Here is a 72089-nt window from a genome sequence, read left to right as displayed (position 1 = left end):
CGCACTATGCGACCGGAGAACAGTTCTGCGGTGCATTATGCGACGGCACAGGTCTGCAAGGCCGCATAGTGACCGCAGACCCGGTCAGTTCCTTTCCAGTTTTGGCACTCGAATTATGCGGCCGATATGTGGATCGCATAACTATTCTGCGGTCGCATATGCGATCGCATATCCTGTTCCGGAGTTTCATTTTTGGGTTTTATAACCCGCACTTAATTCGTTAAATACACGCAAAGGACCAATTTTGAGCCAAAAATCTGATGTTTTAGAGAGAAGTGAGAGTGTTTTAGAGAGAGAGGAAACCCTAGGCTAATTATTCATCAAGTCTTGCTCAAATCTTGGAAGATTAACAAGGAAAACCCCCAAGGTCTTCATCCTAAAGGTAAGATTCTACACCCCTAACCCTCAATTTTGAATTTTGTCTAGAATTGGGTAATTAGTAAGATAACTTTTGAGCATGGGAGTTGTACATCTTGCATACATGTGCTATCAAAGGGTGTAAGAAGATTGTTAATCTAAGAATGGTAGATAATGGGTTTGGGATGATGGAACCCCCCATAAAAGAACCTTGAAACTTTAATGCACACCTAATGTTTGATAAAATGCTCAAATGAGGTAGAACCATGATCATCCTCCTAATTTTGATTTAATTTGTTACATTTTAAAAATAGATTGAAGTTGCTAAGATTTCTGAAATATTTTAGAGTGTAAGGAAGCTCAATTGAGGTATGTTGGCTAAACTTTCTCTCTTAGAATCGAATTCTATAATGTCCCCGTGAGTTTCAAAGTATGGGCTGCGTATTAAAATATTATGGCTTTGAATCGTATTTCAAATGAAAGATAGTATACCAAATTATGTGAGAAAATCTCAATAGTCTTAAGACTCTTAATTGCTCATATGTGTACCTAAAGTCTTGATTGGAAATGTCTTATTGTTGATAATCTATGAAGATGGTTGGAAATAAAATAATTGAATTGGGGGTATAGTGTGTGGCCAATGTGGCAAGAATTTAAGCTATAATTGTGGCTAATAGTAAAAATAATTTGAGAGGATGCGATAAAGAATATGAAATGAGCCTCGACTCAATTGTTTTAAAAATAACTTCGAAAATAGAAATGCCTAAAAGCTTTTGTACTCAATTCATGCCCATAAGTGGCTGCTTTAACTAATGCTTTGCTTTATAAATATATCCACTGTGATTCGAGTTCTTACATACTCAGGTGTTGAAATTGTATATTGTCATTTCTGGGAAGGAGTATTGCAAGAATAAATGGTGTATTGATTGCTTATGATTTGATGTGTGCTTGTATTGGTGGTCGGTATGCCCCATTATTTGGGAAGAAACCTTTTGTGTTTAAAGTTCCCATTACTAATAAATTTGAGTTATATGATTGCTGAAATATTCTATATGTTGATATTTGATGGTGATCTTTGAAATTGAAAGAGGTGAAAGTGTGGAATATGAAATACGGCCACCGTGCCAAGAATAAAGAATCTTGTGAATGGCCAAATGAGCCTGGAGTCCCAAAGACACTAGACATACTTGCTGAAAATTTCTTCTGGCCTGGAATGAGAAAAGATGTTGAAAGAATGTGTGAACAGTATTTGGAATGTAAACAAGCTAAATGTAAAGTATTACCACATGGTCTTTACACGCCATTACCTGTTCCTACTTCACCTTGGATTGATATTTCTATGGATTTTGTGTTAGGTTTGCCTAGAACAAGGTATGGTAAGGATAGTATATTTGTTATGGTCGATAGGTTCTCCAAATGGCTCGTTTTATTCCTTATTTAAAGACTAATGATGATTCACATGATGCTGATCTTTTTGTAAAAGAAGTTGTCAAATTGCATGGTATACCTAGAACTATTGTTAGTGATAGGGATGCTAAGTTTTTGAGCCACTTTTGGCGTGTATTTTGGGGGAATTTAGGCATTAAATTGTTGTTTTCTACTTCTTGTCACCCACAAACTGATGGACAAACTGAAGTAGTTAATAGAACCTTAGGAAACATGTTGAGGGCTGTTTTGAAAGGTAAATTAACTTCTTAGGAGGCTGACTTACCTATGATTGAATTTGCTTACAAAGAACAATCTATTCTTCTACAGGTATGTCTCCTTTTGAGGTTATTTATGGTTTTAGTCCCTTCACTCCCCTTGATTTATTACCATTACCTACTAATGATATTGTTAATCTTGATGGGCAAAGACTGAGATGATGAAAAACATTCATGAACAAACAAGGCTTGCAATTGAGAAGAAAAATGAGCAAATTGCCTTGAGAAAGAATAAGGGTCGAAAACAAGTTATTTTTAAACCTGGAGATTTAGTTTGGGTTTGCTTTAGAAAGGAGAAATTTCCTTCTAGAAGGAAGTCAAAGTTGCACCCTAGAAGAGATGGCCCATTTCAAGTCCTTGAAAGGATTGGAGACAATGCTTACAAGCTAGACCTACCTGGTGAGTTCCAAGTAAGTGCTACATTCCATGTTGCTGACTTGTCTTTGTTTGATATAGGATCAAATTCGGGGACGAATTCTTTTCAAGAGGAGGGGAATGATAGCATCAAGGACAAGGATAGAGTTTTGGAAGCTCCAAGGCCATTTATAAGATCTCAAGCTAAAGAGTTGCACTCTAAGGTTGCTGGACTTCCATGGCAAATAAAGAAGCTTTTAATTGTAGAGGAAGAGCTCAAGCCCAAAGTAGATGAATTATTCAAGTTTTATAATTATTTGGTGATCCAAATTGAAGTCCAAGGGGAGGAAGATTGGGCCACCAAATCAGCCTTTGAAGTCCACCAAAGGGGCTCAAAATGAGCTTAAAAGAGGTCCAAAAGGGGGTGTTTCAAAAGAAGCCCAATTGGAGTCCAAATTAATGGCCCAAACTAGTAGTTTTAAGGCCCAAATTTGCCCCAAAGGGATTTGGCCGCCCCTGCCTAATTTTGTGATAACTTTTCTTACTCCTTAGTAACCACCCTACCTAATTGTCATAACATTTTATGCCTTAGCAACCACCCTACCTAATTATAAGGACTTTTTGTGCCTTAGTACTCCTATAAATAAGGAGTTCTTCTCATTCATTGAGAGGCTTCATCTTTCAATCTTTACTAGTTCATAGTTCAAGAGAGTAAGATTACTTCTCTATTGTGATATCTTTGATTCCTTTGTGGTATTCTTAGAAGGCGATTAATCCTAGTTATTAATTGTTGTCTCAAGTTACTCGTAAAGCGGTCAAGATCCGAATCTCTTATTTTGATTTGCTTTTAAGTAAAGACATTTGATTTCTTCAATAAATCAAGACGGTGTTGCTTTGATCTTGTCAAGGCTATAGAACTTGCGTTCTTTGAAGTTCTTGGAATTCTTTCCTTGAATTTTTCCATATCCTTTATTTTCTGCCCTTTAGTTCTTATTGTTCAATTCCTTATTGTTATTGCTTTCGCATTTACTTTTCAAATTCTTACTCTAGTTTGGATTCCCGACCTATTCATTATCAGACACCGTGGCCGATCTTATTGAATTGAGAATGGTCGATTTTGATGTGATAATGGGGATGGATTGGCTTTATTCTTATTTTGCCAAGCTTGATTGCCGAACTAGGACTGTTAGGTTCAAAGTTCCAAACGAACCAGCTATTGAGTGGAAGGGTGATGATGTAGTTCCGAAGGGTAGGTTTATTTCCTACCTTAAGGCCACAAAGATGATCAACAAGGGATGTATTTACCATTTGGTCCGGGTTACGGACACCGATGCTGAGGCACCTACACTTGAGTCTGTGCCTATTGTGAATGACTTTCCGGGAGTCTTTCCGGATGAACTCCCTGGGATCCCACCAGATAGGGAGATTGATTTTGGGATTGATGTAATGCCAGACACGCATCCCATATCTATTCAAGCATACAGAATGGCACCGGCAGAATTGAAGGAGCTAAAGGAAAAATTGAGAGATTTGTTAGAAAAGGGTTTTATCCAGCCGAGTGTGTCGCCTTAGGGTGCACCGGTCCTTTTTGTAAGAAAGAAAAATGGGTCACTGAGAATGTGTATATCGACAGCTTAATAAGGTCACAATCAAGAATAAGTACCCACTGCCAAGGATAGATGACTTGTTTGATCAATTGCAAGGTGCCAGGTACTTCTCCTAGATTGATTTAAGATCCGGGTATCACCAATTGAAGATCAGGGAGCGAGATATTCCGAAAATAACTTTTAGGACCCAGTGATAATGACTAGGTCAGGAATCCAAACTTTGTCAAGTTCTATATATGTTCCCAAAGTGAGGCTTAGAGATTGGCTAAAAGCTAAAGAGAATAGTCGCATAGGCGCACATGCAAGGAAAAAGTCATACATGCTGCATGACAGAAGGTAGTAACAGTTACGAGATTGGAAGGATTCCGACCACAAGTCGTGGCGTGAGAAAGAGGCCTAAAGGGGAGAATGCCCTGGCCTTTGGAATTATTCACAGAACAGTTGCCTAGATGGCAAGGATAATACTAAAGTATTCGGAAGACATAAGTTATGAAAATGATAAGTACATCAGTCAACATTCGAGGACGAATGCTCCAAAGGGGGGAATGATGTTACACCCCATATTTTCGTACGTGAAAGTATGCCATAAATAAATTGATGAAAGCTCGAAAATGAGATGTTACATCCCGCATTTTTGTACGTTAAAGTTTCATCGTAAGTTAATCGACGTAAGTTCGGGAATGAGATTCTTTTTGGGATTATAAGCATTATGCTATTTAAAACAAGTGATGAGTAAATTCATGAAGGTGAGAGGGTAAGCAATTTGAAGAAAATAAATTTTGTCACAATTTGACATTTTGGGATAAAATACGGCCCGAGCTAAAATACCCTGTATTTATGGACTAGTACCATACAAGGTACCACATGACCATGATAGTAAGGTGTATAAGGTGTGTTAAAAGTGAGTAGTATTTTAAGTAATTTGAGATAATTCTTAATTATGTGGGTAATTGATTGATTATTGGTTAATGGGAGATTAATTAGTTAAATAATGAATTAGGGAATAATTAAGATTTTGGATAAGGCTTAATAAACCCTCCCAAATGTGGCAGCCCAAGAATATTGATTTAAGTGACTCTTTAGTCACATTGCTAGATGGTACACTTTGGGAAACATGTGGGGCCCACATAAAGACCAACCATTTATAGAAATTTCATCACCTCACGGTTGGAAAAAAAGCTAACCATTTCTAAGAAAAATCTCATCAACATTATGAATGAAGTCCATGCTACGGATGGAGCTCCATAGATCACTGGAAATTTCATAACACAATATAGTGTGAGATTTTGCAATTTTAAGGAATACGGTGCAATCTTTCTCAAGAATATCATACGAATATTTTTCTACTTCGATCCGCCGTTACGTGTTGTTGCAGTTGACGTGTGTTAGGGGGATTGTCAAGAAAATCGGCTCAGGTATGTTAAGGCTATCCCTTCTTTCTTTTTGGCATGATTCATAGGATACAAACGAAATGAACAAAAGCACAACTTTCATAAATGACTCTATTCATAGAAGTACTAGGGGTGCCTATGTTCTTTATTCCCCATGTGAATTATTATTATATCTTCTGTTCATGGGTCTCAAAAAATACGTAAGTTGATAAAGTTTATTTCATGATATTAATCAAAGGTATAATGGTCTTATGACACTCTGAAAGATTTTATTGACGTACTTCTCATGCATTGCATTCATTTACATTGACCCATGAACAGATAGCGTTATATACGTGTATATATGTATATTATATGTATATGGGATAAGGAAAAAGGTTACGGTGTTATATACGCACCACCACCTGATCAGCTGGTATACATTGATGATTTACCTACAGTGGCCGAAATGATATGATGGGATGCCCTCAGAGGCTTGATGATGTTATGAACGCATATACCCATGCATGTATGACATTTATATGCATATGCATGATATTATAATATTAAATGATTCATAGAGCTATTCAGATATACATGTTGAGTCTTCCATGTTTCTCTCATGTCTATTGTTTACTGATTTTCATTCCTTACATACTCGGTATATTATTTGTACTGAAGTCCCTTTTTCCCCGGGACGCTGCGTTTCATGCCCGCAGGTCCCGATAGACAGATCGAGAGTCCTCCAAGTAGGCTATCAGCTCAGCGGAAGGTGTTGGTGCGCTCCATTTGCTCCAGAGTTGCTTGTTTGGTTAGTATGATTTAGACGTGTATTGTTTGGTATGGCGGGGCTCTGTCCCGACCTTTATGACAATTATGTATTCTTAGAGGCTTGTAGATAGACGTCATGTACGTAAAAGATTGTATGGCCTTGTCGGTCTATGTTCAGTGTACGAGTGGGTATTTTGTTCTTACAGGCCGGATGTCTTATGTATAAGTTGGTATTTCATGTTGCATTCTACTTATCTCATGCCTGCCTCTCCGGCTCAGTTATCTATGATAGTATGATACGAAAAGATATGTTATATTGGTACTCGGTTGAGTAAGGTACTGGGTGCCCGTCACGGCCCATCGGTTTGGGTCGTGATGGGCCGTGACACTCGTACCCTTTTTCACCTTGCTTCTTTTACTTGTTGAAACTTATATCTACCTCCTGAATCTCTCATTCCTTTTACCGTAAAAGTTAATAGACATTCTTGCCTTAGGGATTCTTATCAAGAAGCTTACACATCTTAGTACACACACGATCTATTGAATACCTCATATTTATCCATCATAAGCATGATGCAAAAATTGAGTTCCTCTGACTCAACTCTTCCACAGCTATATCTCTTACCAACCATCTTTCTGGATGTAGGCATCATCGTATTATGAATAAGATAGAGTTTAGGAAATTGAGTTCTAACAACTGAGCTCTACCACATGATCTAGAGTAAGAAGAAAGAGTGGCAGCCCTAAATTCCCTGTAGCCTCCTGCTTATAAGTGTGTTGCACAACACACCCATAAACAAGACTCTACTAGACACGACTTGAAGACTCCCTAGGACAGAACAGTCACGACCCAAACCTATGGGCCGCGATGGGCACCCGGTACCTTACTCAACCGAGTACCAAAATAACGTAACTTCGTGCCATACTATCATCGGTAAATGAACCGGAGTAAAGCATGAGGGAATACAAACTTATACTTATGACATACTAACCTATAAGACCAAAATTACATTGAACATAGGCTGACAAGGCCGTACAATCTTTCACGTACACGGCATATGTCTACAAGCCTCTAAGAGTACATAAATGTCATAAAGGTCGGGAAAGGGCCCCGCCATACTAATCAATACATGTCATAATCATACTGATCACATAAGCAACTTCGGAGCAAATGGAGCGCACCAACAGCTTCCGCTGAGCTGATAGCCTACTTGGAGGACTCTCAACCTGTCTATCGGGACCTGCGGGCATGAAACGCAGCGTCCCCTGGCAAAGGGACGTCAGTACAAATAATGTACCTAGTATGTAAGGAATGAAAATCAGTAAACAATAGACATGAGAGAAACATGGAGTAAAAGACTCGACATGTATGTCTGAATAACTTTGTGAATCATTAATATTTACAATGTCATGCATATGCGTATAAATGTCATACCATGCTTAGGTATATGCATTCATAACATCATCAAGCCTCTGAGGGCATCCCATCATATCATCTCGGCCACTGTGGGCAAAATCATCAACGTATACCAGCTGATCTGGTGGTGGAGCGTATATAACGCCGTAACCTTTTCCCATATCCCATATACATATTGTCAAGACCCAAACCGATGGGCCACGACGGGCACCCGGTACCTTACTCAACCGAGTACCAACATAACGTATCTTTTCGTGTCATACTATCATAGATAATTGAGCCGGAGAGGCAGACATGAGATAAGTAGAATACAACATGAAATACCAACTTATACATAAGACATACGGCTTGTAAGACCAAAATAACCACTCGTACACTGAACATAGGCCGACAAGGCTATACAATCTTTTACGTACATGACATCTATCTACAAGCCTCTAAGAATACATAATTGTCATAAAGGTCAGGATAGAGCCCCTCCATACCAAACAATACACATCTAAATCATACTGACCAAACAAGCAACTCCGGAGCAAATGGAGTGCACCAACATCTTTCACTGAGCTGATCGCCTACTTGGAGGACTCTCGACCTGTCTATCGAGACCTGTGGGCATGAAACGCAGCGTCCCTAGGCAAAAAGGATGTCAGTACAAATAATGTACCGAGTATGTAAGGAATGAAAATCAGTAAATAGACATAAGAGAAACATGGAGAAAAGACTCGACATGTACGTCTGCATAACTTTGTGAATCATTTCATTTTTATAATGTCATGCATATGCGTATAAATGTCATACCATGCATAGGTATATGTGTTCATAACATCATCAAGCCTCTGAGGGCATCCCATCATATCATTTCGGCTACTGTGGGCAAATCATCAACGTATACCAGCTGATCAGGTGGTGGTGCGTATATAATGCCATAACCTTTTCCCATATCCCCTATACATATAATATACATATATACACGTATATAACGCCATCTGGTCATGGATCAATGTGCATGTATAAATGCATGAAATGCATAAGAATTGCATTAATAAGATTTCTCGGAATATCATAAAATCAACATGCCTTTCGGATAAACTTTATCAAATACGTATTTTTCTAGGACCCATGAACAGATGATAGAATAATAAGACACATGGGGAATCAAGAATATAGACACCCTTAATATTTCTATGAATAGAGTCATTTATGAAAGTTGCATAATTTGCTCATTTCATTTGTATCATTTGGACCACGCCAAAAGGAAAGAAGGAATAGCCTTAACATACCTGAGTCGATTCTCTTGACAGTCCCTCTAACACACGTCAATTGCGACAACACGTAATGGCTGATCGAAGTAGGAGAAAATCCATATGATATTCTTGAGAAAGATTGCACCGTACTTCCTTAGAATTCGTAAAAATCTCGTTGCTATAACATTACGTAGTCTCGTATGATTTTTGTAGTAAAATTACATTTCTAATATCTAGTCTTTCATGAATGAGTTTGCTGAAGCTTCATCTCTTAAATTAGTAGAGATGAGCAAATCATTTTGGTAAATTTAGAGAAGCCTCACGTTACCATTCAAATCATATGATATCTGTCTTTGAATTTGAGAAGCCTTGTACGATACTTGCTGATTTTTCTCCATTACCTTGTAGAGATGCAAAGTGAATTTAGAGAGGTCTTTATGTCTTTGGATGTGGGCCCCACTTATGTGGTGACTTGGCCAAAGAATGCCTAAATTATGCCACCTAATCTCAAGACTTACTTAGTCACAATAGGCTTGATTAAGCCTTCATGCTTGCTGCCACGTTGAGGGGGGTGTCCCCCTTAAGCTTTATCCAAAAATTCCATTTACAAATTAATCTCCCACTTAAAAATCCATAATTAACCAATTATCCCCACAAATAAGAATTATCTCAAATTACTTAAAATACTACTTACTTTTAACACACTTTATACACCTTACTATCATGGTCATGTAGTATCTTGTATGGTACTAGTTAATAAATACCGGGTATTATAGCTCGGACCATATTTTATCCCAAATTGTCAAATTTTGATGAAACTCATTTTCTTTGATTCGCTTACCCTTTCACCTTCACGAATTTACTCATCACTTTTTGAAGTAGCACAATACTTATAATCCCAAAATAATCTCATTCCCGAACTTACGTCGATTAACTTACGACGAAATTTTAACGTACAAAAATGCGGGATGTAGCATCGTCGTAATATAATACTACGGGGCGTAACACATATAATGTACATATATACGCGTATATAATGCCATCTGGTCATGGGTCAATGTACATATATAAATGAATGCAATGCATGAGAAGTACGTCAATAAAATCTCTTTGAACGTCATAAGACCATTATGCCTCTGATTAATATCATGAAATAAACTTTATCAACTTACGTATTTTCTGAGATCCATGAACATATGATAGAATAATAAGACACATGGGAAATCAAGAACATAAGTATCTCTAGCATTTCTATGAATAGAGTCATTTATGGAAGTTGCGTATTTTGCTCGTTTCGTTTGTATCATTTGGATCATGCCAAAAAGAAAGAAGGGATAGCCTTAACATACCTGAGCCGATTCTCTTGACAATCCCTCTAACACATGTCTTTTGCGAAAACATGTAACGGCGGATTGAAGTAGGGAAAAATCCGTGTGATATTCTTGAGAAAGATTGCACCGTGCTCCCTTAGAATTGCAAATCCCGTTGCTATTACGCAGTATAACTTCATATGAAATTCTTGAAGCAAATCACGTTGCTACTAAAAATATGATCTTTTACTGAAGCATTTTCATCTTCATTTTTAGTAAGTATGACCATCTTCATGACTTTGTATTAGCGGGTGTGGGCCCCACTTGTGATGACTAAGCTATAAAAATTCCTCCAAATGTGCTACATTACCATATAACTTTATGAGTCACTAATTTGGCCAAATCTTGCTGCCACGTTGGGGGCTTTGTCCCCACCTACTAATTACCCACAATTCTCTAATTACATGGTTTATCTCCCATTAAACCAATAATTAACCAATTACCCACATAATTAAGAATTATCTCAAATTACTCAAAATATTACTCAATTTTAATACATTTTATACACCTTATAATCATGGTCATGTGGTACCTTGTATGGCACTAGTCCATAAATACGGGGTATTATAGCTTGGACCGTATTTTATCCCCAAATTGCCAAACTTCGACGAAACTCATTTTCTTCGATTTGCTTACCCTCTTACCTTAACGAATTTACTTATCACTTGTTTGAAATAGCATAATACATTATAATCCCAAAGTAATCTCATTCCCGAACTTACGCCGATTAACTTACGACGGAATTTTAACGTACGAAAATGCGGGATGTAACATTTCATTTTCGAGCTTTCGTCAATCTACTTATGGCGTACTTTCACGTACGAAAATATGGGGTGTAACAGAAAGGCAGTGCTTAGCCTTATGCAATTTCAGAGGCAATGCTTAGCCTCGTGCAAGAAAAGGAGACAATGCTTAGTCTCATGCAGAGAAAGGCAGTGCTTAGCCTTATGCAATTTCGGAGGCAATGCTTAGCCTCATGCAAGGAAAGGAGACAATGCTTAGTATCATGCAGAGAAAGGCAATGCTTAGCCGTATGCAATTCTTGAGGCAATGCTTAGCCTCATGCAAGGAAAGGAGACAATGCTTAGTCTCATGCAGGCAGTGCTTAGCCTTATGCAATTAAGGAGGCAATGCTTAGCCTCATTCAAGGAAAGGAGACAATGCTTAGTCTCATGCAGGCAGTGCTTAGCCTTATGCAATTATGGAGGCGATACTTAGCCTCATGCAAGGAAAGGCGATGCTTAGCCTTATGCGAGAAAAGCAAAGGATAGCTGTGAGAGGGTGAAGTATTTCTTAGCTTGATGTGTTGCGTTTGGCAACCTTGTCTTTATGAAGATAGTGATTTTACTGTGTGTATATATTTGCGAATAGTCCTGTTGTGTTCATTGTGCCTGCATTCAAAGAAAAATTATGAGTTTTGCGGGGGAAAGGTTGGTTCGTGATCTTGACTCCTTGCGTTGCCTTCACTCTTGTCTTGCAGTCCTGTTTGAGTTACCTTGGGTAGCATCCGGTTGTTATAGAAACAAAGTTTTCGAAAAATATGTATGCATTGGACAAATTATTTGCAAAAATATAATTGCTTGAAATGTATTATAGTATGTAAGATCAATACTCTTTGGTTATTCCATACACGACGAAGTCGACTGAACTTGCGATCTTGCCCCTAGTTTCTGACCATGGGAAAATGAAGATTTTATTAAGATGTGACCGAACCCACATGGTTGCCTACGTATCCCCTCTTAAATGGGAATTAGGTCAAGCGTAGTTCAGTTACATCAAGTGAAGAAGTGCGAACAATCCTAAACATAGTATCTTTTGACTGCGTCTGAGTTGATAGGTTTTGGCCAAATCTCTCCGTCTATTTGTGCAAGTATAAGTGCTCCTCTTGTCAGTACCTGATGAACCATATAGAGACCCTGCCAATTGGGTGAAAACTTCCCCTTGGCTTCACCTTGATGTAGGAAGATTCGTTTTAGCACCAATTACCTCGGTGTAAATTGCCTCGGTCTGACCCTTTTGTTGAAGGCTCTTGCCATCCTGTTATGATAGAGTTGACCGTGACACACCGCATTCATTCTTTTACCATCAATGAGATCTAGTTGTTCGTAGCGGCTTTGTACCCATTCTTCATCGCTGAACTCAGTCTCTTGTATAATTCTTAAAGAAGGGACTTCTACCTCGGCAGGAATAACCGATTTAGTACCGTAAACCAATAGGTAGGGAGTTTCCCCAGTTGATGTGCGAATTGCGGTACGATACCCGAGTAGAGCAAATAGCAACTTCTTGTGCCATTGTTTGTAGTTATCTACCATTTTCCTTAGTATCTTCTTGATGTTTTTGTTGGCGGCTTCTACAGCTCCGTTCATTTGCAGCCTGTATGCTGTGGAATTCTTATGCTTGATCTTGAAATTTTCACACATGGCCTTCATTAGATCACTGTTGAGATTGGCGGCATTGTCGATGATGATTGACTCTGGACTCCGAACCGACAAACAATGCGATCCCGAACAAAATATGCGACGACCTTCTTAGTTACAGCTTTGTAAGATGCGGCTTCGACCCATTTTGTGAAATAGTCTATGGCCACTGGAATGAACCTATGCCCATTTGAAGCAGCGGGTTCGATTGGACCGTTGACATCCATGGCCCAAGCGGAGAAAGGCCAAGGTGCACTTGTTGCATTGAGTTCATTGGGTGGCACTCGTATCATATCAGCATGTATCTGGCATTGGTGACATTTCTGAACATACTTGATGTAGTCTGTTTCCATAGTCATCCAGAAATACCCCGCTCTTAGTATTTTCTGGGCTAAGACGAAGCCATTCATGTGCGGTCCGCAAGTTCCGGCATGTATTTCCTCGAGCAATCTGGATGCTTCCTTGGCATCGACACACCGTAGTAACCCCAAGTCAGGAGTTCTTCTATATAGAATTCCTCCGCTTTGAAAGAACTGGTTGGCTAATCTTCGAAGCGTGCGCTTCTAAGTATGGGTAGAGTGCTCTGGATATTCTCCTTTTGCCAAATATTCCTTGATGTCGTGGAACCACGGATTTCCATCGCTCTCTTCTTCAACATGAGCACAATAAGCTGGCTGTTTATGAATTCCTATTGGGACAGGATCGATGAAGTTCTTTTCTGGGTGTTGTATCATGGAAGATAGAGTGGCTAATGCATCTGCGAACTCATTTTGAATTCTTGGAACATGTATGAATTCTATCTTTTTGAACCTTTTGATCAGCTCTTGTACACAGTACAAATATGGCAATATTTTGGTGTTCTTTGTAGCCCATTCTCCTAAAACCTGATGCACCAACAGATCAGAATCTCCAATTACCAATAGCTCCTGAACATTCATGTCAATGGCCAACCTGAGTCCCAAGATGCAAGCCTCATATTCTGCCATATTGTTGGTGCATGGAAACCTGAGTTTTGTAGATACCGGATAGTGGTGGTCGGTTTCTGATACCAAAACAGCTCTGATACCTACTCCTTTGAAGTTTGCTGCTCCGTCGAAGAATATTATCCAACCATCATATGCTTCAGTGATATCTTCTCCCACGAACGATACCTCCTCATCGGGAAAATACGTTTTCAATGGTTCGTATTCTCCGTCTACGGGATTTTCTGCCAGATGATCTACCAATGCTTGTCCTTTGACCGCCTTCTGAGTTACATAGACTATGTCAAACTTACTCAGCAATATTTTCCACATTGCTAACTTACCCGTAGGCATGGGCTTCTGAAAGATATATTTCAGTGGATCCATCCTCGATATGAGATATGTAGTGTATGCACAGAAGTAATGCAAACTTCTGAGCTATCCATGTTAAAGCACAGCATGTGCATTCCAGCAAAGAGTACCAGGCTTCGTAGGGTGTGAATTTCTTGCTCAGATAGTATATTGTCTGCTCCTTTCTTCCAGTTTCATCATGTTTTCCCAAAACGCAACCGAAAGCTCCATCCAGTATAGACAAATAAAGCAGCAGTGGTCTTCCTGGTTCAGGTGGGTCCAGAATGGGCGGTTTGGATAAATATTCCTTGATTTTGTCGAAGGCCTTTTGGCATTCTTCAGTCCAACTTGTTGCAGCATCTTTCCTCAGCATTTTGAAGATCAGCTCACATATTACTGTTGATTGTTCTATGGAGCGACTGATGTAATTAAGACGCCCTAAAAAGCTCGTCACATCTTTCTTATTCTTTGGAGGTGGCAAGTCTTGGATTGCTTTGACTTTTGATAGGTCTAACTCAATTCCTCTGCGACAGATGATGAATCCTAACAATTTTCCGGCAGGGACTCCGAAAGCACACTTTGTAGGATTCAGTTTCAGATTATACCTTCGAAGCCGATTGAAGAATTTCCTCAGATCCGCTATGTGATCCGTACTCCTTTTGGATTTGATGATAACGTCATCCACGTACACTTCTATCTCTTTGTGTATCATGTCATGGAAAATAGTTGTCATGGCTCTCATCTAGGTGGCTCCGGCGTTCTTCAGACCAAATGGCATCATTTTATAACAATATATTCCCCATGGCGTGATGAAGGCTATCTTTTCAGCATCCTTCTCATCCATCCAAATCTGATGGTACCCCGCGAAGCAATCAAAAAAGGATTGGATTTCATGTTTGGCACAGTTGTTGATCAATATGTGTATATTAGGCAACGGGAAATCATCTTTGGGATTTGCTCTATTTAGATCTCGGTAGTCAATACATACTCTGACTTTTCCATCTTTCTTCGGAAACGGCACAATGCTGGCCAACCAATTCGGGTACTCGACCACTCTAAGAACCTTGGCTTTGATCTGCTTGGTGACCTCCTCTTTTATCTTCAAATTCATATCCAGCTTGAATTTTCTGAGCTTCTGCTTTACCCGTGGACATGTATGATTTGTGGGTAACTTGTGAGCTACTATGGATGTGCTCAAACCTGTCATATCGTCGTAAGACCATGCAAAGATATCTTCATATTCTTTTAGGAATATAATGTACTCTTCTTTCTCTGACGGTGATAGATGAATGCTTATGCGTGTTTCCTTGACCAGTTCGGAATCCCCTAAGTTAACTGCTTCAGTTTCGTCCAAATTGGACTTTGGCTTGTTTTCAAAATTTTTCACTTCCCTGACGATTTCCTCAAGTATCGTATCATCTTCCAGGTCTTCTGAATCACTATCCTTATGTTGCGTTGTCTCATTACATGTCACAGTCACAGGTTCATCGGGATAGGTAATAATAATGCTGTAAAAAGAGAAAATGTAGAGAATAATAGTAAATACGAAAAGTAGCAATGCATTAATTGAAATCTTTAAAACGTTAACAAATGCGGCTCGATGACTCGAGCAATTATTTCAAAGCAAAATACTGAAAATGTCTCAAATGCTTAAAAATAGTTGATGCTAATCTGCCTAGCTACCCAGGAACTCGACGGGCCCGGGATGGTGCAGCAGTCCAATTTTTGAGAACAGCTCCTTTTCCCACGGTCTGAATGGTAAGGTCTTCCTCCTCCTCAACTATCGCATTGCAATCCATATCTTCTTCATCCAGAAACAGTTTCCTCATGCCAGCTAAGACTTCATCTTCCTCAGATCCCCACATTATGTCAGCTTGATGAAATGTCTGGTGCAGAGGTGGTACTGGTTATTCCAGCGGATAATAAGGACCACGCCATGGCGACGACCAATCCTGGTACTCTTGCCAAGTATATTCATATCCGAGCCCAAAAGTTGTGCCATGACGCTTCGGTTGTACGGGTTTGGTGATCCCTTGGAGGTTTTTGCCGAGACCCTTGCCAGGTTCATATCCTGTCCATATTAATATGCTTTCTATCTTGTTACTCCACCATTGATCCTTTTCAATTGCATTGACTCGCTCAATGCGATGGTACGTTTCTCCACCCAGCTTCTTCCTATTCTCGATGATTGGAACGGTCTGATTGGTGTAGATGGGGTTGCTTCCATCCCCATGGATAATCACTTCTTGATGATTCCATTCAAACTTTATAGCCATCGCAGAGTAGAAGCCATTGCCCTAGCGGTGTGTATCCAGGGTCGTCCCAACAATAGATTATAGGTAGCAGATATATCCAGCACTTGGAACTCAACATCAAACCAGCTCAGGCTCATTTGTAGGTTGAGGTTGATTTCTCCGATTGTGCCTCTTTGGGATCCATCAAATGCCTTTACATTCATACTTCCCATCCGTATCTCGTACAGGCCTTTACCCAACCTCTTTAGAGTAGTTAGTGGGCATATATTGAGACTTGAACCCCCATCTATCAGGACCCTGGCGATGAACTTATCCTCAAATTGCACTGTGATGTGTATTGCCCTGTTATGACTTTGTCACGCCCCAAAACCGAGGAGCGCGACCGGCGCTCAACCGAGTGAACATGACCGAGCAAGCCTGTTAGATTTCCTTCTACCCAAACTCATCCAGGAGTGAAGATAATATATTTTTTCATTAATTAGACAAAAACGTGATCATGTCTACAATACCAATTCATTACCAATAGTTTCTTCATTTAAAGTCGCAATTTCACACCTTTTTTTTCATAATCTGAAGTGGAAATAGTAATTCAAACAAAACATAACGAGTTTGACTTCCCCAGCACCAATATACAACCCACTCTATGTCTACGGAGCCTCTAACAGATACAAAAGAGTACTATGATAATGCCGGCAATAAGGCCCCGGCTATACCTCAAACAGAATACACAAAGTACAAAAGATTCATGACCCCGGGATGAAGTGGGGCTCACCAAGTCAGCTGGAAAGAAGGTGTACTGCTATCACTGATCAATATCTCCTGCTGTGGAACCACCTGCATCCTTTTAAGGATGCAGCTCCCCCGGCAAAAGGGACGTTAGTACCATCGAATAGCACTAGTATGTATAACTAAACACCCTCTCAATAGAATGACAAATAATACAAACAAGATTATCATAATATCAATGAAAGCCTTAATCAACATCAAACCTCAATTTAGAATCAAGACAGTGTTCAAATTAATTTCCATATCTCACATTGAGATATTTTTAGTATCGATATACCATTATTCACAATACCAATACCACTGTACTCTTAGCACGGAGTCCGATCATGACCCGATTGGCTAGGCTATCTCATTAGAGACATCAACCACAATTACTCTCAATATCAATACTACCGTTTTTAGCATGGAGTCCGATTACGACCCGATTGGCTAGGCTATCCATTAGGGACATCGACCACAATCACCATTTCAATTACAATTTCCAGCACAATCACCACCATGTGTGCGGCATGGTGTCCGATCACGACCCGATCGGCTAGGCTGTCTTATTCGAGACATCAACCTTTTTATATCAATCATCGCATTTCATACTTCTTTTACATCTTTTCATCTCATTGGCACTAGTGGCCAAAATTATAAAATCATTCTTGGCACGTTGGCCGTATTTAGTATTTCATGCTCACCTTTTCAATTAAATATCATCATCATCATCAACAACAAATACAATTCAAATCAAGGTGTGTAGTACACATGTGAGCAATTTAGAGTCTAAGGCACATAGAGATATTTCACAAAATTTGGCATAATAGCCTTCGTTTGAACTTGACTTGAAGTCGAAACAATATTAATGCACAACCTATATTTTAACACATCCTTAATTGATAACATAACATAAATAAAGCATTTGGGATACTTGTTTAACATATATCTTTCAACCCAATCTTACTCGGAATAGCCAATTTTATAATGAACCACTCGGGACTTACATGATTTACATGAATATCGTGGGATTCAATTCTAAGAGAAGAGTTTAGCCAACATACCTCAATCGAGCTTCCTTAAACTCTAAAATGTTTCAAAATTCTTAGCAACTTCAATCTATTGTAGAAATATAACAAATTGAACCAAAATTAGGAAGATGCTCATGGTTCTAGCTCATTTGAGCATTTTATCAAACACTAGGTGTGCATTAAGGTTTCAAGGTCCTTTCATGGAGGATTCCATCATCCCATAACCCAATCTTTACCATTTTTAGCAAAACAATCTTCCCACACCCTATGATAACACATGCATGTAAAATAAATAACTCTCATGCCCAAATATTATCTTGCTAATTACCCACTTCTAGACAAAATTCAAAATTGAGGGTTAGGGTGTAGAATCTTACCTCTAGAATGAAGACCTAGTGAGTTTCCCTTCTTAATCTTCCAAAATTTGAGCAAGAATTGAAGAACAATTATTGAGGAACACCTTCTCACTATAGGGTACTCTCTCTCACTCTAAAATGTCAGATGTTAGCTCAAAAATGGCCCAAAGCATGTATTTAATGAAGTGGGGTCGGGTTTTAAAAACCCAAAAATGGAGCTCCGGAACAAGGTCTGCGATCGCATAATCGATATGCAGACCGCATATCGGTCGCATAATTGGAGTCCAAAACTGGCAAAATCTGTCTGTGTCTGCGGTCACTATGCGGCCCGCAAACCTGTTCTGCGGTTGCATAATGAACCGCTGAACAGTTCTGCGGTCGCATAGTCGACCGCAGAATGGCATCCAAACTGACCCTCTCCTGCCTGACTTATGCGACCATTATGCGGCCCGCAGAGTGATTCTGCCGTCGCATAATGGACCGCAGAAATGCATTTCGCTGCCAAAATTTTTCCTTTACTTTTCAGTGCATTTTTCAACCCAAAAAGTCTGAGCCTAGTCCGGCACCATGAAACATTATTTTTTTCCTTTGCAAAAATTTTACGAGGCCTTACAGACTTAGTCCTTATGGTGGTAATTCATCCTCGTAAAAGGTGATTTTGTGGCTTTCCAGTACATGCCCGACCATGTTGTCCATATCCCCACTAGTGATGTTGGTGGGTACAGAAGCTTCACTCAGCACTTTCATCAAGGCATTCCTGTGTGTCTCGCAGTTTTGCAGTAGTGATAAGATGGATATCTGAGCGGGAGTTTTGTTCAGATGATCGACAACAGAGTATTCCCTTGCTTGTACCTTTCTCCAAAGGTCATCAGGGCCAGTCTCAACAACATGTGGCTTAGATGCAGCTTCTTTGTTTGTACCTCCCAGGTGCTCAGGTGTATAGACTCTGCCAGTTCTGGTCATGCCTTGCACCTATTTCTTCCATTTTTGCTTTTCCTTTTCTCCTTGCTTCTGCAACATAATCCCATGAGATAGCATCAGACTTATAAGATGGCGTGGGGGCTACCATCACAGTGAAGGGTGTAGTTACCTCGATTTCAAACGGTTCTTGGGTTTGTACCACAACGGGTGTGAGGGTGACCAGAGGCGTTTTAGGATCGTCCCCCTCCTGAATGAGTCTGATTGACCCCTCCAGATCTCATTTCTCGTCGGTCTCTATCATATTCACTCCCTCACCTCTGTGATCCGGGAGAGGATTGTTACGAACATTTGGTGCAACTTCCTTTCCCTGTATGACCTTGTTGTCGATCAATGTCTGAATCTTATCTTTCAGTATGTGGCACTCATCAATTGTATGACCCTTCATGCCTGAATGATAAATACATGTCTTGTTCGGGTTAATCCACTTAAAGGAATTCTCCATAGCAATGGCAGGGATGGGAGTGACATAACTGGCAGCCTTCAATCTGTCATATAATTGGTCTATGGGCTCAACGATTGGGGTGTATTGTCTAGGTGGTCTGCGATCGAAGTTTGGTCGTGGTTTTTGGTAGTTTTGGCGGGTGGGTGGTGGCGAGTGGTAATATGCGAGTTGAGTGTTATAGGCGTGCTAGGTGGTAGCAGGTTGTTGGTATCTGGGGGGTGATGGCTGGTATGTGGGTGGAGGCGTTTGGTATGTAGGTGGAGGTGTTTGGTATGTGAGAGGAGACTTAGGACCCTGGGCCACCATTACAGCTCCCACTTCTTTCTTCTTCGAAAAACATCCCGATTGTAATGCTTTATTCGTGGCCTGCAGTGCCTCGAAATTTGTCACCATCCCACTCTTAATCCCTTATTCTATTCTTTCTCCCAGCTTGATGATGTCAGAGAATTTATGATTTTCAATAACCATAAGCCTTTCATAGTACTACGGGTCTTGAGCTCTGACGAAGAACTTATTCATTTGTTCTTCTTCAAGTTTTGGTCTTACTTTCACGGCTTCAGATCTCCACCGAGTAGCATATTCACGAAAGGTTTCTGTTGGTTTCTTCTTGAGGTTTTGAATGTAGAAAATGCCTAGTGCATTTTCTGTGTTGAACCTGAATCTGTCCATGAAATCTGACGCCATGCTTACCCAATTAACCCACTTCTTCGGGTTCTGACTTATACCAAGACAACGCATCTCCGGTGAGGCTTCGCATGAACAGTTTCATACGGATTCTTTCATTTTTGCCCACTCCTACAAGTTTATCACAATACGTCCTCAGATGCACTTTAGGATCAGCAGTTCCATCGAACATTTCGAACTTAGGAGGTTTGTAACCCTACGGCAGTTCCACATCTGGCTGAATGCACAATTCCTCATAGTTTAAACCTTCAATGCCTTTACCACCTTCGACATTTTGAACTCTGCCAGTGAGCTTCTTGAGTTCTTCCGCCATGTTCTTAATGAGCATGTCTTTCTCGGTTGATTCAGGTATATATAGGGTTTGTTGCGGGGTGTGGGGTAAGGTTTCCATGTATGTGGGATTACTTTGATGAACTCCGGGAATCTGGGCATAAGGGTGGTCATTGGTTGAGTTTTGGGAATCAAGAGTGGGTTGCGGTGCATTCTGGGGAGTGTGATAAGTGGTAGTTTTTGGGTATGGAGTTGGATGATGGTGGTGTTGTTGAGGAGTAAGTGCTGGTGGAGGGTTAAGGTTTTGAGGAGGTGTAGGGTACTGGTGTGGTGCAGGAGGATTTGGAGGTGGATTTTGGTTTTGTGTGTTTTGTGGTGGTGCTTGTTTTTGGGTAGTTGGATTTTGCTGGTTAATATCAGGGACATTGAGGATGAGCGAAAGGTTTGCCAAGTTTCGGACCTGCTCAAGTTCTCCTTGTAGCTCCAGGATTTTCTGTTCCAAACGTAAGACTAGTTCATTCTGTGCCGGAGTACTTCGGTCATCCGAAGCCGCCAGAGTGGCGTTGTCCTTCCTGATATCAATCAAATCATCCATTTTCCCTTTCCCTTTACTTTTGCCTTTAGGATCACTCGGTGGATCCAGAGGTGGAGGACCTCTGGATCTAGTGCTGATGATGCCGGTATGCCTGAACCAACCTTGGGGAGTGGGAATAATCAAAAAGAAAGAAAAAGCAAAAGGTACCCAAGTGATTAAGGGGTATTAAAAGAATGCTTGAAATATTAAACATGTTTTGCAAAATCATGTAGTAATTCGCGTCCTAATTTGGGGACCTCGTTGTGCCCGAGGTAGGCCTAAGCGATACATAGACTTTGAGAAAATTGATGCCAATAATTGCGTCATTTTATTAATGTGAAAATGAGTCAAACCTTCACTAAATCGACAATAATAATAAAGCTACTAATGGCATTTAGCCTTATTACAATTGAAATCTAAAACTAAGCTAGAAAACAATAAAGGACATTATTTGCTAGTCTACTTAGTCCCTGAAGGACCTTCTCCGTGCTTGGCTCTTTTGACTCCATCAATCAAGTTCCCCAATTCGCGCATATCAAATAGTAAATAAGCCTTTGCTAGATGCCCTCCTTCACCGCCATCCGTGTTTTGACAATCCGCAAGCCTCTTTCTCATCTTTCCCTTAAGCTCCATCAATCCTTGTTCTAGATATTCCAATCTCTCGGTGGACTTAGTGGAAATTTCCTTCCATTCATTAATTTCCTCCATGTCCACTTTATGTTATTCCAGATGTCTAGCTTCAGACTCAAAAACCCTTTTGCGAAGCTTTCTATACTTGACCCGTGCCTCAGCAACATCATCAATGATCCTATTTTCCAAATTGACCCCTGGCTTGACGTCTCCCGCTATATCATCTACCAACCATGATGGATAGAAATACACATGACCGGCATGGTACCTGTCTGGCTCGATAGTCTCTCTTTCCACAATGACCTTCTGGTTCCACATATGTTGCGCCTCGAACTTGAAAGGAATGATGTCCCCTTTGAAATCTGCCTTGTACTGGATGTTGGAAACCCGAGGTATGACATGTTTTCTTCTTGCTTGTCTCATTACCCTTATAAGAGCATAAGGATAAATGCCTCGCAACCCGATCGATATCAAATGAGTAGTATCCCTCGACCTGATGATGAACTCACTGCTAGGAAACCACTCAAACATCCAATGTACCTTCTCGTTTGTCAAATTGCTGAAGAAACATACCCAACTTACAGCACTTTCGGGCTGTGTGAACTTATCTGGGATGAATGTCATTTTCTTTGGATGGTGATAAGCTATGTAGTCATTCAATGGCAGTCGCAGAAGCTCTTGACGATATTTTCCCCTCTGAAAGTGCTCCAATAGCCAGACTTGCAGTAATAGATTACAACCTTCAAAATGTCTGAACCCCTGCTTGCACCGGTCTAGAGCGCGGTACAGTTTAGCTAGGACTATAGGGATGATGGTGTAGGTTTGCCCCTTGATGCCTTCCATTAAAGTTCTTGCAACCATAGCTAAACGAGTGTGAATCCTTCCCCCTTTCATTGAAAATATCAACAAACCCAAGAAGCAAATGATGAATACATAAACTCGGTGGTGCGTCCAACCTAAGGAGGTAATGGCAAGTTCCTCATGATGAAGACGGTATGACTAGTATGCCCATAACGCTCATAAAGAAACCCAAAAGGGATGTAGGATTTCTTTAAGCAAAGCAATTCTTCATTTTTCTTAAAGCCCAACATCTTTATAAAACCGCGAGGGGTGCGATTCTCTGGTACTAATAACCCCAGACTATTCCATGGAAGCTTAGCAAAACCTCTTATTTCTTCTAAGAGAGGAGTCATTTCTATGTCACCAAATCGGAAGACCGCTCTTTTCTCCTCCCAGAACGTAGTAGCAGCCTCAATCAAAGCTCTATTTGATTGGATATTAAGCAAAGACGACAAGTCACCCAAGTACTCTTCTCACATGATTCATGTCGCAAGGCGCAAGGTCTTTCCACCAGTCAAGTAGCAGAGGTGGGATGTTTTGGACCATGCCGAACCTGGGGACTTCGTGCTTCATTTTCTGCAAATAAATAAAGTTAGCCCTTTCCCCCTCTAGATACGACCACTTACACAATAATGATCAACATATTGGCACATTTTCTCCAAGTAATGCACATAACATGGTAGTGTCCATTGGGATTGTAGAAATCCCGTCGGACTTTGGACAAGGCTTATCTTAGCGGGCTATTACGTTAACAATGTTCTAACCCGTACTAGGTTTAACATGATGCATGTACATTTGATATTGGATTAAGGTTTCTATAATGGCCTAGACTGGTACTCCCAAGTGGACAACTTGAGAGAGAAAGGCACGGGACCGTTGATTGCATCGCTAATCGACTAGTCTACTGCAAATAAGCCTTTCCGATTTAAAAAAGGTAATTTTGGAAGAGCGCGGACACTCATTAAGCGCCGCTATGTTGATAATTGGCACCAGTGGAGTATGATGTGGAGCATGCTTTATGCAGAAATAACACGTTGTCAAATATTTGCATGATAAATATGTAAAAGCAGTAAATACAATAGTAAGGTAAACATAGGAAATATAGAAAGGAAAGACAAAAGGAAAGAGTCAATTTAGTTCGTGAAATATATGCAAGAATGTAATAAAGCAGATATGGGAATAGGGATGTCGGAGGCATGATATGGCAGTCTTAGACAAGATAAAATGAAAAGTGGTCATAGCAAATAAAGGTGAACGAGAAAGGGATGTGCATGCCATAACAAATTTAAACAAATAAAGGTGAAGAAGGGAAGTGCATGTAATAAAGAAAGTAATCCACAGAAGTCAAGTTCAATATGGTAAGAGCTTAAGTGCATCCCCAGCAAAGTTGCCATGCTGTCGTGCCCCCTTTTTCTTCCTTGCGAAAGTGGGGTTTTGACGTGTGACAACTCTTTTAAAGGAGGAGATTAAAAGAGAAGAGTCGCCACCTAATGATTTTTAAGGTGCGTTAGGGCACCTATTGTGCAGATAACTCTATTTGACTAGTCAACGTTACCAAAGATTGGGTAAGGGCTCAAATTACCTCAAAGATAAGGTGTTAGGCACTCTTTGAGGTCCACAATTGTGGGTCCCGACTAAACTTAAGACTATGTGGATTATAATTTGGCGAGATGATCAAATAAACAAAAAGGTCAGAGAGTTTTATTATAACACAACGAGAGTGGGTACACATCTTGATAACTACAAGGATATAACTATAACGATTTATATTAGATGACTAAGTGTATGAAGGAAAGGGGGGTCCTAAGTTTTTTAGCCTAAAGGATCATCCGTGCAATATAAATAATACTTCACAACTCCTTTTAGATAGGAGTTGCTCGTATTATTCAGCGGGCACAGACTATCATCTCCTGCTACCCAATTACTATGTTAAAGTTGTTTACCTAATGATGCTCTAATTCAATACTAAGTCGTACCCTATGCGTGCACTACCCTTCCCATGCCTATGATCTAGGAGGCATTGTACCTCTATTTGGGTGGTTCTAGACTTTACTTAGGCTGCTCAAAATGATAAAAACTAAGCGACATTCAAAACAAGTAGGACTTCACGTAAGGGCAGTTAAAGGCCCAAGTTAGCCTCCATAAGTAAAACTAATGCACGCAGGCAGATTTTACTTTAGGCAGTAGATAATCCCAGAATTGAGGCAAATTAGAATCATTAAGCTCTATAGACATAGTTTCTATGTGACTTTGATTTTAAGCGCACAGGCAGTGTTGATTATGTTGGAACAATGAATTTACAGATTATAGGTGTTACAAATCCTATAGGCATAATCTCTAAATGAGGCAATAAAGCTGTTTGAAAGCTTGAAATAATTACCCGCGTTTGATTTTATTAGCATACTTTCTAGGCGAATAACAACATCCTATAGGCAGGATTTCTAAGAGTTGGTAATTGAAACTGATTCTATAATACTTTGTCCCTATAGGCATGTTTTCTAGGCGATCAATATGATAGAAATAGCAATAACAATAGCTAATTAATTAATTAAGATCCTATAGACATGATATCTAGATGAGGATCAGTAGGACATAAGTTAATAATAATCATATAGGCATGGTATCTAATGAATATGTTGCAGTTATGCAAATTTAGCGAACAGTTGTTGACACGGATTTCCTATAGACATGCTGTCTAATAATGCAAAGTAGTAGGTGTAGTAAAACAGGTTGAGTGTGTGATTCCCTATAGGCATGGTTTCTACTAGTGTACATAGAAACTAAATAACATATATGGCCGGTTGAATAAAATAACAAGTCATGTAAATCCTATAGGCATGTTTTTCTACCCTTTTATGCAAATATTAGAATATACCTGTTTCCCCAATTTCAATAACAGCCCAATTGTTTGTTATTACAAATTATTACAGGCCCAAAGAATATAAATATAAATATTACACGTGAATAAGGCTACATGCCTAAGAGCATGCCTAAAAATAAAGATAACCCAGCGTTGCCTGGGCCTTCAATAAGCTCAATTTCCACAAATAGCATGCCCAGGTCCAAACATCTCAAACAGGAGACTATGTCCATCGGCATAGCCCAAAGTCACAAAGGAACTCATGCTAGGCCAAACAGTCACAAACTGACCACATGATCCAAATAAATTATCGAATCACACAAAAATCAATTAAGCAACTCCGTTTATAGATTCAACATACAAAATAAGAGAGGCAAGCTAAGTGTCAGAGACAGCTTAAGTCCCACCAGCAAAGAGGGTGGCCAAAGGACCCCAAATCCTAGTATGTCAGAGTTCACAAGAGTCTCAAATGGACCATGAGCAGTGCTTACACTAGGGAGGTCAATAGAGAGAGTTTCGGTAACCTTGGCTTTCAGCCGGCCAAGAGCGATAGATTCAGAATAATATAGATAATAGATGAGAGTGAAAGAACAGTGATTAAGTAATAGAAATCGAAGAGGTGCACTTGTACTTTAGAAGCAAACATAGCAGAGTTGATTAAACACGGAACATGCCAATTAAGAGAATCAACAAGACTTAGAGGACAGGTTGGTATTACAGGTTCAAACACTTCACAAGAGATAGCACATTGGTAGGAAAACATATTGAGAGTTAGGGGAATCACGTTTTCTGAGATTATAAGATCAACATATAAGGGTGCACAATGCCACACAAATTCAGAATAGAGCATTAACCTAAAGGATTTCAAATGTTAGTACAATGAAAGTTCTAGCATGACAGTTCTAATAAAGTCCCAGATAGCATATCAACATACTCATGGTACAGCTTGGCCAATATCATGAAAAACTTAACATGATGGGGAATAGATCATAGTACAGAAACTTATGGCATAAAAAGGGGTAGATTAGCTACTCATTAACATACATAAGAGGGAAAATGGGATGTTTATCTAAAATCTTAGGTGGTGCTGAAGATCAGTATTACAAATAGCAAGGAAGTAGTGTTACAACATAAAACCCATATAGTTGTGGCTAGTATACAAAGAACAATCGATTAAATACAAGACTCAGCACTAAATGATTCATTCAAAGTAGAGGAAGGTTTTCATAGAGTTTTAGTAGTATCAAAAGCAAGGCATGAAGGAGATTCTATAACTAATAACAGATAGTCATGACAGTCAGATTTAAAAGAACACATAAGATAGGCATGCATTGAAACTCAAAATTAAAACATGTTCAGATGCTAGAAAAAATACAAAGGTACAGAACTGATTCCAGAAGAGAACAAAGAAAACCAACATAGAAGTGCATGCCATAGTGAAGAACACATATTAGCCTAACACAAACTAAAAACCAACAGGAAACTATTATAGGTACTAAAATGCATTCAACTATCCAAATATAGAATAATAGGGGAGTATTGAACGATATCATAGCAATGCAATATTAGGGATTCACAACTAAATCATGCTCACAGGATTCAAACACATATAGGTATGCAGAAGAAAAATATTTAACATTGCAAAGGTTAAAAGCACTAACCAGTAGCAAAATTAGACAGGCAACAAAATAATAAGGAGCATAGAATACTGGTAGCAAGAATCCCAGGTCTCCGATGCTTCAGAGTTCACAAGAGCCTCGTAAGGGCCCCGAGCAGTGCTTGCACCGGAGGACGTAGATAATATTATGGCCTTGGCTTTCAGCCGGCCAAAGAGCCAAGTATTTCAGAGAAGATGAACGGGTGAGAGAGGTATTGAGTGTAATAGCAGTGATAACTTCGGTCCCTAGAGGGGAATTGGGGAGGGATTTATATAGTGATAGGAATCAAACAAATAAACAAGGAAAATAATCAATCAAACATAAATATAGAAAGAAAATACCACATGCAATCAGAAATCAGTAAGGACAAAAGGAAAATTTCAAACCCTAGTTGGGTCCAACGGTCTTGAATCGAACTAATAATGCAAGAACTGTCCATTATAGAGTGTATATAGACAAAATAACGTCTAAATTTCAAAGGTAGAAGGCGGTGGCACCCGATTTGGGGATTAGTACTTGCCAAAATTGAGGCAAGTACTATGTAATGCCATAGTCTTGTAAGAAATGATGAGATGATCCATAAAAGGTAAGAGAATCATAGAAAGAATCCATGATTGATCGGATTTGGGAGAGATTTGAGGGAGGCGGCTAGGGTTTGAGAGGAAGAAGAGAGGAACAGAGAGAATAGAGGCGGCTGTCTCAGGAGAATGAGGATTAGGGTTTGGGGTTGGGTATTTAAAAGTGAGGGGTTAATCGTGGGTCGTTGATCTCTTAAGATCAACGATCAGGATTTTAAAGAAGGCAGGGCGGGTTGTTTCAAACCGGTCATGCCCGGATTTTAAAGGGGTTATTTGGTTTGGGCTGGAAGGTTGGGCTAAAGATTTGGGCCAAAAGTAACTCAAAATTGGGCTATAAATTAAAATACACGAAAATTTTTAATAAATAATTTATAAAACTATTTAATGTATAATTTAATATTGCTTGTGCAATAAATTGATTGGAAATAATAACTTAACATTATAAAAATATAAAAATGCTATTTTAACACAAATAATATAATAAAATGCAATTATGCATGAATATAGGCCATTATTTACAAAATTATGTAAATAGCTTAAGAAAACACAAATATGCTTACATTAAATAAAGTAAAATATTTTAAAACATATATGTTGATGCAAATAATAACTTTAGATAATTAAACCATTACAGAATAATTTAAGGGATAATTAATAAATAATCAAGTAATTTAAATGCGAAAAAATCACTTTTGAAGCTCTAAAGATGTGAAAAATTATAGAAAATACTTGTATAGTTCTTATAAATTAGGTAATGATGTAAGAATGACATTTTGAAAGTATATATACTATTTTAAAAATACGAGGGCAAAATTGGGTATCAACAACATCACCAAGAACTCATAATGACCATAGTTGTTTAAAGGACCATCTCATGCCCCAATATTCACCTGATGGTAACCGGATCTCAAATCAATCTTGGAAACCACCTTGGCACCCTGAAGTTGGTCAAACAAATCATCAATCTTGGGCAATGGATACTTTTTCTTGATAGTGACCTTGTTTAACTGTCGATAATGAATGCACATCCTTATCGATCCGTCCTTCTTCTTAACAAACAACACCGGCGCACCCCTAGGCAAAACACTAGGTCTAACGAATCCGTTGTCGAGCAAATCCTACAACTAATCCTTCAATTATTTCAACTCAACTGGAGCCATACGGTACGGTGAATAGAAATAGGCTGAGTGTCCGTAACCAAATCAATTCAAAAGTCAATATCCCTGTCGGGTGGCATACCCAACAAGTCTGTAGGAAACAACTCTAGAAACTCACTCAGCACTGGTACCAAATACATAGAAGGAACCTGTCACGACCCAAACCGATGGGCCGCGATGGGCACCCGGTACCTTACTCAACCGAGTACCAACGTAACGTATCTTTCTTATTACGTCATCATAGGGAAGTGGGCCAGAAAGGGCATCATGAGATAACTAAAGTAAACATGAGGGAATACCCGACATAGAGCGACCCAACCTGATATAGAAACTTATACCTGTGACATAAGGGCCTATAAGGCCAATGTGATCCATTATATACTTAAAACATAGGCCGACAAGGCCATACCAGTATCCGTATACATGACATGTGTTTACAAGTCTAAAAAGAGTACATACTTACTATAAAGGTCGGGACAGGGCCCTGCCATACCAAACAATACACGTCTAAATCATACTGACCAAACAAGCAACTCCTAAATAAATGGAGCGCACAACATCTTTAGTTGAGCTGATAGCCTACTTGGCGGACTCTCGACCTGTCTATCGGGACCTGCGGGCATGAAACGCAGCATCCCCAGGCAAAAGGGACGTCAGTACAAATAATGTACCGAGTATGTAAGGAATGAAAATCAGTAAATCATAGACATGAGAGAAACATGGAGTAAAAGACTCGACATGTAAGTTTGAATAGCTCTGTGAATCCTTTAATATTTAAAATGTCATGCATATGCGTATAAATGTCATACCATGTGATAGCATCAAGGACAAAGATAGAGTTTTGGAAGCTCCAAGGCCATTTACAAGATCTCAATCTAAAGAGTTGCCCTCTAAGGTTGCTGGACTTCAATGGCAAATAAAGAAGCTTTTAATTGTAGAGGAAGAGCTCAAGCCCAAGTAGATGAATTATCCAAGTTTTATAATTATTTGGTGATCCAAATTGAAGTCCAAGAGGAGGAAGATTGGGCCACCAAATCAGCCCTTGAAGTTCACCAAAGGGGGTCAAAATGAGCTTAAAAGATGTCCAAAAAGGGGTGTTTCAAAAGGAGCCCAATTGGAGTCCAAATTAATGGCCCAAACTAGTAGTTTTAAGGTCCAAATCTGCCCCAAAGGGATTTGACCGCCCCCACCTAATTGTAATAACATTTCTTACTCCTTAGCAACCACCCTACCTAATTGTAATGACTTTTTATGCCTTAGCAATCACCCTACTTAATTATAAGGACTTTTTGTGCCTTAGTACTCCTATAAATAATGAGTTCTTCTCATTCATTAATAGACTTCATTATTGATTAAGTATATCATACTTTGAGAGTTCTTTTGAACCTTTGTTACTTGTACTTTGAGATTTATCTTTCAACCTTTACGAGTTCATAGTTCAAGGTAGTAAGATTACTTCTCTATTGTGATATCTGTGATTCCTTTGTGGTATTCTTAGAAGGCGATTAATACTAGTTATTAATTGTTGCCTCAAGTTACTCGTAAAGCGGTCAAGATCCGAATCTATTGTTTTGATTTGCTTTTAAGTAAAGGCGTTTGATTTCTTCAATAAATCAAGACGTTGTTGCTTTGATCTTACCAAGGCTATAGAACTTGCGTTCTTGGAAGTTCTTGGAATTCTTTCCTTGAATTTTCCCATATCCTTTATTTTCTAACCTTTAGTTCTAGTTGTTCAATTCCTTATTGTTATTATTTCCGCATTTACTTTTCAAATTCTTACTTTAGTTTGGATTCCCGACCTTGTCGTTATCAAGTGGTATTAGAGCGGTTCTATCAAGGTTTCTTTCTTGATAATTCTGGGGATTTCTTGAATACTAAGAGTAAAAAAAAATAAGTTAAAAAAAACCAAAAAAAAAAGGAAATTAATTTTAATTTTTTTTCTTGCTCTCCAGGAACTTTCTTTTGTATCTAATTTGTTTCCAAAAACTATCAAAGGAAACAAGAAGAGGGGATCCCAGATTTTAAAGATAAGACAAAAATTCAATTTTTATTACTCTTTCTAATCTAAAATATATAATCATTTCCTTTTTGTTCGTGTCTTGTTTCAACCGAGCCTAATAGTTCTAGGATTTGGTTCTTCTTTCATTTGTTCCCCATAAATCTATATTTTACTACTAAGAACTTTATACGAGTTGGGTTTAACTATAAATCTACAAAGTATTTTGTTCAAAGGTTATTTCGAGAGAGAAAAAAAGGCAAAGTGTGTGTGAGAACAATTGAGAAAAAATTCAATTTGTCTGATACAGTTTAATTATTTAAGATGTCACATATAGGTAGTGATGATGAACGAAGGGTTCTTCAAGAAGCCGAAATCAAAGCAAGAAATAATTTTACCTTGCAAGCTATGCATCAACAATTCGAAAGGTGGAATTTGCAGAGATGAGGGACACCATTGCTGAGCAAAATGATACAATAGCTGAACTTAGAAGGGAAAATAATGTTAGGCCCCAAGCTAGGAGAAATGTACCCCTTGCTCCCATTGTAAATCAAGAAAACCCTATAGATGAGTTTAATGATTGATTTTGATAGGGTGGGAAGAGATAGGAGGGGACACAGAGGTAGAGTAGAAGATGATAATATAAGCAGTATAAAGAAAAAGATGCCATCTTTCAAGGGAACAAGGGATCTAGACTTGTACCTTGATTGGGAGAGAAAGGTTAAAGCCATCTTTGACTGTCACAACTACTCTGAGGGTAAGAAGGTTAAACTTGCTATTGTTGAGTTTTCTGACTATGCTGCTATTTGGTGGAAAAAGCTTACTAGGGACAGATTGCAAGAAGGACAAGCACCAATTGCTACTTGGGCTGAGATGAAGAGGGTGATGAGAAAGAGATTCATGCCATCACACTTTCAAAGAGAGCTACAACAATGCCTTCAAACATTGAAGCAAGGGTCCATGTCTGTGGATGAGTACTTTAAGGCTATGGATATTGCTATGATCCAAGCTAATTGTATGGAGGAAGAAGAGGATACAATGGCTAGGTTTTTAAATGGTTTAAATAAGGAAATAGCTGATGTAGTAGAATTACAACAATATGTAACAATAGATGAGTTAGTTGATTTGTCTGTAAAGGTAGAAAATCAAAATAAAAGAAAGCAAACTAGCTCATGGAAAGGTCGGTCAAACACCATCTCCAAGAAGCCATGGTCGAATCAAGAGATGAAGAGTTCTTCTAGACCTTAAGAAGACAAGGATAAAGGTAAATTTGAGAACAAAGAGAGAGGTAAAACCTTTAAAGCTAAACCTTTTACACCTTCTAGTTTTATTCAGTGTCATAAATGTAAAGGAAGGGGACATATGATACATGAATGTCCAAGTAGAAGAAACATCATTCTCAGAGAAGATGGAGGATATGAGAGTGAAAAAAGTGAGGGAGAAGAAGAGGGAGATGTGAGTAATGATGATGATATAGAACTACCTAATAATGGCATGATTGTGGTAGTTAGGAGGATTATGACTATCAATTTCGGAAGCAATAGTGAAGAACAAAGGGAGAATATATTCCATACTAGGTGTGGGATAAAGGGGAAAACTTGTTCTATGATCATTGATAGTGGTAGTTGTGCTAATATGGTGAGTTCATACTTTGTGGAAAAATTGGGACTTGCATGCATGAAACACCCTACTCCCTATAGACTCCAATGGTTAAATGATAGTGGTGAACTAAAGGTAAACAAACAATGCATGATTTCATTCAATGTTAGTAGATATGAGGATGATATTCTTTGTGACATAGTCCCTATGTAAGCTTGTCATATCTTACTGGGTCGTCCTTGGCAGTATGATAGGAATGTTTTTCATGATGGAAGGAAGAATAGATATTCTCTTGAGCTAAATGGAAGGAAATTTACTCTTGCGCCTTTATCTCCTTCTTAAGTGTTTGAAGGTCAAAAGAGATTAAGGGAAACAATGGGAAAACGAAGGGGAGGGATAAAAAGTGAGCTTGAGGAAAAAGAAAAGAAAGGAGACCAAGAGTTAGAAAAAAAAAGAGATGGCCGAGAGAAAGAGAGAGAGGGCAACAATTTGAGAGAAGAGATAAAAAGGGGCTTGAATGAAAAAATAGAAAGTCTTGGTGAGAAGAAAGAGGCTAAGGAAATAAAAAAAGAGAGTTTTTATATAAAAGCCAAGGAGTATTTAAATGCAAGAAAAGAGGGGTTGCCCATAATACTACTTACATACAAAGAAACTTTGATTAATTCTGAGTTACTAACTTCTTCTTTGCCAAGTAGTATTTCTTCTCTTTTGCAGAATTTTGAAGATGTCTTTCCTGAAGATATTCCTAATGGATTGCCACCTTTACGTGGCATTGAGCATCAAATTGATTTTGTGCCTGGATCACAAATCCCAAATAGGTCTGCTTATAGGAGTAATCTAGAAGAGACAAAAGAGCTTCAAAGGCAAGTTGAGGAGCTGCTTGAGAAAGGCTTTGTGAGAGAGAGCATGAGCCCTTGCTCTGTTCCCGTCCTATTGGTATCCAAAAAGGATGGAACTTGGAGGATGTGCATGGATTGTAGAGCAATCCCAAGATAACGGTAAAGTATCGCCATCCTATTTCTCGTCTTGATGACATATTGGATCAATTACATGGATCCAAAATCTTTTCTAAAATTGATCTAAAAAGTGGTTACCATCAGATTCGAATGAATCCTGGATATGAATGGAAAACTGCTTTTAAGACCAAATATGGGCTTTATGAGTGGTTAGTTATGCCTTTTGGCTTGACTAATGCACCTAGTACTTTCATGAGATTAATGAATCATATCTTTAAGGATTTTCATGAAAAATTTATTGTGGTGTACTTCGATGATTATCTTGATCTTTTCTAACACTTTAGAAGAGCATATAGAACACCTAAAACAAGTTTTTGTAGTTCTTAGAAAGCAACTCTTATTTGCAAATCTTAAAAAGTGTACTTTTTGTGTGGATCGTGTGATTTTCTTGTTTTGTGGTTAGTTCTAAAGTAGTTGAGGTTGATGAAGAGAAAATTAAAGCAATAAAAGAATGTCTAAAACCTAAGAGTGTAACTGAAGTTAGGAGTTTTCATGGACTTACTAGTTTTTATAGGAGGTTTGTGAGAGACTTTAGCACCATTGCTTCTCCTTTAATTGAAGTTATTAAAAAGGATAAGATTTTTACATGCGGAAAAGAGCAAGATGCTGCTTTTAGCTTGTTGAAAGAAAAGTTATGTACTGCTCCATTGTTACAATTGCCTGATTTTTCTAAATCTTTTGAAATTGAATATGATGCTTCTGGCAAAGGAATATGTGCTGTTTTTGATGCAAGATTCTAAACCTATTGCCTACTTTTAGTGAGAAGTTGAGTGGAGCCACATTGAACTATTCCACTTACGACAAAGAGCTATATGCTTTGGTAAGGGCTTTAGTCACATGGCAACATTACTTGTGGCCAAGAGAGTTTGTCATTAAAACTGACCATGAATCCTTGAAATACTTGAAGAGTCAAGGTAAGCTTAGTAGAAGACATGCTAAGTGGGTTGAATTCATTGAAACTTTTCCTTATGCAATTTCTTAGAAACAAGGGAAAGAGAATGTTGTTCTGGATGCACTTTCAAGAAGGTATGTCTTAGTTTCTACCCTGACTTCTAAATTGATGGGTTTTGATCAAATCAAGGGACTTTATGCTAATGATGTTGATTTTGGCAAGCTTTTTGCAGATTGTAAGTTGGGTCCTTTTGAGAGGTTTAACCTCCAAGACGGGTTTCTCTTTAAGGAAAATAAGTTGTGTATCCCTAATTGCTCTTTACGTGAAGTATTTGTAAGGGAAGCACATTGTGGAGGGCTTATGGGTCACTTTGGAGTCCCAAAGACGCTAGACATACTTGCTGAAAATTTCTTTTGGCCTGAAATGAGAAAAGATATTGAAAGAATGTGTGCACAGTGTTTGGAATGTAAACAAGCTAAATCTAAAGTGTTACCACATGGTCTTTACACGCCATTACCTGTTCCTACTTCACCTTGGATTGATATTTCTATGGATTTTGTGTTAGGTTTGCCTAGAACAAGGTATGGTAAGGATAGTATATATGTTGTGGTAGATAGGTTCTCCAAAATGGCTCGTTTTATTCCTTGTTTAAAGACTAATGATGCTTCACATGTTGCTGATCTTTTTGTAAAAGAAGTTGTCAAATTGCATGGTATACCTAGAACTATTGTTAGTGATAGGGATGCTAAGTTTTTGAGCCACTTTTGGCGTGTATTTTGGGGGAAGTTAGGCACTAAATTGTTGTTTTCTACTTCTTGTCACCCACAAACTGATGGACAAACTGAAGTAGTTAATAGAACCTTAGGAAACATGTTGAGGGCTGTTTTGAAAGGTAAATTAAATTCTTGGGAAGCTCACTTACCTATGATTGAATTTGCTTACAATAGAACAATCCATTCTTCTACAGGTATGTCTCCTTTTGAGGTTGTTTATGGTTTTAATCCCTTCACTTCCCTTGATTTATTACCATTAGATACTAATGATATTATTAATATTGATGGTAGGACAAAGGCTGAGATGATGAAAGAAAGTCATGAACAAATAAGGCTTGCAATTGAGAAGAAAAATGAGCAAATTGCCTTGAGAAAGAATAAGGGTCGAAAACAAGTTATTTTTAAACCTGGAGATTTAGTTTGGATCCACTTTAGGAAGAAGAGATTTCCCTCCAAAAGGAAGTCAAAGTTGTATTCAAGAGGAGATGGCCCATTTCAACTCCTTGAAAGGATTGGAGACAATGCTTACAAGCTGGACCTACCTGGTGAGTTCCAAGTAAGTGCTACATTCAATGTTGCTGACTTGTCTTTGTTTGATGTAGGATCGAATTCGGGGACGAATTATTTTCAAGAAGAGGGGAATGATAGCATCAAGGACAAGGATAGAGTTTTGGAAGCTCCAAGGCCATTTACAAGATCTCAAGCTAAAGAGTTGCACTCTAAGTTTGCTGGACTTCAATGGAAAATAAAGAAGCTTTTAATTGTAGAGGAAGAGCTCAAACCCAAAGTAGATGAATTATTCAAGTTTTACAATTATTTGGTGATCCAAATTGAAGTCTAAAGGGAGGAAGATTGGGCCACCAAATCAGCCCTTGAAGTCCGCCAAAGGGGCTCAAAATGAGCTTAAAAGAGGTCCAAAAGGGGGTATTTCAAAAGGAGCCCAATTGGAGTCCAAATTAATGGCCCAAACTAGTAGTTTTAAGGTCCAAATCTGCCCCAAAGGGATTTGGCCGCCCCCCACCTAATTGTAATGACTTTTCTTACTCCTTAGCAACCACCCTACCTAATTGTAATGACTTTTTATGCCTTAGCAATCACCCTACCTAATTATAAGGACTTTTTGTGCCGTAGTACTCCTATAAATAAGGAGTTCTTCTCATTCATTGAGAGACTTCATTATTAATTAAGTATATCATACTTTGAGAGTTCTTTTGAACCTTTGTTGCTTTGATCTTGTCAAGGCTATAAAACTTGCGTTATTGGAAGTTCTTGGAATTCTTTCCTTGAATTTTCCCATATCCTTTATTTTCTGACCTTTAGTTCTAGTTGTTCAATTTCTTATTGTTATTACTTCCGCATTTACTTTTCAAATTCTTACTCTAGTTTGGATTTCCGACCTTGTCGTTATCACCATGCATAGGTATATGCGTTCTAACATCATCAAGCCTCTGAGGGCATCCCATTATATCATCTCGGCCACTGTGGGTAAAATCATCAACATATACCAGCTGATCAGGTGGTGGTGCGTATATAATGCCGTAACCCATATATATAACGCCGTAACCTTTTCTCATATCCCATATACATATAATATACGCATATATAATGCCATCTGGTCATGGGTCAATGTACATGTATAAATGAATGAAATGCATATGAAATACGTTAATAAGGTTTCTCAAAATGTCAAAAGTTCATTATGCCTTTGATTAAAATCATGAAATAAACTTTATCAACTTACGTATTTTTCTGAGACCCATGAACAGATGATAGAATAATAAGACACATGGGGAATCAAGAATATAGACACCCCTAGTATTTCTATGAATAGGTCATTTATGAAAGTAGCATATTATACTCGTTTCATTTGTATCATTTGGATCAAGCCAAAAAGAAAGAAGGAATATCCTTAACATACCTGAGCCGATTCTCTTGACAATCCCTCTAACACATGTCTTTTGTGAAAAACACATAACGGCGGATTGAAGTAGGGAAAATCCGTATGATATTCTTGAGAAAGATTGTACCGTGCTCTCTTAGAATAGCATCTTGCGCTGCTATTACATGATAATCTCGTATGAATTCTGTGCTGAAGGAGACCCGTTACTTGCAGATAAAGAGATCTTTAATAATCTCGTATGAATTCCTTAATGAAGTAAAGATAAAGAGATTCCAAGATAAAGAGATCCGTTACTTATGAATTCTTTGATAACCTCGTATGAATTCCTTAATGAAGTAAAGATAAAGAGATTCCAAGATAAAGAGATCTTTAAAAGTGGTGAGCTCCATCCGTTCTTAGCAAGCGTAGCATCTGAATGAGATAAGGAATCCCTAAATTTGTTGCTTTTGTGGGCCCCGCATTAGGAAATGATTTGACTACCAAATTCCTTAGATGTGCCACCTATATTTAATGACTAATGAGTCATTGCTTAGGCTGTCATGTTAGGCACCTTAAGCTTATCCAAAATTATCATTAATTAACCACTAATCTCTTGATTAACTTGATAATTTTCCACTAACCAATAATTAACCAATTACCCACATAATTAAGAATTATCTCAACTTACTTAAAATACTACTCACTTTTAACACACTTTATATATCTTATTATCATGGTCATGTGGTACCTTGTATGGCACTAGTCCATAAACAACGGGTATTATAGCCTGGGTCGTATTTTGTCCTAAATTGACAAACTTCGACGAAATTCATTTTCTTCGATTTGCTTATCCTTTCACCTTCACGAATTTACTCATCACTTATTTGAAATAGCACAATGCTTATAATCTCAAAATAATCTTATTCCCAAACTTACGTCGATTAACTTACGACAAAACTTTAACGTACGAAAATGCGGGATGTAACATCTCATTTCCGAGCTTATATCAATTTACTTATGGCATACTTTCATGCACAAAACATGGGGTGTAACAGAACTGTAAGGCCTCGTAAAACTTTTCTAATGATTTAAGATTTTAAAGTGCGCCAACGGTATTTGGAAATAACGTATTTGAGTATTAAATGAGACCTATGGGATAGAGCCAAATGTTGAATTGATAATGTACGTTTAAGGTGTGTTGGAACATACTAAGGAGTTTTGGAATTGACAAGAACTTGTGTGGAACAAGTTGGACACATTAAGTGGAAAGGATGTTTCAATTGGCAAAAGACCCGAATTTAAATGAATAGAACTCCCTCAATATAATGGCTTAGGTGGTGATCTACCTATCCAATTAAAGCCCTTTGAGTCTAGTTTCTAACGCATCAAACCGTTTGTCATTTAGATATTTCTAAAGAAAGGTATGGCCATTGTACTGAACTTGTGTCATATGCACGTCCAGATGCGCGACCGCGCATATTTGAGAGTTTCTGCCTCAGGTGCGCGGCCAGATGCGTGACCGCGCATGTAGGAGCTCATTTAATACCCCCAAGGCCGGGTAGAGAGAGGGGTTAAGTCATTTTTGACCTAAAACCAGATATTTTAGAGAGAAGTGAGAGTGTTCTAGAGAGAGGAAGTAGATGAAGTGTTTTGTTCATCAAGATCTTGTTCAAGCCTTGCAATCCAACAAGGAAATCTCACAAGATATTCACTCAAGAAGTAAGATTCAAACCCCTAGTCTTCAATTTCGAGTTTGGGGTAAAAGATGGGTGAATTGGAGTATGATTTTTGGTTGTAAGAGTGTTAATTATACATGCTTGTACCAATAAGGTTTGTGGGAAGATTGTTGAGCTAAAATAAGTAAAGATTGGGTTGTGGAATGAAGGATATCTTGTAGAAGAACCTTGTAGACAAATTTGCACACCTAGTATTTGATAAAATTCTCAAACGAGCTGAAACCATGAATATCTCCCTAATTTGTGTTCAATTTTGTTATGTCTCAAATAGATTGGAATTGCTAGAATTTCCGAAACGTTGTAGTAATTTAAGAAAAGCTCAAAGCGAGGTATGTTGGCTAAACTTCTCCCTTGAATTGAATCCCATGATGCTCTTGTAAGTCCCGGGTTATTAATTATAAATTGACGATTCCGAATAAGCTTTGTGTCAAAAGGTATATGTTCAAAATGTGTTCCGAACGCTCTTGTCATATTATGATATCATACGAGAATGTGTTCAAGTATGGGATGTGTGTTAAGATGTTATGACTTCAAGTAGTGTTTCGAATGAAGGCTATTATGCCAAATTGTGTAAGAAGTCTCGACGTGCTTAAGACTCTTAATTACTCGTGTGCGTAATGAAAGCCATGATTAGAGATGTTTTGTTGTTGATAATCTATAAAGATGTGTGAAAGTGAAAGGAGAGAGTTGGGGATATAAAGTGTGGCCACCGTGCCAAGAATGAAAGTTATACTTCTGGCCAATGGTGCCAATGAAATGAAATAATGTGAGAAAGGTTAAGAAATGAGTCTTGATTCAACTATTCCAAATTGACTCTGAAAATAGAATTATCCAAAAGCTCATGTACTCAAGTCATGTCCAAATGTGGTTGTTCTAATTAATGCTATGCTTGGTAGGTATTTCCAATATGTTTTAAGTTCTTACATATTCATGAGTTGAAATTGTGTATTGCCATTTTTGGGGAAAGGTATTTCAAGAGTATTCTATATGATGATGTTTATGATGATAATCCTTGAAAGTAAGGAAATGAAAGTGCAGAATATGATATATGGCCACAGTGCCACGAATGAAGAATAATATGTATGGCCAAGGGAGCCAATGAAATAATGATGTTGTAAATAGTTGAAAGTAATTGTGAAGTGATATATGGTGGGAAAGGTTATGAGACGAACGTATTTGTACTTATGTTTCCAATGTGTTATAAGCTCTTACGCCCTCATGAGGAGAGGCTATAGTATTCCTAAATATTTTAAATGTTCTTGATGTCCTATGATCACTTATGGCAAGTACAAGTAAGTGATGGTATGAACATGAAATGTTGTCGTTTGCCAAAATGAGAATTATGAGGTGTTGTATGTCCCTATGGTTTCTATCATAGTATGTATGCTACTAAAAAAATTAATGTAAATGACTTCGATGTTAAGTCCCAAGAATCATGAACATAGCTAATGACTATAAGTTGACAAGAGGGTATATATATATGAGGTGGAAGAGAGATGTCTTATGCTAAATGATGATAAATCTTATGAAAACGAATTTGGGCTATGTGCCACTAAAATTGGCTTATTGATTCACCATACATGTGCTAATGTAATGAGAGATGTTTCTCCATAATGAGCATGAACCTGAAGTGTCCCAATGACCCTATGGACGGTCTATGAAACGCATAGGTGCATTGTATATGAAATCCTATGGACGGTCTATGAAACGCATAGGAATATTGTGTTATGAAGCCCTATGAACGGTCTATGAAACGCATAGGAATATTGTGTTATGAAATCCTATGGACGGTCTATGAAACGCATAGGAATATTGTGTTATGAAACCCTATGGACGGTCTATGAAACAAATAGGAATATTGTGTTATGAAACCCTATGGAAGGTCTATGAAACGCATAGGTATATTGTGTTATGAAATCCTGTGGACGGTCTATGAAACGCATAGGAATATTGTGCTATGAAATCCTGTGGACGGTCTATGAAACGCACGTGGCAATACACATGACAAGGTCAACGATACTAGAAACTAAGAGTAAGGTTTGCAAAAGGATTTTATACTTGTTAAAGAGTCAGGGACAATGGAACCCAAGGAAGTACTACAGATCAAATATGAAAGACTTGCGAGTTCTTAGAATGAGTTAATCATGGATTTGCGATTTAGCTAAAGTACCAAGGCTTTAAGAAAGACAGAACTAGTGGGAGAGATAAATGTGATGTTATAATAACCCGAGTGCATCTGGACTTGATGGAGATTCTTTTAAGAATCTTACAAGCAAGGAAGTGTTAAGTGGTACACAAATGAACACACTTTCCCACGGATATCCCAACAAGTGTCAAGAGGCGAACATGATGAATTCCCAACTAAGGAAAAAGACCACGTAACATATGGAAGAGCGCATGGCTATTCACTAACTAGGAAGAATGAGGCGAGAAGAATTGGAAGAAAAATATATAAATTTAGGTGGCCATGGTTATCTCAAATAGTTCGTATCAGAATGGTGGACTCGCCTAGAGCACAAGTGTTAATAGAAGATATAAAGGATCAACTGTAATGCAGTCGACTTGAGTGGCACTGAATATCAACTAAAAGATATAGAGGGAGTTCATGTCTACATATTACATTGGAAAGTGAGACTACTAGTGATGAAGTGGTGGTGTGATAAACTCAACAAACCAGGCACAATGATACTACGAGTTCATGGGAGGCAAATAAGTGTGTGGCACAATAAGGTTGTCAACTATGAATTAAGGGCAAAATGGGATGGGAGTGAATGCTCCAGCCACAAAGGAAATATAGTACCAACATATTGTCTAGACCAAAGGGGAAATGTTTGAAACAGATTGAAAGAGGATGAATAATTGTTACGAACCAAACATGTTTAACATGACAGCTCTTAGGCTGCAATACTTGGAAACACTAGTGGTGACTACAATACTGGGAATAAGGTGAATTACTCATCGAGGTTGGAAACAGGTGGACTAAGTCCTACACTTATAAGGAAAACAAGAAGTCATCGTGGAAGAATTTAGGAGGATCTCAAGAAAAAGGGCATGTTCGAGCCAATGATTTTTTTTATTGAATATCTATATGAAGGGTGTCAATATGTGTTTTGAGAAGTGTTTAGCAGTAAAGAGGAATCGTGAGAATGTTTACAAGGGAAGTAGAGTGGTTTCTTAAAATCCTATAAGACTTATGATGAGAGAAAAGGGTGGCTAAGAAAGATCTGACCACGATGTTATTTCACATATTGAGGCAATGCCATACAGGTTGATGTTATCAAGGTGTGTGCGCGAGCTAGTAGATGTTATTCATTTGAAACAGATGGCCCCATAAGAAAACTAACCTAGTAATGTCTTTTGTTGAGAAATTTGGAAAAACAAGTTGCAAGTACTAATAAGATTGTAACCGTATCAAGGAAATTTTTGTAGAACTCAATTCCTAGGAGGTCATATGAAAGATAAATCTAAAATAGATGTTCCACTAATGATGAAATATGGCAAGATGATCATTTATGCCTCTAGGCAACTCAAGAGTCATGAGAAAAACAATCCAACACATGACTTAGGACTTGCGGCTATGATTTTACATTAAAGGTTTGGCGTCATTAATTGTATGGGGTCCAGGTGGACATATTCACGGACCAAAGGATCCTTCAATATATTTGCAAATAGAAGAAATTGAATCTAAGTTAGAGAAGATGGCATGAGTTACGTAAGGATTATGATATCAATATTCTATATCATCCGGGGAAGCCAATGTTATGGCGGATGCTCTTACCCGAAAATCTATGGGTAGTTTGGCTCACTTGGAGGCATGTCAAAGGCCGTTGTCCAAGGAAGTTCATTGATTGGCTAGTTTGGAAGTTCGTCTTGTGGACTCTAGTGAAGGAGGGGTAATTGTGCAAAATAGGGCTGAATCATCTCTTGTTGTGGAAGTCAAAGAGAAGTAATACAACGATCCATTATTGGTGCAATTGAAGGAGGAGATTCAAAAACATAAAACTATGGTTTTTCTCTTGGCATGGATGATGGTACCCTAAGGTACCAAGGGCGACTATGTGTTCCAAACGTGGATGGTCTCCAGGAAAGAATTATGACTGAAGCTCACACTTCTAGGTATTTCGTGCACTCAGGTTCTACGAAAATGTATCATGATCTTAAGGAAGTCTATTGGTGGAATGATATGAAGAGGAATGTGGCAGATTTTGTGGCAAGATGTCCAAATTGTCAGCAAGTGAAGGCCGAACACGAAAGGCCCGGTGGGTTGGCACAGTACATAGAAATTCCAATGTGGAAGTGGGAAATGATTAATATGGACTTTGTTGTAGGATTACCGCGCACTCCGCGCAAGTTTAACTCAATTTGGGTGATTGTGGATCGACTCACGAAATCAGCACACTTTTTGCCGGTTAAAACTATCGACACAGTGGAGCAGTATGCTCAGTTGTATATCAAAGAAATAGTCAGGTTGCATGGCACCCCAGTTTCCATCATTTTTGATCGAGGAGCACAATTCACTGCTAATATTTGGAGGAAATTTCAGCAAGGTTTGGGCACTCATGCAAATCATAGTACAACCTTTCACCCGCAGACTGACGGGCAGGTAGAGCAGACTATTCAGACGCTTGAGGATATGTTGCGCGCTTGTGTTATAGACTTCAAAAGTAGTTGGGATGATCATTTACCAGTCATAGAATTTACATATAATAATAGCTATCATGCTAGCATTCAGATGGCACCGTTCGAGGCTTTATATGGTAGGAGATGTAGATCTCCCATTAGGTGGTTCGAAATTGTGGAAGCAGATTTGATAGGGCCTGACCTTGTGCATCAGGCTATGAAAAAAGTTAAAATCATTAAGGAGCGGTTGAAGACTGCTCAGAGTCGTCAGAAATCCTATTCGGATGTTCGTCGTAGAGATTTGGAGTTCCAAGAAGATGATTGGGTATTTTTGAAAGTTTTCCCCATGAAGGGTGTAATGCAATTTGGTAAGAAAGGGAAATTGAGTCCGAGATATATCGGACCGTACAAAATCATTCAGAGGATCAGTGAGGTGGCATACAAGCTTGAACTACCACCAGAGATGTCATTAGTACACCCGGTGTTTTATGTGTCTATGTTAAAGAAAGTAGTTGGAGATCCGACACTCATTGTTCCGGTTGAGACTATTGAGGTAAATGAGACATTGACTTACGAAGAGATTCCGGTTTCTATTATTGATCGGCAAGTCCGAAAGTTGAGAAATAAAGAAATTACATCTGTAAAAGTGTTATGGAGAAACCAACACGTGGCAGAGGCTACTTGGGAGGCCGAGGAGGAAATGAAGAAAATGTATCCTTATTTACTTAAAGAGACATGTATTTATAAAGTTGTGATCTATGAAAAATATTGTAAGAGTTGCTTTCTATGAATTTTGTATCATTTGAACAATTGGCGTTAAGGGTGTTCCTTTCCGAAAATATATTGCTTATGAGGCCATTGTTGGTGTTGTTTTGTATGATTTTACATCATTGGATTATGTTTATGTTGTTAGAATTGGTTTCTGGGGTTCTCTGACAGGTGGACAGGCCCAGTTACAGGGGAAACTCTGCCGAAATTTTTACGAATTTGTAAAGATAGCCAAATTTTAAGGGCCATAAGTAAGTTGAAATTTTGGAAAGGAAGTATGAGATCAATGTAGTCATGAGTTCCTATGTATAATGGTTGGAGGAATAAGGATAACTCTATTTTTAGAAGTGACTTGTGAAACATTCGAGGACGAATGTTCTTAAGTGGGGGAGAATGTAACACCCCGTAAAATTTTGAAGTACTTAAGCGCTATTAAGAAAGTTGATGTGTGCCAACTATATTATTTTGTGTGCAGACGAGAACTATTAATGGGATGGATATCAATTGGATACGATAATAAGTGTAGGATTCATATTATAAGTGATGTGGGGTCTAGGGAGAGCCCTAAGTCCAAGTCAAGTTGGAAATTTCATGATAGACTAAAGTTCTAAATGAGTACACACAAGACCAAACTTTGAGTCTAGTTAGGTGCTGTATGACCTATCAAATTAAAATTTTTTGATTCTAGTTTCCAACGCTTCAAACCGTTTGTCATTTGGACATTCCTACAAGAAGTTATGACCAAATTACCAAAGGCTGGCGGAGGAGCCTGCGGATGCGAAGCATCCTAGGCCGCGTCCGAAAGAGAGGCTGGCAGTGAAGTGCTGCCATAGTGTCTAGGTCTGCATCCGAGCTTCAAAGAGGAGTGAAGTGGGGATGCTAAGCATCCAGGGCCGCATACGAAACCCAGAAATCTGGGCCTATAAATACAAGGTCGGGGAAGGGGGATATTTTGAGTATTTGGGGGTTAGGGTTTTTGAGGTGAAGGGATGATTTTGAGCTCAAATCAAGTCCAATCAACCAAGGTGAGTTGTTAATGATGTTTTGGGTTGATTATTACTCAATATACAAGATTTCTAACATCATTCTTACATCCAAATACAAGATTTCATCATCAAGTCCTCAAGAACACAAAAATCACTAAAGTTGTGATTTTTCAAGATTGATCGACTAGAGGTAATTCCAATGCTTCAAACTCATTTATAATTAGTATTTAGAAGTATTTGAAGCAATTGTTACAAGTTTTAATGGTTGAAATATTGGATTATAAAACTCTAGTTCATGGCATGAATAGTACTTTTGAGAAAACAAGAGAGAAGGTGAATGGTAATCTTGGCGATAAAATTTATGAATACATTGAACCTATGGGATTTGTTACTAATATTGGTCTCATTGGATGTTGTTATTGTAGATTGAAGTTGATTAGTGTAGTGCATCGTTGTAGTATCATTAAGGGAAGAATTTGAGGTATGTTGGCTAAACTCTTCTTTAAGAATTGGAATTCCCAATATCCTTGTAAGTCTGAGATGTTGATTATAAATGGAGTATTCCGATAAGTTCTGTGATGAAGATATATGTTCAATTCGTGTTTCAAATGCTCTTATCATATTGCATTATAAATTGAGGATGTGTCCTAAACTATGGATTGTGTATCCACATGTTATAATTTCAAGTCGTGACTTATGTAAAAGTTATTATGCCAAGTTGTGTAGAGATTGTGATTGTGATTTACCTCCACCCGCATATATTGGGGTGAGGCGGCATGACCGCTTTGTGTAGGTATTATGGTATTGTGGGACTGCACCTCCACCTGCTTACATTGGGATGAGGCGGTACGACCGCTTTGTGTATAGTTTTGGTATTGTTGTGGCACCACCACCTGCATACATTGGGGTGAGGCGGCATAGTTGCTTTGTGTTGGTATTGGTATCGTTGATGCATTTCCACCCGCATATATTGGGGTGAGGCAGCATAGCCGCTTTGTGTTGGTATTGGTATCGTTGATTCATTTCCACCCGCATACATTGGGGTGAAGCGACATAGCCTCTTTGTGTTGGTATTAGTATCGTTGATGCATTTCCACCCGCATACATTGGGGTGAGGCGGCATAGCCGCTTTGTGTTGGTATTGGTATCGTTGATGAATTTCCACCCGCATACATTGGGGTGAGGTGGCATGGCTGCTTTGTGTAGGTTCTTGGTACTGTGGTTATATATCCACCCGCATACATTGGGGTGAGGCGGCAGGGCCGCTTGATTAGAGTTGTGGTATTGTACGTACACCTCCACCTGCATACATCGGGTGAGGCAGTGGGGCCGCTTTGTGTGAAGATGGTTACATAGGATCTCATCTTAAATCCTATAAATGTTGTTGATAGCTTTTAATAAGCTTGCTATGGTTGAGACAGTTATCTATATTATTCTATTACCACACCGGTTCATCATAATTATCTTGTATTTCTAAATTCTTAAATTGGTGTTTAGTTTTCATACTAGTACTATTCGACGGTACTAACGTCCCTTTTGCCGGGGGCGCTGCATCTTTAAATGGATGCAGGTTGTTCCACAGCAGGAGACAGTGATCAGTGATAGCAGTACACCTTCTTCCCAGCTGACTTGGTGAGCTCCACTTCATTCTGGGGTGATGAATCCTTTGTACTTTGTGTATTTTTGTTTGGGATATAACCGTGGCCTTGTTGCCGGCATTATCATTGTACTTTTCTTTATCCATAGAGGCTCCGTAGACATAGTGTGGGTTGTGTATTTGGTGCTGAGAAAGTTAAACTATGCTATATTTTGGTTGTATTACTTGTCCATTTGAGACTTTAAAAATGATGAAACTTATGGCAAGAAATTGGTAATTTCAGGTATGACAACTTTATTTTGCAATTAATGAAAACATATATTCTTTTTATTCATGAATGAGTTGGGTAGAAGAAAATCTAATAGGCTTGCTCGGTCGGGTTCACTCGGTGGAGCGCCGGTCGCGCTCCTCGGTTTTGGGGCGTGACACTATGGAATATCCACGATACAATCTTTTAATAGTTCAATCCTTTGTCTATGACCTGGACTCAATTCTTTCTTTTAACTTATACTGGAGTCTTCTACGACTGTATGATTGTCAACATACATGTTGCATGGATAATACTCCGAAATCTTAAGTGTGTCCATCACGTAACTAACTCTGGATCATTGATCGAATAATTCCTTTCGTTCCTTCTTAGCTTTCTTTAAGCGTAAGCTATTACTTTTCCTGGTCTTTCTGTCCCCTTGTTGCGTGCATACTTAACTTATCTTAGTTCCCACGCATGCCAAAATTTTCGTGCAACTTATATGATTTTGAATATTACTTTTGGTTTCATTTCTCGCTCATTAGCCACGATAGGTGCCACTTTCTTATGGAGTGCATACAATGTTGTTGTGAGATTGTTGTTACAAGACCATTTTTTCTTTAGGTCATTGTGCTTAGGTTGAAGCCTTCTTCCTTATTTCCTCAGCAAGTCTTTCGTTGTAGTACTTAGGGAAGACTCTCTGACTCTTGTAAAGCTGTGAGCTTATTACATCGTGTACCCATTAAAGTTTTTGATGTTCGTACTCACCTATAATTATCCTTAGTTACTTACCTCGACACTCATGTGCTCATACGATTGCTTCTGAACTGAAGTTTTGACTGTCTTCCCAGTGAGACTCTCTTTTATTTTCGTAACATTAATATGGTACCCTTAACCACTCCAACTCCTATTTGAATATATCCCAAGTATCACAATGTCATATCTGCGAGACTGAATTCCCCATATTGGGGTTCACTATGTTTATCTTGCACAATCTGTTGATTTGTCTGTGTCCTCTTGTTTAGCCATAACTAGGCTCTTCCTGGATCAACTACTAACTACTTGTTGGCCCATTCTCATATCAATATTTCGCGTAATCTTCTTGGGTTATCTCCTTTATCTTAACTTACGTCTCGCACATGCTCCTTATCTAACATAATATACCTATGCGTTTCATAGACCGTCCACAGGATTTCATAACATAATATACCTATGAGTTTCAGAGACCGTCCACATGATTTCATAACATAATATACCTATGCGTTTCATAGACCGTCCACAGGATTTCATAACATAATATACCTATGCGTTTCATAGACCGTCCACAGAATTTCATAACATAATATACCTATGCGTTTCATAGACGTCTACAGGATTTCATAACATAATATACCTATGCTTTTCATAGACCGTCTACAGGATTTCATAACATAATATAAATATGTGTTTCATAGACCGTCCACAGGATTTCATAACATAATATACCTATGCGTTTCATAGACCGTCCACGGGATTTTATAACATAATATACCTATGCGTTTCATAAACCGTCCACAGGATTTCATAACATAATATACCTATGCGTTTCATAGACCGTCCACAGGAATTCATAACATAATATACCTATGCGTTTCATAGACCGTCCGCATAATATCATAACATAATATACCTATGCGTTTCATAGACCGTCCATAGGGTTCATAACACATCATTATGCATATAACCATATATAAACTCAAAGCGACATGATTAATATTACATTAAGGTCGTAAGTTACCGGATCGTTGGAGCACTTCATGTTCATGCTCATCATGGAGAAACATAGCACATTACATTAGCACATACATGGTGAATCAATAAGTGAATTTCATTGGAACATGAGCCCAATTTGTTTTCTTAAGGTTCATCATCATTTAGCATAGGATATCTCCCTTTCATCTTGTTATTCACTCACTTGACGTATTGAGGTCATTAGCTAAGTTCATTATTATTGAGTACTTAACATAGAAGTCATTTACATACATTATTTCAGAAGTATACAACTATAGTTGAAACCATTGGGACATACAACACCTCATAATTCTCATTTAGGCAAATAAACACATTTCATGTTCATAACTTTCAATTACTTACAACATCATTATTTCATTGGCTCTTGTCACGACCCAAACTGATGGGCCGCGATGGGCACCTAATGCCTTACTCAATCGAGTACCAACATTTCATATCATTCTTATCGTACTGTCATTGGCAAAATGGGCCAAACAGGACGTCATGGGCTTACCGGAATAAACATAAGGGAATACTAAACATAAGACGACCCAATTTGACGTAAATAAGTATACATGTGACATAGGGCCTATAAGACCAAAATTTCACTGAACATGGTCCGATAAGGCCGTACAATATTTCACGTACACGATATATGTCTACAAGCCTCTAAGGATACATAAATGTTATAAAGGTCGGGACAGAACCCCGCCATACCAATCAACACATTTCCTAATCATACTGACCAATAGCGACTCCGAAGCAAATGGAGCGCACCAACATCTTTCGCTGAGCTGATAGCCTACCTGGAGGACTCTCGACCTGTCTATCGGGGCCTGCGGGCATGAAACGCAGCGTCCCCAGGCAAAAGGGACATCAGTACAAATAATGTACCGAGTATGTACGGAATGAAAATAAGTAAACAATAGATATGAGAAAAACAAGGAGTAATAGACTCAACATGTAAGTCTGAATAACTCTGTGAATCATTAATATTTACAATGTCATGCATATGCGTATAAATGTCATACCACACATAGGTATATGCGTTTATAACATCATCAAGCCTCTGAGGGTATCCCATTATATCATCTCGGCCACTGTGGGTAAATCATCAACGTATACCAGCTGATTAGGTGGTGGTGCGTATATAACGCCATAACCTTTTCCCATATCCCATATACGTATAATATACGCGTATATAACTCCATCTGGTTATGGGTCAATGTACATGTATAAATGCATGAAATGCATAAGAAATACGTTAAAAAGATTTCTCGGTATGTCATAAGATCAATATGCCTTTCGGATAAACTTTATCAAATACGTATTTTTCTGAGACCCATGAACAGAAGATATGATAATAATTCACATGGGGAATCAAGAATATAGACACCTCTAGTACTTCTATGAATAGAGTCATTTATGAAAATTGTGCATTTACTCGTTTCATTTGTATCATTTGGATCATGCCAAAAGAAAGAAGGGATAGCTTTAACATACCTGAACCGATTTTCTTGTCAATCCCTCTAACACACGTTAATTGCGACGAAACACGTGACGGCAAGATCGGAGTAGGGAAACATCCGTATGATATTCTTGAGAAAGATTGCACCGTACTCCCTTATAATTGCAAAATCTCATGTTGCTTTGAATTGTTGAAGATCTTATCTTGCTTATGTGACTTACGTTTGTAACACACAAACATTTACGACTGAATTCTTATCACATGCATATAAGAATGAGTTTCTGACTTACGATTCTTCATAATGAATATGTGACTCTCTTTATTAAAGGGATATGACTCAGGTTCTTTAAGAATGAATATATGTCTCTTCTTTATTAAATGGATATGACTCATGTCCTTTAAGACTTGCCACATAATATAATGACTAAGAGTCACAATTCTTGGGGTGGCTTGCTGCCACGTGGGGGAGGGTCTAATATTATCCAAAGATTTTTAATTAATCTCCCACTAAAAGTCATTAATTACTCAATTATCCACATAATTTAAGAATTACCTCAACTTACTTAAAATACTACTCACTTTTAATACACTTTACATGTCACGACCCAAATCGATGGGCCGCGACAGGCACCCGGTACCTTACTCAACCGAGTACCAACGTAACGTATATTTTCGTCTCATACTATCATAGATAACTGAGCCGGAGAGGCTACCGTGAGATAGGTAGAATACTACATGTAATACCAACTTATACATAAGACATATAGGCCTCTAAGACCAAAATAACCACTCGTAAACTGAACATAGGCCGACAAGGCCATACAATCTTTTACGTACATGACATCTGTCTACAAGCCTCTAAGAATACATAAATGTCATAAAGGTCGGGACAGAGCCCCGCCATACCAAACCATACACATCTAAATCATACTGAACAAACAAGCAACTCCGGAGCAAATAGAGTGCACCAATATCTTCTGCTGAGCTGATCGCCTACTTGGAGGACTCTCGACCTGTCTATCGAGACCTGCGAGCACGAAACGCAGTGTCCCCAGGCAAAAGGAACGTCAGTACAAATAATGTACCGAGTATGTAAGGAATGAAAATCAGTAAATAATAGACATGAGAGAAACATGGAGTAAAAGACTCGACATGTATGTCTGCATAGCTCTGTGAATCATTTCATTTTTATAATGTCATGCATATGCATATAAATGTCATACCATGCATAGGTATATGTGTTCATAACATCATCAAGCCTCTGGGTTCCATAGCTCCATTTTTGGGTTTTTAAAACCCGACCCTACTTCGTTAAAAACACTCTTTGGGTCATTTTTGAACTATAATATGATATTTTAGAGTGAGAGAGAGTACCCTAGAGTGAGAAGGTTTCTTCAATAATTGTTCTTCAATTCTTGCTCAAGTTTTGGAAGATTAAGAAGGGAAGCTCACTAAGTCTTCATCCTAGAGGTAAGATTCTACACCCTAAACCCTAATTTCGAAATTTTCTGAAAATGGGTAATAAGCAAGGTAATTTTTGGGCATGAGAGTTGTTTATCTTACATGCATGTATTATCAAAGGGTTTAGGAAGAATGTTGAGCTAATAATGGTAAAGATTTGGTTGTGGTATGATGGAATCCTACATAAAAGGGCCTTGAAACATTAATGCACACCTAGTGTTTGATAAAATGCTCAAACGAGCTAGAACCATAATCATCTTCCTAATTTTGGTTCAATTTGTTATATTTCTAAAATAGATTGAAGTTGCTAAGAATTCCGGAACGTTTTAGAATTTAAGGAAGCTCAATTGAGGTATGTTGGATAAACTCTTCTTTAAGAATTGGAATTCCCATTATCCTTGTAAGTTCCAAGATGTTGATTACAAACCGGGTATTCCGATAAGTTTTGTGATAAAGATATATATTCAATTTGTGTTTCAAATGCTCTTATCATATTGCATTATAAATTGAGTATGTGTTTCAAACTATGGATTGTGTTTCCATATGTTATAATTTCAAGTCGTGATTTATGTGAAAGTTATTATGCCAAGTTGTGTAGAGATTGGGATTTTGATACACCTCCACCCTCATATATTGGGGTGAGGCGACATGACCGCTTTGTGTAGGGATTATGGTATTGTGGGACTGCACCTCCACCCGCATACATTGGGGTGAGGCGGTACGACCGATTTGTGTATAGTTTGGTCTTGTTGTGGCACCACCACCCACATATATATATTGGGGTGAGGCGGCAGAGCCGCTTTGTGTTGGTATTGGTATCGTTGATGCATTTCCACCTGCAAACATTGGGGTGAGGTGACATAGCCGCTTGTGTAGGTTCTTGGTACTGTGGTTATACATCCACCCTCACACATTGGGGTGAGGCGGCAGGGCCGCTTGAGTAGAGTTATGGTATTGTACATACACCTCCACCTTCATACATCGGGTGATGCGGCAGGGCCGCTTTGTGTGAAGATGGTTACAGAGGATCTCATCTTAAATCATATAAATGTTATTGATAGCTCTTAATAAGCTTCCTCTGTTTTAAACAGTTATCTGTATTATTCTATTACTGCACTGGTTCATCATATTTGTCACGACCCAACTGGAGGGTCATGACTAGCACCCGGGCCATACTTGCTGAGCACCAACGTACAGTAGGAGATATTGATCAGTGATAGCAGTACACCTTCTTCCCAGCTGACTTGGTGAGCCCCACTTTATCCCGGGGTCATGTATCTTTTGTTCTTTGTGTATTCTGTTTGAGGTATAGCCGGGGCCTTATTGCCGGCATTATCATTGTACTCATCTTTATCTATAGAGGCTCCGTAGACATAGTGTGGGTTGTATAATGGTGTTGGGGAAGTCAAACTCGTGTGTTGTTCTTGAATTACTATTTCCACTTCAGATTATGAAAAATGTGTTTGGAATTGAGACTTTAAAATAAAGTAACTGATGGTAAGAAATTAGTATTGTAGACATGATCAGTTTGTTTGTTGATTAACGAAAACATATATATTCTCACTATTCATGAATGAGTTTGGGTAGAAGGAAATCTAATAGGCTTGCTCGACCGGGTTCACATGGTTGAGCGCCGGTTGCACTCCTCGGTTTTGGGGCGTGACACTCACCTTCACGAATTTACTCATCACTTGTTTGAAATAGCCTAATGTTTATAATCTCAAAATAATCTAATTCTCGAACTTACGTCGATTAGCTTACGACGAAATTTTAACATACGAAAATGCGGGATGTACTATCTCATTTTTGAGCTTCTATCAATTTACTTATGGCGTGCTTTCACGTACAAAAACATGGGGTGTAACATTATACACCTTACTATCATGGCCATATGGTACCTTGTATGGTACGGGTATTATAGCTCGGACCGTATTTTTTCTCAAAATGTCAAACTTCGACGAAAACTCATTTTCTTCTATTTGCTTTCCCTCTCACTTTCACGAATTTACTTATCACTTGGTTGAAATAGCATAATACTTATAATTCCAAAAAAATCTCATTCCCGAGCCGTCGATTTATTTATGGCGTACTTTCACGTACGAAAATATGGGGTGTAACATCATTCCCCCCCTTGGAACATTCGTCCTCGAATGTTGACTGATGCACTTATCATTCTCATAACCCATAGCTCTTGCAAATACTTTAGTACTCCTCTTGCCATCTAGGCAACTGTTCTGTGAATGAATCCTAAGCGCCAGGGCATTCCCCCCTTTAGGCCTCTTTCTCACACCACGACTCGTGGTCAGAATCATTCCAATCTTGTAACTATTGCTACTTTTTGTCATGCAGCCTGTACGACTTTTTCCTTGTATGTGCGCCTATGAGACTCTTCTCTCCTTTTTCCTCCAGTTTTTAGCCAATCTTTAGGCCTCACTTTGTAAGCATATACAGAGCTTGATAAGATGTCTCTCTGGGCATCTATAGGTATACTGAAGTTCTTTGCTCGATACTTTGTTGAACTTATGAATATTGCTATATCATATTTCATAGACCCGGTTATCCATTTGTATGACTTTACTGCATCTAGGTAGGTCATACTATACCATAACTCTTACTTCGATTTATCGTTACTGAGGTATGCTACCGAACTCCAGGTTACTTTCGTTGCTTATCCCATATGTATAAATCTAAGTCCTTTAATGCTTTCTTATTACTGTTCATCTTAAGAATGACGGCTTAATCTCATTTCATACTTTGTGACTTTTGTCCATCCATTGTTGATTCACCTCAATATTGATCTACAATATACCACTGATAACTTGAAACTTCTTACGTAATACCTTGCCACTAGGACTCACGTCTCATCGGGGAACATTTGAAATAATTAGACCGATCTACCTGGGGCGATACCATGCTTTCATAACTGTATTTCATAGCATCCCGATGTGATTCACCTTATGTGGGTATTTTAATCCTGTACAATTCATGAAATCAAATCATTACTCAATTGAAGGCCCAAATGTCATCCTTTATTTATTACATTTACACCCTCATTCTACTACCAGGGCAGCATTCCATCTCTTCTATATGCTATTAGTCTTGACTCCTTTGAGTTCATTCAGGTTATACTGAGCTTTCTATAACTTAAAGAACCCATTAGCTCTTTTTTTTTTCATGGGCTTAATCCCGAGAACTTATCCATTATCGTCACCTTCTCACTCACCTTTTCTTATCCTTACTCCTGTCTTCTTAAAACCCTGCCGCTTTACCATTCTTTAGCTTGGGAAACATATTTCTTTATACTACTCGCAACCTTCCTTCAACTTGCTTGTACCATAGATTTCCTTGTGTTATTCTGGAACATCAAGCGAGACATCGCATCCTCTCTAACTCTTCTCTACTCTCTTAACTAGTCCTCTTGATACCTAGAAACCATAGGCTGGATGAAATACCACTGACGACACCGCTATCATTCCTGGATACTGATTCCCATCGCTTCTAATCTTCTATATGTAGTATGGATTATTCACAACCTTCTGCATTTGAGTATCTCGTACGTCGTTCACCTTTACCTTATTTACCCTTAAATCTCGCATAACATCTTCTATCTTTTTCATGACCTCGCTTTAACATAGGTATAATTCACATTCACAACTTGAAGCTCTATTGTACTATCTCTCTTGTACCTCTAATATTTAAGAGTGATCCTGCAATGTTCTCAATCGCGAGGTCTATAATTTTCTGGGTCCAATAATCAGACTCCTGATTTACTTAGTTGGTGTAACTCTTTAGTTTCATCTTCCCTCTGATCAACCTTTATGTAGGCTTAAGTTATCTTCCGATCTGCAGCTCATGGTATGAGTTATTACTTTAGCCTTTCATATCTGTGATACCATCATCTAACAATTCAATCCCTTGTCTATGACCTGGAATCAATTCTTTCTTTTAACTTATACCAGAGTATTCTACGACTGTATGATTGTCAACATATATGCTGCATGGATAATACTCCAAAATCTTGAATGCATTCATAAAGTAACTCACTCTGGATCATTGATCGAATAATTTCTTTTGTTCCTTCTCAGCTTTCTTTAAATGTAAGATATTACCTTTCCTGGTCTTTCTGCCCCTTGTTGCGTGCATACTTAGCTTATCTTAGTTCCCACGCATGCCGGAGTTTTCGTGCAACTCATATGATCTCGAATCCTGCTTTTGATTTTTTTTACTTCCCGTTCATTAGCCACGGTAGGTGCCACAGTGAGACTGTTTTTACATAACCATTTCCTCTTTAGGTCACTGTGCTTAGGTTGAAGCCTTCTTCCTTATTTCCTAATCTAGTCTTTCGTTGTAGTACTTTTCCACCTTCTGACTCTTGTAAAGCTATGAGTTTATTACATCGTATACTTGACGAAATTTTTGATGTTCTTCCTTGCCTATAATTATCCGTAGTTACTTATTTTCACCCCCTTGTGCTTGTAGGGTTGCTCCTAAACTAAAGTTTTGATTGTCTTCCCAGTGGCATTCTCTTTTGTTTACCTTTAACTACCCCATCTCCTAGCTGAATATATCTCAAGGATCACGATGTCATATCTGCGAGACTGAAATTCCCATGTTGGGGTTCACTATGTTTATCTTGCACGATCTGTTGATTTGTCTGTATCCTCTTGTCTAGCCATAACTAGGTTCTTCCTGAATCAACTACTAACTGCTCGTTGGTCCATTCTCATATATGTATTCTGCGTAATCCCTCTTGGGTTATTCCCTTTGTCTTAACTTACGTCTTGCACTGGCTCCTTATTTATCAATAACATCTCGGGTAGGAACCCTTACTTCCTTTCCACAACCCAATATTTACCATGCCTAGTTCAACAATCTTCCTACACCCCTTGATATCACATGCATGTAAATAAACAACCCTCCTGCCTAGAAATTATCTTGCTAATTATCCAATTCTACACAAAATTCGAAAGTGAGGGTTAGGGTGTAGAATCTTACCTCTAGGATGAAGACCTAGGGAGTTTCCCTTCTTAATCTTCCAAAACATGGGCAAGAATTGAAGAACAACTTCTCACTCTAGGGCACTCTCTCTCACTCTAAAATATCAGATTATAGTTCAAAAATGGCCCAAAAAGTGTATTTAACGAAATAGGGTCGGGTTTCAAAAACCCAAAAATGGAGCTCCGTAATGGTTCTGCTGTCGCATATCGGTCGCATATTTGCTGACAAAAATGATCAAAAATCTGTCTGTGTATGCGGTCACTATGAGGTCCGCATAACGGTTATGCGGTCGCATAATGCACCGCATAACAGTTATGCGGTCGCATAGTCGACCGCATAGCTGCTTCCAGAATGGCCCTCTCCTGCTCACTTCTGCGGCCATTATGCGGCCCGCAGAGTGATTATGCGTTCGCATAATGGACCGCATAAACGCGCTTTTCCGCCAAAAAATTTCCTTTACTTTCTGGTGCATTGTTCAACCCAAAAAGTCCGAGCACCATGAAATATTATTTTCTTTGCAAATTTTACCGGGCTTTACACTTAACTACTTCAAAATTTTTCCGGGGTGTTACATTCTCCCCCTCTTAGGATCATTCGTCCTCGAATGAGAGTAAAAATCTGTCATTAGCATCTTATGCAACTTAGTTTGTTTTATACCACAAACTAGCAGCCCCAAATTTGACTAACTCCCTAAATTTCCAAAACTTTCGCCAGAGTTTCCTTTGTAATTAGGCCTATCCACCTGTCAGAGAGCCCTAGAAACACATCCTAACAACATATACATATTCCAACGATATAGCATAATACAAAACAACACCAACTGTGACCTCATAAGCAATATATTTCCAGAAAGGAACACCCTTAATGCCAATTGTTCAAATGATACAAATTCATAAAAAGTAAGTCTTATAATTTTTTCCTAGATCACAACTTTATAAATACATGGTCATTCAAACAAATAAGGATACTTTTTCTTCATTTCTTCCTCAGCCTCCCAAGTAGCCTTTTTAACCTGTTGGTTTCGCCACAACACTTTCACGGAGGCAATTTCTTTATTTCTCAATTATCAGACTTGCCGATCAATAATAGAAACCGAAATCTCTTCGTAAGTCAATTTCTCATTTACCTCAATAGTCTCAACCGGAACAATGAGTGTCGGATCTCTAACTACTTTCTTCAACATAGACACATGAAACACCGGGTGTACTAATGACATCTCAGGTGGTAGTTCAAGCTTGTATGCTACCTCACCGATCCTCTGAATGATTTTGTACGGTCCGACATACCTCGGACTCAATTTCCCTTTCTTACCAAATCGCATTACACCCTTCATGGGGGAAACCTTTAAGAATACCCAATCATCTTCTTGGAACTCCAAATCCCTACGACGAACATCCAAATAGGATTTCTGATGACTCTGAGCGGTCTTCAACCGCTCCTTAATGATTTTAACTTTTTCCATAGCCTGATGCACAAGGTCTGGCCCTATCAAATCTGCTTCCCCAATTTTGAACCACCCAATGGAAGATCTATATCTCTTACCATATAAAGCCTCGAACGGTGCCATTTGAATGCTATCATGATAGCTATTGTTATATGCAAATTCTATGAGTGGTAAATGATCATCCCAGCTACCTTTGAAGTCTATAACACAAGCGCGCAACATATCCTCAAGCATCTGAATAGTCCGCTCTGCCTGCCCGTCAGTTTGCAGTGAAAGGCTGTACTAAGATTCACCTGAGTACCCAAACCTTGCTGAAATATCTTCCAAAAATTAGCAGTGAATTGTGCTCCCCGATCAGAAATGATGGAAACTTGGGTGCCATGCAATCTGACTATTTCATTGATATACAACTGAGCATACTGCTCCACTGTGTCGGTAGACTTAACTGGCAAAAAGTGTGCTGATTTCGTGAGTCGATCCACAATCACCCAAATTGAGTCAAACTTGCGCGGAGTGCACGGTAATCCTACCACAAAGTCCATATTAATCATTTCCCACTTCCACATTGGAATTTCTATGTTCTGTGCCAACCCACCGGGCCTTTGGTGTTTAGCCTTCACGTGCTGACAATTTGGACATCTTGCCACAAAATCCGCCACATTCCTCTTCATATCATTCCACCAATAGACTTCCTTACGATCATGATACATTTTTGTAGAACCGTGGTGCACAGAATACCTAGAAGTGTGAGCTTCAGTCATAATTCTTTTCCGGAGACCATCCACATTTGGAACACAGAGTCGCCCTTGGTACCTTAGTGTACCATCATCCATGCCAAGAGAAAAGGCCATGGTCTTATGTTTATGAATTCCCTCTTTCAAATACACCAAAAATGGATCGTTGTATTGATTCTCTTTGACTTTCACAACTAGCGATGATTCAGCCCTATTTTGCACAATTACCTCTCCTTCACTAGAGTCCGCAAGACGAACTCCCAAACTAGCCAATCGGTGAACTTCCTTGGCTAATGGCCTCTTATATGCCTCTAAGTGAGCCAAACTACCCATAGATTTCCGGCTAAGAGCATCAGCCACAACATTGGCCTTTCCCGGATGATATAGAATATCAATGTCCTAGTCCTTGAGTAACTCAAGCCATCTTCTCTACCTCAGATTCAATTCCTTTTGCTTGAAAAGATATTGAAGGCTCTTATGGTCCGTGAATATATCAACATGGACCCCATATAAATAATGATGCAAAATTTTCAATGCAAATACCACTGCCGCAAGTTCTAAATCATGTGTTGGATAGTTCTTCTCATGATTCTTTAGTTGCCTAGAAGCATAAGCTATCACCTTCCCATGTTGCATTAATACACACCTAAGCCCGATTCTTGAAGCGTCACAATATACCACAAATCCATCTATACCCTCTGGTAGAGTCAACGCCGGTGCCGTAGTCAATCTTGCTTTCAATTCCTGGAAACTCTTTTCACAAGCATCTGACCATTGGAACTTAATTGCCTTTTGCATCAATTTAGTCAATGGAGAGGCAAGAGTAGAAAACCCCTCCACAAACTTTCTGTAATATCCAACTAAGCCTAAGAAACTGCGAATCTCTGTTGGAGTTGTAGGCCTCGGTCAATACTTCACAACCGCAATTTTCTGAGGATCAACCTTAATCTCTCCTCACTAGAGACAACATGACCCAAGAATGTGACAGACTCGAGCCAAAATTCATATTTCAAAAATTTCACATACAACTGGTGTTGATACAGACTCTGCAACACTGCCCTGAGTTGACCGGCATGGTCATCTCGATTGCGTGAATATATAAGAATATCGTCAATAAACACTATCACAAAAGAATTGAGGAATGGCTTGAAAACGTGATTCATAAGATCCATGAAGGCTGCTGGGGCATTTGTAAGCCCAAAAGACATTACCAAAAATTCAAAATGCCCATACCGGGTTCTAAAAGCTATTTTCGGAATATTCCGCTCCCTGATCTTCAATTGGTGATACCCGGATCTTAAATCAATCTTGGAGAAGTACCTGGCACCTTGCAATTGATCAAACAAATCATCTATCCTTGGCAGTGGGTACTTATTCTTGATTGTGACCTTATTAAGTTGCCGATAGTCAATACACATTCTCAGTGACCCATTTTTCTTTCTTACAAAAAGGACCGGTGTGCCCCAAGGCGGCACACTTGGCCGGATAAAATCCTTTTCTAACAAATCTCTCAATTGTTCCTTTAGCTAATTCAATTCTGCTGGTGCCATTCTGTAGGGTGAAATAGATATAGGATGTGTGTCTGGCATCACATCAATCCCAAAATCAATCTCCCTGTCTGGTGGGATCCCAGGGAGTTCATCCAGAAATACTCACAGAAATTCATTCACAACAGGCACGGACTCAAGTATAGGTGCCTCAGCATCGGTGTCCGTAACTCAGACCAAATGGTAAATACATCCCTTGTTGATAATCTTTGTGGCCTTAAGGTAGGAAATAAACCTACCTTTTGGCGCCACATCATCACCCTTCCACTCAATAACTGGCTCATTTGGAAATTCGAACCTAACAGTTCTGGTTCGAAAATCAAGCTTGGAAAAATATGAATAAAGCCAATCCATCTCCATTATCACATCAAAATCGACCATTCTCAATTCAATAAGATTGGCCATAGTGTCTCGACCACGCAATGTGACAACACAATCCCTATAAACCCGCGTGGCCAAAATAGACTCACCAACCGGAGTAGATACAGAGAACGACTCATAAAGTTATTCTGGTTCTATCCCAAATTCCATAGCAACATAAGTTGTGACATATGACAAACTGGAACCGGGATCAATAAGAGCATATACATCATGAGATTGGACAGTCAATATACCTGTGACAACATCTGGAGAAGTCTCTAATTACCGACGTCTCTACATAACATAAAATTTGCTGGGTCCTCCCGAATTCTGTGCACCACCCCTAGCTGCACCACACCCTACGGGTGCTGGGGTGCCTCGAGCTGGAGGTGCTGTGGATGTAGTAGCTGCAGAATTAGCTGGTTGTGCCGCACCTCTGCTCATATTTCGGCGAGATGAGCGGCAATCTCTCTGAATGTGACCCCTCAAACCACACCCATAGCATACTGGTAGGTCCATGAAATAGGACCCAGAGTGCATCCTCCCACACTTAGGGCATGGAAACCTCCACTGCTGAAACCTTCTATCGGGCTGACCCTACTGATGGGGTCCCCTGTTACCCTGAATGGGTCCAGATGATTGTGCACCCATCGAAGACTGGGCGAATGATTGGGATGGTCTTGATGACGCTCCCCTGAATGCCGACCTACCACCACTACCACCGGAAGAACCACCAAAGTTGCCCGCGGACCGGGCCTTGCTGCTACCTGACAATCCATTCTATTCTTCAATTTACGGGTCTCTGTGGCTTGAGCAAATGCCACCATCTTACCATAGTTCATATCGGAATTCAAAGCAGTTGTAGAGGCCTTATTGATAACCAAGGAGCTAAGGCCCTATACAAACCGGCGTACTCTAGCCTCCATAGCGGGCAACATGTGAATAGCATACTTGGACAGGTGCGAAAACTCCATATGGTACTCCCATACATTCATACTACCCTGCTTTAGGATTTCAAACTCAGTGGCACGAGCTGCCTTAGTTTCGGCAAGCAAGAAATGATCCATAAAGGCATATGTGAACTCACCCGACCTTGCCGGAGGGCTTCCCTCCTCACGGGATTCCTCCCACAACTCAAACCAAGAATAGGCCACCCCTTTCAGGCGGTAAGAGGCCAACTCTACTCCCTCTGTCTCTATAACATGCATAACCCGGAGAGTTTTGTGCATCTCATCAATGAAGTCCTAGGGGTCCTCCTTGGGATCAGTACCTGTAAATACTGGAGGATCTAACTGAAGAAACTTGTTCACCCTGGAACTAGCAAATTCCCCTGGATGACTGGAAAAAGTAGGCCCAACACTCGATCTCTGGGCCTGAGAAGCCACTATCTATATCAACATTTGTATGGCTCCCCTAATATCAATATCAGACACACCAGAATCAGAAGTTGGAGCTAGAGGTGGAACTGGAATATCAGTTGGAGGAACCGTTGCACCTTTTGTAGGTCTAGGGACAGGTGCGGTCTGATAAGTTGTAGTGGAGTCAGGCAGTGTAGTAACTGGAGGAATATTCTCATTCCTCGAATGCTCACCCGCATAATCAATTATAGGGTCAACTGTCACTCCTGGGGTAACATTGGCTCTTTAGCCAGTTCTTGCCTTCTTCTTAGGTACCATGTACTGAAAATTAGAGCAACACATGAGTTAAAGGAGGAACAATTTTACAACCAGCTTTATCGCACGATCAAGAACATGAAAGAAGGGTATTATTCCTAAATGCCCATGTAGCATCCTAATTATAGATGTGGTCAACAACACACCGATAATAAGGACTCTACTAGACACGACTCCGAGACATCCTAGGATACTTTAAAACCTTAGGCTCTGATACCAAGTTTGTCATGCCCCAAAACCGAAGAGCGCGACCGGCGCTCAACCGTGTGAACCCGGCCGAGCAAGCCTATTAGATTTCCTTCTACCCAAACTCATTCATGAATGGAGAGAATATATATGTTTTCGTTAATCAACAAATAAAGTGATCATGTCTGCAATGCCAATTTCTTACCATCAGTTACTTTATTTTAAAGTCTCAATTCCAAACACATTTTTCATAATCTGAAGTGGAAATAGTAATTCAAGCACAACACACGAGTTTGACTTCCCCAGCACCATTATACAACCCACACTATGTCTACGGAGCCTCTATAGATAAAGATGAGTACAATGATAATGCCGGCAACAAGGCCCCGGCTATACCTCAAACAGAATACACAAAGAAAAAAAGATGCATGACCACGAGATGAAGTGGGGCTCACCAAGTCAGCTGGGAAGAAGGTGTGCTGCTATCACTGATCAATATCTCCTGCTGTGGAACCACCTGCATCCATTTAAAGATGCAGCGCCCCCGGCAAAAGGGACGTTAGTACCGTCGAATAGTACTAGTATGAAAACTAAACACTAATTTATGAATTCAAAAATACAAGATGAATATGGTGAACCAGTGCAGCAATAGAATAATATAGATAACCTTTTAAACCATAACAAGCTTATTAAAAGCTATCACTAACATTTATAGGATTTAAGATGAGATCCTCTGTAACCATCTTCACACAAAGCAGTCCTGCCGCCTCACCCGATATATGCAAGTGGAGGTGTACGTACAATACCACAACTCAAATCAAGCGGCCCTGCCGCCTCACCCCAATGTATGCGGGTGGATGTATAACCACAGTACCAAGAACCTACACAAAGCGGCTATGCTGCCTCACCCCAATGTATGTGGGTGGAAATGCATCAACAATACCAATACCAACACAAAGTGGCTATGCCGCCTCACCCCAATGTATGGGGGTGGTGGTGCCACAACAATACCAAAACTATACACAAAGCGGTCGTACCACCTCACCCCCAATGTAAGCGGGTGGAGGTGCAGTCCCACAATACCATAATCCCTACATAAAGCGGTCATGCCGCCTCACCCCAATATATATGCGGGTGGAGGTGTATCACAATCACATTCTCTATACCATAATCTCCACACAAAGCGGTCATGCCGCCGAACCCCAATGTATGCGGGTGGAGGTGTATCACAATCACAATCTCTACACAACTTGGCATAATAACTTTTACATAAATCACGACTAGAAATTATAACATGTGGATACATAATCCATAGTTTGGGACACATCCTCAATTTATAATGTAATATGATAAGAGCATTTGAAAAATGAATTGAACATATATCTTCATCACAAAACTTATCGGAATACTCCATTTATAATCAACATCTCGGAACTTACAAGGATATTGGGAATTCCAATTCTTCAAGAAGAGTTTAGACAACATATCTCACTTGAGCTTCCTTACACTCTAAATATTCCGGAATTCTTAGCAACTTCAATCTATTTTAGAAATATAACAAATTGAACCAAAATTAGGAAGATGATCATGGTTCTAGCTCATTTGAGCATTTTATCAAACATAAGGTGTGCATAAGGTTTCAAGACTCTTTTATGGAGAATTCCATCATCCCACAACCAAATATTTACCATGCATAGTTCAACAATCTTCCTACACCCCTTGATATCACATGCATGTAAATAAACAACCCTCCTACCCAGAAATTATCTTTCTATTTATCCAATTCTACACAAAATTCGAAAGTGAGGGTTAGGGTGTAGAATCTTACCTCTAGGATGAAGACCTAGTGAGTTTCCCTTCTTAATCTTTCAAAACTTGGGCAAGAACTGAAGAACAATTATTGAAGAACACCTTCTCACTCTAGGGAACCCTCTCTCACTCTAAAATATCAGAGTATAGTTCAAAAATGGCCCAAAGAGTGTATTTAACGAAATAGGGTCGGGTTTTAAAAACCCAAAAATGGAGCTCTGGAACGGTTCTGCGGTCGTATATCGGTCGAATAATTGCTGACAAAAATGATCAAAAATCTATCTATGTATGCGGTCACTATGCGGTCCGCATAACTGTTATGCGGTCGCATAATGCACCGCATAACAGTTATGCGGTCGCATAGTCGACTGCATAGCTGCTTCCAGAATGGCCCTCTCCTGCTCACTTCTGCGGCCATTATGCGGCCCGCAGAGTGATTATGCAGTCGCATAATGGACCGCCTAAATGCGCTTTTTCGCCAAAAACTTTCCTTTACTTTCCGGTGCATTGTTCAACCCAAAACACGTAAGCCTAGCCCAGCACCATGAAACATTATTTTCTTTGCAAATTTTACCAGGCTTTACACTTAAGTACTTCAAAATTTTTTCGGGGTGTTACAATTCTTGTCCTTAAATAGTTTTGAGCTTCCTAGGATGCTATCATTCCCTTCTTCTTCAAGAAAATTCGTCCTCGAATGTTGATCTTGCAAGAAAAAGAAGTCACGCACTAGTAAATGGCATCCACTAATCTGAAAACTGGCAGGAATAAAACAAGATAGTGACCATGTGTCCACTTAACCCAATTAAGCCTAATAGGTATAAATACTCCTTTATAAAGCATATTGATATCATCATCCCAATAAAATTTATGCCTACTTAGAGTTGTCCAATTAAAACCTCTCTTATATGCACTATGTAATGAAATTTACCATGCGATCTTGTCAATAATGTAGTCCAAACATGTGCATGCCAAATAAATTATAAAATATTGGTCATGCATCCATTTAACACAAGTATCTCTGCCACATGTATCAAATAAGACACTCTTATGATATAGCCAAGTATCAATTATAAATCCCACGGATTCTTCTATATGTAAGTTATTCAAAGAAGCACATAAATTCTCAGAAAGGTCAGAAGAACCCATAAATTCCAAAATACGAATTTCAAAACATTCAAGCTCATGATTATAACTTTCCCCAATAATATTCGCAACATCAATGGATTCTACATAATTGCTCAAACTATCACAGAAAGAGTCATAGATAGGTTCATGAAAGAGCATTTGATCACTAACGTCACAATAATCATGCATATCATCTTTACTAGTAGCAAATACTTTTACAGGCTCACAATCAACATGACTAGAAGAATGACTTCCCATCAAACAGCAAAACTCACATTCTAGCAATTTATCACATGAAAACTCATTAGACACTTGAATAAGAGAAGAAAGAACATTTAACTCATTAGCAAGCCTCTTCTCATAAATTCCATGCCTCTTTCCACCAAGTTGGAATGCATAATCATCTATGTCATACTCAATTTCAAAAGGAAGTTAAAAGAAAGAATTGATCAATGATATCTGACAAAGGATTGAATTATCAGAAGATTGTATCATAGATATTCCATAGCGCCTATGAAAGGCTAAAGTAATAACTCATACCAGGAGCCGCAAATCGGAAGATAGCTTAAGCCTACATAAAGGCTGATCAGAATGTCACGCCCCAAACTCAGGGAGCGCGACCGGCGCTCAACCGAGAGAACCCGGCCAAACAAGCCTATTAGACTTACTTCTACCCAAACTCATCCATGAATAAAGAGGAGATGTACTCCATTAATCAATCACTGAAAAGATTTTATTAACAACTTCCTTTTCATTTCCATTAGTAGCTTCATTCATAATTTCCAAAACATTTCGAGTTTATAGAATTAATGAAAAATATAATTTCCAAGTACCAACATTTCTAGTTCCATTCCCAACATCAACCATAACCCACAACTTGTCTACGGAGCCTCTAAATACAATAGAAGAGTAATATGAAAATGGCGGCAACAAGGCCCCGGCTATACCTCAAAACACTGTACATGAGAAGCAAAAGATACATGACCCCGAAATGAAGTGGGGCTCACCAAAGCATGATACATCATAAATAGGTGCATGACTAGACCACTTGTTGAGAAGACTCCCTATGAGTTACTTAAAGGGAGAAAGCCAAATATATCCTATCTTATGACATTTGGATGCAAGTGCTTTGTGCACAATAATGCTAAGAACTCCCTAGGTAAGTTTGATCCCAGAAGTGATGAGGGAGTATTCTTGGGATATTCTTCACATAGTAAAGCTCATAAGATTTATAACAAAATAACTATGTGTGTAGAAGAAAGTGTACATGCGATTTTTGATGAAACTAACATTCTTTCTGAGAGACATGAACTTGATGATGAAGCAATTGGGCTGGTAAGAAACTCAAATGAAATCACAGCCCAGACTGAAGCTGCATCAGAGGAAGGAACAGGGGATGGAACAAGTCCTTCCACCTAGGGCAACTTGACAGGGGGAACTGAACAAATAAGAACTGATCCTTAAACCTCGAGGGAACCTGTCCATGAACATGTTCCTCGGCAATAAAAAATTGAAGGAACGTATAAGAGAAATCATCTAGTTGTGAAACCTTACAAGTATTAAATTTCTCATCCCATTGAAAACATAATTACTGATCCAACCTCTGGAATCAAAACCAGATCTTCTTTGAAGAATCTTTGTGCTTTTGATGCCTTTTTATCTCTTATTGAACCTAAAAATATTGTTGAGGCTTTGCAGGATGCAGACTGGGTGAATGCAATCCAAGATGAACTCAACCAATTTGAAAGAAGTCAAATTTGGCATCCGATACCAAGACCCAAGGACAGAACAGTAATTGGCATAAAATGGGTCTTCAGTAACAAACTTAACAAAGATGGAACAATTACAAGGAACAAGGCAAGACTGGTGGTTCAAGGATATAGTCAAGAGGAGGGCATAGACTATGATGAGACTTTTGCTCCAGTTGCAAGATTGGAGGCAATTAGACTCCTTATAGCCTTTGCTGCTTATATGGAATTCACTCTCCATCAGATTGATGTCAAAAGTGCTTTCCTCAATGGCTATCAAGAGGAAGGAGTGTTTGTCAAGCAACCTCCGAGCTTTGAAAGCAAGGAATGTCATGATCATATGTACAAGCTTGACAACGCACTTTATTGGCTCAATCAGGCTCCAAGAGCATGGTATTAAAGATTATCAAAATTCTTGCTTGAGCATGGCTACAAGAGAGGTAAAATTGACAATACTTTATTCTTGAAATAAAAAGGTAAAGATCTCTTGGTAGTTCAGATATATGTTGATGCTGATTATGCAGGTTTTCTTGTGGATAGAAAGAGCACCTCATGTATGGTACACATTCTTGGCTCATGTCTTGTTTCTTGGGCCACCAAAAAGAAAAATTTTGTTGCCTTATCTACTGCTGAAGCTGAGTATGTTATTGCTGCCTCATGTTATGCTCAATTATTGTGGATCAAACAACTATTAATGGACTTTGGAATTAATGTAGGTTGTATTCCCATCTTTTGTGATAACACCATTGGAATTAGTATGACCAAGAACCCGGTTCATCACAAAAGAACTAATCACATAGATGTTAGGCATTATTTTTTGAGGGACAACTATGAAAAGGGTTTGATCACTGTAGAATTTTGTGCTACTGACAAGCAAATAGCTGACATCTTCACAAAAGCTCTAAGTAGAGATCAGTTTGAAAGGAATGGGTTTGAATTAGGGATGATTAAGATCACCTAAAAGGAACCAGTCCTAACTCAAAAAAAAAAATTGGTTAGAAAATCTGTGAATTCTTGTACTCAATTAGATTAGATTTTGCTCAGCCTCATACTTTCATCTGTATACTCTTGTGCCATGTGATAAAATTTCCCATTAATCTCTAATGATATTATCTTTATTTTCTTGGAAAATTCAGACTTACACAAGAGATTTCTCAGTGAAGAACCTGGTTCATCAAGATTACATGGTACGCATTCTCCACTCAACATATTTTGAAATAATTATATTTGGATTATGATCAAATGGAGAGTCCCAATTAATCCTAACCTCCTTGAGCTTATCTGTGACGAAATGAACCAGTTTCATTCAAAATCATCCCAAAAACGCAATAAGTGCCTAGATTCTAGGGAGAGTCATAAACGTCTCTTCAAAATGACTCTCAGTTAGATTAGACCTTTGAAAAAGTGAGCGAGGGTGATCGAAGTGATGTGAGGGGAATGTAAAAATAAGTGGATGAATCTCCACCCACTCCTGTTGGTTTGACTGAAGAAACAGGAACTATGGTAGTATGGAGTGGGGAATCTGCTGGAGAAGAACAAGAACGTGTGAAAGAAAAAGAGGACAGTGGGTCTGGAGAAGTAGCTGAGGGGCTGGTTTGGTTGAGGAAGAGGTTCCAAGAACCTGTTCCATCTATGCAGGAACCCCTCGAGAACCTACTGAGAAAGGTGTCTGACAGTTACAATCCTAAAAAGAAAAGAGGCTTAGGAGTTAAAGTCCCAGGTACTGCTAGGGCAAATAAGAAGAGAAAGGCTGACTCTTCTATACCTGCAGAAGCTTCTCCTACAAAAGGAAGGGCTACAATGAGCGAGAAGAAGCAAAGTGAGGCTGAACTGGAAAAAAGGCCCTCGAAGAAAGTAAGAGAAAAGTTGCTTCTAAGGGAAAGAAGAAGGTGGTTGAACCTGTTGAGGCAGTTAAAATTCAACACTTCCACAAAGAAGTCTGTTTCAAAGACAAAGTCTACAGGGCCCTCTACCTTGGCTAAAAGAACCAGGTCTGCCTTGAAGTCCAGAAAAGTGAAAGTAGTGGAAGAAGAAGAATGGAGTGGAGAAGAAGAAGAAGAATCTGATGCAGAGAAGGACAAGATGGTTAAGTTTGGGAAAAGAACCATCTTGAAAGGTAGACTCCTCAGGAACTTGGAGGAGGAAGGCATGGTGATGCTGCTGGAAAAGTTACAACTGCAACGTTTGAATGACATGGTCCTTTAGATGGATGGAAAGCTTGCCAAAACTGAAATTGTGGAGTTCATGGCAAACTATGAGATAAAAAATAGGAGAGTCACAAGTGTGGTGAAGTGGGTAACAATGAGTTTTGATGACAAGGAATTGGGAGAAATCTTGGGTGTACCTGCTGCAGGGTACAATGAGTACAAGAAACTCAAATGGCCAAGTCTAGAGAATCTCCCTACTGCCCTTGCCATTACAAGGAAGTTTGGTTCCAATAAAGAGGTGCTTGAGCCCAAGGCCATATACAAAAGTGAGATGAAGCCACCCCACAAAGTGTTGCTCGAACTTGTTAACAAAGTTGTGTTGCCTAGGCAGAAAAGGAGGCACATTTCCACATTCATGGACCTAGCCCTTATAGAATATCTGGATTGTGGAAGGCAAATCAATTGGCCTAGATTTATCATCCAGCTTCTCGATAGGGTTCTGACTGGCACCAAAACTCATGTCGTACCCTATGGGTTCATTGTCATGGTTGTACTTGCACACTTCAAGGTACCCATCAAGAAATAGGAAGTTGGTACAAGAAAGGATCACTTTGGGGCAAACACTTTGACTGCTTGTGACTATGAAGTCCACAGCATTCCCAAAGAACCTGGTTAGGATATTGTCTTTCACACCTCAAGATCATTTGACCATACTGTAACAGTCTTTTTAAAATCAAAATAATATTTTTTTAACAATGAAAGGATTACCAATATAGGACTGTTTTCAATTTTCCCTCACAACTGTTTTTGCTACGTCTTCTTTGGACTAACCACGTACATTGATTGGATCATGTAGGTGTAAACTACTACTTGCGGTAGAAGCAGTGGAAGTACTTTTTAATTTGATGCACAAATTTTCATATGTTTTTCTAGTGAGTATATATATATATATCGTTTACCCGTAAAACGATACAGTTAATTTGTACGTGATTTATAAATAAGTGAATAGACTTGATCCTAAAATGATAAATGAATTAGATAAAAATATAAGATTTAGCGTTAAAATCGAGATAAAACAATAGAGATCTTGAGCCCGGGAACAAAGCTTCCGGAGGCGGTAAGAACAATATAAATAAGTAAGAAAGTAAAATGTTATTGAGCTTTGAACAAAGTGTAATGTATGTTTATGAGAGAATTCGTCCCCTACAATTATGGTAGAGCTCACTATTTATAATTGAACCTAGGGAACAAGGTCCTAGGATCAAGCCCCTCTTAAATGACAAGTATGAGGGCCATTGAAGAGTGTGTAACGGTAGGCAATAAATGCCTTATTCTCTGCAACGGACCTTGCACATAATACTTTAGAATATTCTTCATTATATGCTATTAGGTGGTAGGCATTTACTTCGCCTTTATGAATATCATTCTGTCCGATAACAAGCAAGATCATTGCCCTGAGGCCCGACTGTCTTCTGTCTTCGGCTCCACGTGTCACTTTCTTATGCGAACATTAAATATGAACATATTTTACCCCATACAGATAGTCCACCTGCTTTCCGGCGGCATAACTTTGTGTCACTGGGAAGTTGGTAGATATACCTTTTTTGGCGGAAAATTTTCTGATCCCCTCTGAAAGGTTTCTGACAGTTGATTAGACGCACGTCTCTCCGCATTTAATGCCCCGAACACGCGTCATCCCATGATTTAGCATCACTTTTGCCGGTTATCGAGGTAATTATGGCTACGATTTTAGCCGCCTATTCCTTTACTTATACGCATCAAACTTCTTCATTTACACTTCATACTTCTCCAAACTTTCTCTATCTCTCTTTACTCAACTCGTACTTTGTCTTCAACCTTTCTTTAACCTGCTTCTTCTTCTTTAGAGAAACGCTTTATTCCTTTCTGATAAAAATGGCTTCTTCTTTCGGAAACCCTAGTTCTTCAAAAAATAAAGGTAAAGATGATGATGCTGCTCCTTCTACGGTGAGCACCATCATCCCAAGAAGTCTTGTCACAACTAAAGACTTCGAAGAGAAGTATCCTTACGCTAACTCTCGTACGTGGGCCGTTGGCGTATACCCTTTTTCCATCCGTACTTCTAGTATTCCTGCTGTAAAGGAAGACTTCCATTGCCAAGATTTAGACTTTATCGCTCCAGATCTGACGGAGCGGATAACCTTACCCAATAAGGGTTTCACATATTTTTATATGTATTCCTTCACTTTGGGGTGGTTCTCTTTGAGTGGGGAGCTTGACTCCATTAAGAGTGTACTGCTATCATTGATCAATGTCTCCTGCTGTAGAACCACCTGCATCCATTAAAGATGCAGCACCCCCGGCAAAAGGGATGTTAGTACTGTCGAATAGCACTAGTATGTATAGCTAAAAATCCTCTTTCAAAATAGAATGCCCATATAAGAAAAAGCAACACATAGAAACAACAAGTCAAAATCCACAATATCCAAATGTTCAGTTAAAACATAATAATTTTCAAAATACGAAC

At 39.0% G+C, this 72089-nt stretch overlaps 1 protein-coding gene across 1 annotated transcript; it reads left to right on the top strand.

The window, feature by feature from the left end:
• Window positions 1-42916: 42916 nt before the first annotated feature.
• Window positions 42917-67836, top strand: LOC142167237 (uncharacterized). Its single transcript, XM_075227395.1, has 5 exons — window positions 42917-43135; window positions 43487-43943; window positions 44028-44252; window positions 62325-62395; window positions 67681-67836. Exons 1-5 carry the CDS (start codon window positions 42917-42919, stop codon window positions 67834-67836), a joined length of 1128 nt encoding a protein of 375 aa, XP_075083496.1.
• Window positions 67837-72089: the final 4253 nt, after the last annotated feature.

The sequence above is a fragment of the Nicotiana tabacum genome, chromosome 12 (assembly GCF_000715075.1).
Source record: "Nicotiana tabacum cultivar K326 chromosome 12, ASM71507v2, whole genome shotgun sequence".
In the NCBI taxonomy this organism is placed as follows: Eukaryota; Viridiplantae; Streptophyta; class Magnoliopsida; order Solanales; family Solanaceae; genus Nicotiana; species Nicotiana tabacum.
This window is presented reverse-complemented; position numbering and strand designations above follow the sequence as displayed.

What these genes read in the sequence shown, in the direction of transcription:
- LOC142167237 (XM_075227395.1), top strand. Translation starts at nt 42,917, where the DNA reads ATGGATGATGGTACCCTAAGGTACCAAGGGCGACTATGTGTTCCAAAC. An exon ending in CAAATTGTCAGCAAGTGAAG is followed by an intron (nt 43,136 to 43,486) that starts GCCGAACACGAA and finishes TTTCACCCGCAG; the next exon opens with ACTGACGGGCAGGTAGAGCA. An exon ending in TTATTTACTTAAAGAGACAT is followed by an intron (nt 44,253 to 62,324) that starts GTATTTATAAAG and finishes TATCAATATCAG; the next exon opens with ACACACCAGAATCAGAAGTT.